We start from the raw sequence: 72,089 nt of genomic DNA, 5'->3' as shown, positions 1-72,089 counted from the left end.
TGTGCACCGCCGCCGTCAGTGTCAGCCAGTTTGCCGTGGCATACGGAGCTCCATCGCAGTCTTTAACACTGGTAGCATGCCGCGACAGCGTGGACGTGAACCGTATGTGCAGTTGACGGACTTTGAGCGAGGGCGTATAGTGGGCATGCGGGAGGCCGGGTGGACGTACCGCCGAATTGCTCAACACGTGGGGCGTGAGGTCTCCACAGTACATCGATGTTGTCGCCAGTGGTCGGCGGAAGGTGCACGTGCCCGTCGACCTGGGACCGGACCGCAGCGACGCACGGATGCACGCCAAGACCGTAGGATCCTACGCAGTGCCGTAGGGGACCGCACCGCCACTTCCCAGCAAATTAGGGACACTGTTGCTCCTGGGGTATCGGCGAGGACCATTCGCAACCGTCTCCATGAAGCTGGGCTACGGTCCCGCACACCGTTAGGCCGTCTTCCGCTCACGCCCCAACATCGTGCAGCCCGCCTCCAGTGGTGTCGCGACAGGCGTGAATGGAGGGACGAATGGAGACGTGTCGTCTTCGGCGATGAGAGTCGCTTCTGCCTTGGTGCCAATGATGGTCGTATGCGTGTTTGGCGCCGTGCAGGTGAGCGCCACAATCAGGACTGCATACGACCGAGGCACACAGGGCCAACACCCGGCATCATGGTGTGGGGAGCGATCTCCTACACTGGCCGTACACCACTGGTGATCGTCGAGGGGACACTGAATAGTGCACGGTACATCCAAACCGTCATCGAACCCATCGTTCTACCATTCCTAGACCGGCAAGGGAACTTGCTGTTCCAACAGGACAATGCACGTCCGCATGTATCCCGTGCCACCCAACGTGCTCTAGAAGGTGTAAGTCAACTACCCTGGCCAGCAAGATCTCCGGATCTGTCCCCCATTGAGCATGTTTGGGACTGGATGAAGCGTCGTCTCACGCGGTCTGCACGTCCAGCACGAACGCTGGTCCAACTGAGGCGCCAGGTGGAAATGGCATGGCAAGCCGTTCCACAGGACTACATCCAGCATCTCTACGATCGTCTCCATGGGAGAATAGCAGCCTGCATTGCTGCGAAAGGTGGATATACACTGTACTAGTGCCGACATTGTGCATGCTCTGTTGCCTGTGTCTATGTGCCTGTGGTTCTGTCAGTGTGATCATGTGATGTATCTGACCCCAGGAATGTGTCAATAAAGTTTCCCCTTCCTGGGACAATGAATTCACGGTGTTCTTATTTCAATTTCCAGGAGTGTAACATACGGCGGTGTGCTGACAACATGCCCCTCCATATCCGCATCCAGTGACGCCTGTGGTCTGAGGACGACACGGCGGCCGGTCGGTGCCGTTGGGCCTTCATGGCCTGTTCGGGAGGAGTTTAGTTTACACAAAATTTACCGAACACAAACTAATTATTGCATAATCAACCACACAATGATCCATTCAGTTACACAGTACTCAACTGATTGCTTGAGACGAAGTTAGTGGCTGTGGCGATTTCCTGCTCAAAAAAGACAGCAGAAATTGTTGTATAACAGGCTCTAAAAATTCTGTTCTTAGCGGGCTTTTCATAGTAGACAGGTAACCAATGTATCTTAAGAGTAATGTGGCAAATTTATTCCACATCCGAGGCTATATTAAATAACCTTCCTTCCCTCCTTGTCGCATCTCGTGGTCGTGCGGTAGCGTTCTCGCTTCCCACGCCCGGGTTCCCGGGTTCGATTCCCGGCGGGGTCAGGGATTTTCTCTGCCTCGTGATGGCTGGGTGTTGTGTGCTGTCCTTAGGTTAGTTAGGTTTAAGTAGTTCTAAGTTCTAGGGGACTTATGACCACAGCAGTTGAGTCCCATAGTGCTCAGAGCCATTTGAACCTTCCCTCCTTGTCCCTTTCAGCATACAAGATGCGAACACTTTTCCTGCAAGCCACAAAATAACTCTTGGCACAGGGGAACCTTGCAATTCGACTGCCAAATCCACCTTTTCTATTACCGACATGCGGTTGTCGTTGCAGAGGGACTTCCCTCTATGTTTTACATGATTAGAATCCTAAGTTCCCTACGCAAGAACCAGTACTGCGAGTAAAGTTTTAACATTTCTATTCTTTTAGAGAACACTACTCTTAAATTTACAACCCATATTCATTATTGTGACATAAATAACGAATAAAATATTTACATAGATCTTAGATTAAAGGTCTTGGTGATGCAGAAGTCACATTAAGTAAAAGCAGACAAAGAAGTTGGATAAGCTAAGTATAGGTAATACCAATGTTGGTGTTACAAGCTACATTATACACTCCTGGAAATTGAAATAAGAACACCGTGAATTCATTGTCCCAGGAGGGGGAAACTTTATTGACACATTCCTGGGGTCAGATACATCACATGATCACACTGACAGAACCACAGGCACATAGACACAGGCAACAGAGCATGCACAATGTCGGCACTAGTACAGTGTATATCCACCTTTCGCAGCAATGCAGGCTGCTATTCTCCCATGGAGACGATCGTAGAGATGCTGGATGTAGTCCTGTGGAACGGCTTGCCATGCCATTTCCACCTGGCGCCTCAGTTGGACCAGCGTTCGTGCTGGACGTGCAGACTGCGTGAGACGACGCTTCATCCAGTCCCAAACATGCTCAATGGGGGACAGATCCGGAGATCTTGCTGGCCAGGGTAGTTGACTTACACCTTCTAGAGCACGTTGGGTGGCACGGTATACATGCGGACGTGCATTGTCCTGTTGGAACAGCAAGTTCCCTTGCCGGTCTAGGAATGGTAGAACGATGGGTTCGATGACGGTTTGGATGTACCGTGCACTATTCAGTGTCCCCTCGACGATCACCAGTGGTGTACGGCCAGTGTAGGAGATCGCTCCCCACACCATAATGCCGGGTGTTGGCCCTGTGTGCCTCGGTCGTATGCAGTCCTGATTGTGGCGCTCACCTGCACGGCGCCAAACACGCATACGACCATCATTGGCACCAAGGCAGAAGCGACTCTCATCGCTGAAGACGACACGTCTCCATTCGTCCCTCCATTCACGCCTGTCGCGACACCACTGGAGGCGGGCTGCACGATGTTGGGGCGTGAGCGGAAGACGGCCTAACGGTGTGCGGGACCGTAGCCCAGCTTCATGGAGACGGTTGCGAATGGTCCTCGCCGATACCCCAGGAGCAACAGTGTCCCTAATTTGCTGGGAAGTGGCGGTGCGGTCCCCTACGGCACTGCGTAGGATCCTACGGTCTTGGCGTGCATCCGTGCGTCGCTGCGGTCCGGTCCCAGGTCGACGGGCACGTGCACCTTCCGCCGACCACTGGCGACAACATCGATGTACTGTGGAGACCTCACGCCCCACGTGTTGAGCAATTCGGCGGTACGTCCACCCGGCCTCCCGCATGCCCACTATACGCCCTCGCTCAAAGTCCGTCAACTGCACATACGTTTCACGTCCACGCTGTCGCGGCATGCTACCAGTGTTAAAGACTGCGATGGAGCTCCGTATGCCACGGCAAACTGGCTGACACTGACGGCTGCGGTGCACAAATGCTGCGCAGCTAGCGCCATTCGACGGCCAACACCCCGGTTCCTGGTGTGTCCGCTGTGCCGTGCGTGTGATCATTGCTTGTACAGCCTTCTCGCAGTGTCCGGAGCAAGTATGGTGGGTCTGACACACCGGTGTCAATGTGTTCTTTTTTCCATTTCCAGGAGTGTATATTATACTAAAACTGACATGTGATTACATTTTCACGCAATTTGGGTGCATAGATCCTGAGAAATCAGTACCCAGAATAACCAACTCTGGCCGTAATAACGGCCTTGATACGCCTGGGCATTGAGTCAAAACAGAACTTGGATAGCGTGTACAAGTACAGCTGCCATTCAGCTTCAACACGATACCACAGTTCATCAAGAACAGTGACTGGCGTATTGTGACGAGCCAGTTTCTCGGCCACCATTGACCAGACGTTTTCAATTGGTGAGAGATCTGGAGAATGTGCTGGCCAGGCAGCAGTCGAACATTTTCTGTATCCATAAAGGCCCGTACAGGACCTGCAACATGCGGTCGTGCATTATCCTGCTGAAATGCAGGGTTTCGCAGGGATCGAATGAAGGGTAGAGCCACGGGTCATAACACATCGGAAATGTAACGTGCACTGTTCAAAGTGCCGTCGATGCGAACAAGAGGTGATCGAGACGTGTAACAATGGCACCCCATACCATCACGCCGGGTGATACGCCAGTATGGCGATGACGAATACACGCTTCCAATGTGCGTTCACCGCGATGTCGCCAAACACGGATGCGACCATCATGATGTTCTAAAAAGCACCTGGATTCATCCGAAAAAATGACGTTCTTCCATTCGTGTACCCAGGTTCGTCGTTGAGTACACCATCGCAGGCGTTCCTGTGTGTGATGCAGCTCAAGGGTAACCGCAGCCATGGTCCCCGAGCTGATAGTCCATGTTGCTGCAAACGTCGTCGAACTGTTCGTGCAGATGGTTGTTGTCTTGCTAAACGTCCTCATCTGTTGACTCAGGGATCGAGACGTGGCTGCACGATCCGTTACAGCCATGCGGATAAGATGCCTGTCATCTCGACTGCTAGTGATACGAGGCCGTAGGGATCCAGCACGGCGTTCCGTATTACCCTTCTGAACCCTCCCATTCCATATTCTGCAAACAGCCATTGGATATCGACCAACGCGAGCAGCAATGTCGCGATACGATAAACCGGAATCGCGATAGGCTACAATCCGACCCTATCAAAGTCGGAAACGTGATGGTACGCATTTCTCCTCCTTACACGAGGCATCACAACAACGTTTCACCAGGCAACGCCGGTCAACTGCTGTTTGTGTGTGAGTGTGGGAGAAATCTGTTGGAAACTTTGCTCATGTCAGCACGTTGTAGGTGTCGACACCGTCACCAACCTTGTGTGAATGCTCTGAAAAGCTAATCATTTGCATATCACAGCATCTTCTTCCCGTCGGTTAAATTTCGCGTCTGAGGCACGTTATCTTCGTGGTGTAGCAATTCTAATGGCCAGTAGTGTATAATTAAATCTCGTGTGGCTACGACCTCCAGTCGCTTGTTGCGAGTCTTTTTAGCTTAGCTGACACCACTTTGGCAACTTGCGTGTCAATGAGGATGATATGATGATGAAGACAACTCAACACTTAGTCCCCAGGTGGGCAAAAATCTCCTACTCAGCCGGGAATCGAATAGGAGCCACTTGTATGGCACCCTGTCATGCTGGCTACTCAGTCATGGAGCTGGACACTTACATATGAAAACTATGTACACAACTAATACGTATGTGCACCGTCGCGCCTCGCATAGAAACCTGTGTGTCTCTCCATGTCTTTCTTCACACCTTATGGAGTATCTCAGGAGTTATGCTTTGAAAGCCTCCTCAACAATTTGTCCCAATTCTCAGTTACTCTTATACGGACACTGACTAGATCTTTATGCAGAATGAGTCGTCTGGCACGGCAAGGACCGAACTTCGTGGTGATCATCTCAGTGTGGCTGCAGATGCTGGTGTACCACGCCTCGAAGTTGTTCATCAAGGAACTTACGCACCAGAATAGCAAAGTTTTCCGATGCTCTGTCTAGCTGTAGCCACATTTGATACTTGACTACCCTGTCTTCGAACTAAGGTATTCAGCAACCTTCGCAAAGACACCATTAAAACATTTATTTATCCAACTATGCAAATTAAAGAGGGATACTGGGGGGGGGGGGAGGTTCTTTAACATGAGTAGAAATCAGGCAACACAGTGAGTTCATCGCGCCGGATCACGCACTGCGATTTGGTGAGAGCTGGCCCACGCTCAGTTACTTACAGAAATGTCAAACACAAAGTTATTTTATTCGAAACATAGTCACAGATTCCAGAGCCTAGCGTTCTCCAAGAACAGTGTCGAAAACCACCTAAAACCTACATTCGTATTGGCCAGTGTATGTTCCTTTCATGATAGCGCTGTGCATAAAATATCGCAATAGAAAGGCACAATCTGCAATGCCGCTCATCGCATTTTACAGGTTCTCGTTAGTATCTTGACTGAAGCGAAATCATTGGATTTCATGTATTTGCAAAGTACTGTGTAGAGACAATATTCTGATGCGATAGTTATCATAGCTCCACAATGAGGCGTCTGGAGAGACTATAAAAATGTCGTCTTGAAAAACGGCGACATCGACTGGGAGATTATTAGATAGGACAGGGGGAACACTGTAGTAAAATTCAATTGTGTACATATTTCAGAAAGTCTGCAGAAGATTCCTGATGCTACTCTGTGATTCAGGTGAATCCTTATCAATCCTCACCTCCTCAAAACCTGTCCTCATTACTGACATTCGACTCTGATGATAGCTTTGGAAGAGATGTTACTACCTGGAAGACACGATGTGCAGTGCTTTCTCTTACTTTGGTGGTCTAAGATAGTGCATCCTAAATACTGTTGTACATCATTACTGTGAACATTAAATTTCAAACATATCTCACTGGAACAAATCTAGAGTTCAATCTCTCTCCAGAATCTTTCCCTGCTTCACAGGTAAGCGACTATGATTACATGAACCTTGTTTTTTAACTACTAAATTGAATAATAAATAAATCTGTCAAGTAATACTGAAAACTTACGCAAGTTTTGTTCCGAATGTGGCCATGTTGCGACTACGTTGCTCCAGTAACCCAAAATCCAAGTAACAAAACAAACTATTATTGTAATTAATACTGCCAACCAACAGTACAGCTCACACCATCCAAAACGCCAACAGTCTCGGAGACGCAGTGACTTAGGGTTTCGAGGGGATTCCAGCGGCACAAGAGGTATCACTGTTCTCTTACAATTTTTAATGGATCATGGAACCAAGAGTGTTCGAAAAACAGTTCGATTTGCAATTAACAGAGAACTCATTGCACCTCTCGAGTGTCTCTGTGCAGAGACAGTAATATGCAGCGTTTGCATAGCGGCGTGCAAGACAGAGCAATACTGCAACATGTTATTCAGATCTGCGCAGATTAGAAGTGTTGTGTACATAGTTCCGCATAGTCAGCGCGTACACAACTTTCCCACTAGAGCGCGCCCCGCTAAGCACAACAGCGCAGACGCAGCACTCGTCTGTTTCCGCACTATGAGATGGCGCTGCCTTAGAGACGGACAAAATTCTGCTTCCGCCGATCTGCGTATTAATATGTAACACAGCCAATGAGATTGCTGCTAACGTAGAACCTTTTCTCCTCGCGGATCACACTCACGCAGTGATACCTGAACACGCGAGGTATTATAACGAATGTACAGACCTCCGATTAGTCAGTCTGCATTAGTCTGTACCAGTCTGCATTTGTCTGTATCAGTCTATAGTCAAGTTTCAGTCTGTGCCCAATAAGATTACCATATTCCTGTACATAGCCATGAAGATAAATGTATAAACACTTTGTCAAGTATCAGAGATATGTGAGAATAAGATTAACGTACCAAGACCAAAGGAACTTCAGATTGTCAATTTTGGTCCCCGTCAATCTGCTGTTCTAAGCGTGTAAGTGACATTTCTATCGTCTGACCTAACGGCAGAAGATAAACACGCCACGATAAGACCATGAGACATATTGCTGACACTCACCTACTTCGTTAGAGCGACAAGTCAAATAATCTGATGGTGTGTGTATCGAAGGTCTTACAGTACGCACACCACAAGAGGTAAGGACTAAATATTTTGATTTTTTTAAATTTATTCAATCAGGGCCAACTTATGTCATTCAGAGACAGTGATCAGTTTTGCAAAACCAATTACAGTAGGTCTGTTGTCAAAGTTCATTATTCAGGCAGTTTATACTGTTCAAAATTCTTACAGCCAGATTGCTAACTTTTACAGTATTAAAGACTTACCTCTTTGTTACGAAGATTATTTATTATTACAGTACAGCTTTGCTTTTACATTACGACAAAAAAAACTGTTCAAATGGCTCTGAGCACTATGGGACTTAACACCTAAGGTCATCGGTCCCCTAGAACTTAGAACTACTTAAACCTAACAAACCTAAGGACATCACACACATCCATGTCCGAGACAAAATTCAAACCTGCGACCGTAGCTGTCGTGCAGTTCCAGACTGTAGCGCCTAGAACCGCTCGGCCACTCCGGCCGGCGTGCCTGAAGAAGACTGGTGTAATTACAACATAAGAAATGAAACCTATTCACAGAAGCACTGACAACCAGAGCCTGTTAAGAATGCACCTAAGTCCACCTTCAGCTTCTTGTAAACTCTGATTCAGTGAGGAAGTCTCTTCATGCCTACAGCTTGCTGGTAACAGTGAGCTGCTACTGCCAGATGGTGGTTGGCCCGACCAAGCGAACGAGCATCATCTCACCGGCTTCGTCCTCCTGAGGACTAGCAGGGGAACTGGACAGCGATACAACAGAGTCTGCTGTACGTAATAGATCATACATTTTGACTCCCAAGTGTACACCGACATTTATCACTAACAAAACTTTGTGATCATTTTCATTGCATACAGTGTGACAAATTTGTTATTGCTGCATTCTTATTACTATTTGTCGGACTACCTGTAAACAATCAGCAACAGCACTTCTCACTAAAGGGACTGCTTATATACCTTTATTAGCACTGAACCTTTCAAAAGCATTTACAACGAAAGTTTAGAAACTAAAAGAGTCTATGTATAAGGGAATAACAACTAGGCTACAGATACTTGTTTCTGTCCATTTTCTGAGCAAAGGTACTGTAAACTGTGATGAAATCTACACTAACGGGAAAAAATCGCAACACCAAAATATAATTAAAATAGAGTAATGAAATTCAGGAATACGTTAGTCAAGGTAACATATTTAAGTGATTAACACTTTAAGATCACACGCTAGTGTAACCGCGAGAAAAGACATTAAAAATGTGGAATGTTGGTATATTAATTACCGGTGTAACTGCCAGAATGTTGAATGAAAGCATATCAGTTGGATATCAGTTTGTGGTGTGGGGTTCCATGCCTGTTGCCCTTGGTCGGTCAGTTAAACGGACGGTTAATGCTGTTGGTGAATGTCGCTGAAGTAGTCAAATGGTTCAAATGGCTCTAAGCACTATGGGACTTAACATGTGAGGTCATCAGTCGCCTAGAACTTAGAACTACTTAAACCCAACTAACCTAAGGACATCACCCACATCCATGCCTGAGACAGGATTCCAACCTGCGACCGTAGCAGCAGCGCGGTTCCGGACTGAAGCGCCTAGAACCGCTCGGCCACAGCGGCCGGCTCTGAAGCAGTCGTCTGTTGATGTCCAATATGTGCACAATTGGAGATCTGGTGATCGAGCATCCCAAGGCAATATGTCGATACTTTCTAGAGCATATTAGATACAAAAGCCGTCTGTGGGCAAGCGTTATTCTGTTAGAAGACACCCCCTTGGAATGCTGTTCAAGAATGGCAACACAACAAGTCGGATTACCAGATCGAAGTACAAACCTGCAGTCAGGGTCAATGGTATAGCCCTTCTGGTGTCATAAAATCGCATCTGAGGCCATAATTCCTGGTCTAGATCCAGCGTGGCTCGCATGCAGACAGGTTCGTTGCAGGCCTTAGACTTGCTCCTCATAAACAAAACAAGGCCATCACCGGCAGCGAGGCAGAACCAGCTTTCATTAGAAAACACAGCAGACCTCCACCCTGCTCTACAATGATTTCTTGCACAGCACCACTGAAGTCGCAAATGGTGGCGGTTTAGGGTCGGTGGAATGTATGTTACAGGGCATCTGGCTCGGAGCAGTCCTTGAAGTAACCAACTTAAGGCAGTAAGTTGTGTCACTGTGGTGCCAACTGCTCATATATATATATATATATATATATATATATATATATATATATATATATATAGGCCAAGGTACCACGCCTAACACAATGGCCGTTAGAGATGAGCAAACTGAAACACGTCACTGTTTCGAAACAAATGAAACAGTACAATGTAATGTTTCGATACGCTGTTTCGAAACAGTTTGTGATTTGTAATCTACTAAACCTACACATTTTATCATCTTGAATGTCTACTGTATAAGTATGTCCCTATAAACACAAATGAGGTGCGAAAGCGCTAATCATATCGCAGAAAGTATGAAACTATCACTTGGGCGTCTTGGCAGTTTCGTATTTCCTGCAGCAAATGCGCTGCTTTCGTGTCGTGTGACTTTCATACTTTTCAATTGGCTGTGGACAGCCATAGCTGAAGACAGAAGAGCCACCACGAACGGAACTGGAGGTGGGAGCAAACTGCAGAAACAACGGATATGCTACTGGGATTCCCACATTCCGTTAGTATGGGTAATATACCCAGCCTGCTAATTTCCATGCACACAAAGGGAATCATTGAGGATAATAGGCACAGTGACTATAGACTCACAAATAACGCCAAATAATTCGAATAAATAACAAAATATAACAGAAAAAATTGTCTTTCAAGGTGTTTCGAACCGTTACTATAAATTCACCATGCTTCCTAGACCTTCCCGTTCACCATTACACTATCAATGATATGTCAAACAGATTGCTTGCAATTATACCTACATCAAATTTATGTGTACCGATGTCTAATAACTGTCACCCTACGCCTTTTTTTATTCAAAATGTTGTATTCTTACTTGCGTTTCTTAATATGATTACTGTAAATGAACAGAGAAGCGAATGTTATCAAAAAGTGTAATTTAACTGAATGTTTTTCACATATTTATGATTTTGAATGTGAATAGTATGCATTGTTTTATTGTTTGGTTAGTGTTTATAAATCAGATGTTACGCCATTTCGGAATATGACAGTCAGCTAGAAACGAGGCTTTATTTTCGGATATCTTAAGCTTCATGCTATTGCATGTCAAAAAGATTTCTACACTCTTGAAAATGTTTCATGAAGTGGTATGTTAAATGTTTTTCAGTACCTGTGCCGAGCCCGAATCTCGTCCGACACGGAATGAAACATCACTGTTTCGATACAATTAGTCCGTTCCCAGCACAGGTGGACTGAAACAGCCGTATTTTGAAACAACGATACAGTTTCTGTGTCTGGCTCGACATCGAATCTGGTCCGGTTATCCGAGACAGGGGCGGAATGAAACACTACTGTTTCGAAACAGTGAACCACAGCCGTTTCGAAACACTGAAACAGTTCCACGTATCGATACACTTCATCGAAACATAGAAACAGTGGCCGTCCGTCTCCGTAGTGCCAGATGACTGGGGCCTTCTTGCGACGGTATATTCTTGTGACCACCACTGCCAGCATTCCTGTATAGCGGCTACGTTCCTGCGAAGTTCTTCTGCGATATCAAAGAAGTAACATTCGGCTTCTCGTAGCCCTCTTACACGCCCTCGTTCAGACTCAGTGAGGTGTTGATAATGTCGTCTTTGTCGCCGTAAAGGCATTCTTAAGCAAGATCAATTCCCCGCGTCCAGTCTCAAAGGTATTTTTCGTATTTCTCTATCTTTATCGTGTTGGCTTCCTCTGTTATTTCCAAACGTATGACATGAAGAAATCCACAGCAACAGCAATAGTAAAATAGGTATTGTCGGGAACAAGCCCTATAAAAAGAGTTTATTTTCTTTCGCGCTATGATCAGTTGAGGTACACCCACGATATACTATAAAACACTGAAAATCAGTGGGTCTTTATCAACTCACCACAGCACAGTAGAAAAGAAACTCTTTGTGGTGTGCGTACTGTAAGACCTTCGGTACACACACCATCAGATTATTTGACTTGTCGCTCTAACGAAGTAGGCGAGTGTCAGCAATATGTCTCATGGTCTTATCGTGGCATGTTTATCTTCTGCCGTTAGGTCAGACGATAGAAATGCCACTTGCACGCTTACAGTAGCAGATTGACGGGGACCAACTTTAAACAGAACTTGATTAATTTTCACACATATTTATTAAAATAATAAAAAGCATAGACATTATGCAACTTGATTCTCGATGCTGTTTACAATTGACAATCTGAAGTTCCTTTGGTCTTGGTAAGTTAATCTTATTCTCACATATCTCTGATACTTGACAAAGTGTCTGTTCATTTATCTTCATGGCTATGTACAGGAATATGGTAATCTTATTAGGGGCAGACTGAAACTTGACTATAGACTGGTACAGACTAATGCACACTAATGCAGACTGACTAATCGGAGGTCTGTGCACTCGTTATAGTACCTCGCGCGTTCAGGTATCACTGCGCGAGTGTGATCCGCGAGGAGAAAAGGTTCTACGTTAGCAGCCATCTCATTGGCTGCGTTACATATTAATACGCGGATCGGCGGATGCAGAATTTCGTCCGTCTCTATGACAGCGCCATCTCGTAGTGCGGAGACGGACGAGCGCTGCGCCTGCGCTGTTGTGCTTAGCGGGGCGCGCTCTAGTGGGAAAGTCGTGTACGCGCTGACTACGCGGAACTATGTACACAACACTCTTACACATGAATATCGCTCTATGGCACATTTTGACAGTTCGTAGAATCCCTTGGAGTAATGTTGTATATGGCAGTCGGCATCGCTAGCTGTAATAATTGACCTATTTACCGTCCGAGGGCAGCACTAGGCAGGAAGAAAGGAGACGCAAATTCCGCGCCTATGCGCGGACAGTGCTGTGTATTATCCCCAGATGCCGGACTGTAGCAAGGTGACACCACAAATGGTGTAAAACGTGCAAATAAAGCACAGAAAAGGAAAATTAACTTCGGTAATTGGCAGGATATTAAGAGGAAAAGACTTCTTGGTGCTGAATTGGAAAAGGAAATGTAATTCTTGCGAAATAGCCTCCAATGCAGGTGAGTGGAATAACGCTGTATCGGTTTTGTACAAAGGTGTACGTCTATAGAGTAGCATATGTGTCTTGAACAGCGGCGTATGTGACCTGGAGAGTACATGGCTCTAACGACTTATGTTATGTGCAGCTTCTGGAAATATTACAGTAAAAATTTGTAACATGAATAAAATTAACTACAGTTCTACATCTACATCTATACTCCGCGAGCCACCTTACGGTGTGTGGCGGAGGGTACTTATTGTACCACTATCTGATCCCCCCTTCCCTGTTCCATTCACGAATTGTGCGTGGGAAGAACGACTGCTTGTAAGTCTCCGTATTTGCTCTAATTTCTCGGATCTTTTCGTTGTGATCATTACGCGAGATATATGTGGGCGGTAGTAATATGTTGCCCATCTCTTCCCGGAATGTGCTCTCTCGTAATTTCGATAATAAACCTCTCCGTATTGCGTAACGCCTTTCTTGAAGTGTCCGCCACTGGAGCTTGTTCAGCATCTCCGTAACGCTCTCGCGCTGACTAAATGTCCCCATGACGAATCGCGCTGCTTTTCGCTGGATCATGTCTATCTCTTCTATTAATCCAACCTGGTAAGGGTCCCATACTGATGAGCAATACTCAAGAATCGGACGAACAAGCGTTTTGTAAGCTACTTCTTTCGTCGATGAGTCACATTTTCTTAGAATTCTTCCTATGAATCTCAACCTGGCGCCTGCTTTTCCCACTATTTGTTTTATGTGATCATTCCATTTCAGATCGCTCCGGATAGTAACTCCTAAGTATTTTACGGTCGTTACCGCTTCCAATGATTTACCACCTATGGCATAATCGTACTGGAATGGATTTCTGCCCCTATGTATGCGCATTATATTACATTTATCTACGTTTAGGGAAAGCTGCCAGCTGTCGCACCATGCATTAATCCTCTGCAGGTCTTCCTGGAGTACGTACGAGTCTTCTGATGTTGCTACTTTCTTGTAGACAACCGTGTCATCTGCAAATAGCCTCACGGAGCTACCGATGTTGTCAACTAAGTCATTTATGTATATTGTAAACAATAAAGGTCCTATCACGCTTCCTTGCGGTACTCCCGAAATTACCTCTACATCTGCAGATTTTGAACCGTTAAGAATGACATGTTGAGTTCTTTCTTCTAGGAAATCCTGAATCCAATCACAAACCTGGTCCGATATTCCGTAAGCTCGTATTTTTTTCATTAAACGTAAGTACGGAACCGTATCAAATGCCTTCCTGAAGTCCAGGAATACGGCATCAATCTGCTCGCCAGTGTCTACGGCACTGTGAATTTCTTGGGCAAATAGGGCGAGCTGAGTTTCACATGATCTCTGTTTGCGGAATCCATGTTGGTTATGATGAAGGAGATTTGTATTATCTAAGAACGTCATAATACGAGAACACAAAACATGTTCCATTATTCTACAACAGATTGACGTAAGCGAAATAGGCCTATAATTATTCTGTTGCTATCATCAACGAGAAAATATAATACGTACTCTGAGCGCTGCTAAATTATTAAAAGAGAACCTGAAATATGATAATTCAGTTGAATATTAGGTAGTAATATTGACTGCACCATTCAGGATCATGTACGCAATACAGAAGTGTGTTTAAAAAAGGATGTAAGGATATAAACCTGGAAATTGAGTTAAAGCTGTACGAGGAATATCATGCCTCGTCGCACAATGGACAGTCTGTTTACTTGATAAACTCCATGGAAATAGGCGGCCCACCAGGAGAAAGGAAATTAGGACAGAGGATACTTCACAGAAAGAAACTACTTTCAAATACGGAGTCCAGTCAAAAGAAGAGCATCGAAAAACGAGTTTACCGAAGCAGATGAGCCATTACAGCAGGAATAAATATTCCAAATAATGTCTGTACCCAGACCTCAACCTCTACAGAATGTATCGATTGTTTATGATCGCAGCATCAGAGGAAATAGAAAAGGACAACACAGAACTTGAGAGTCAGTTGCGTCCTGCAAAAGCAGACCAAGCATAAAAAGTGCTAAAACGGTACAGAAGTGGCTAAAGGGGACAATAAATTACATGTTATATGTGTTGACCTGCAACGGGTTTTACTTTGTCCTACATTGATGCATTCCACGGTATTGTGCCAGAGACAATTGCCGTCGTATAATTTCACCGTTCATGGCGTTGGTACTGGAAACAACACAGAAAATTTGTGGGATGAATCCACTGCAAGGAAAGATCCAACCAAAAAAGTTTGCTGTCTGCTGAAATCTGTGACGCTGGAAGAAGGTATTGATTGCAAACTGATTGTCAAGCAACTTTGTCACGAAACTGGAGAGTTTTAGCGCTTTATTTCTGTCTGGTCAGCTGCAAGTACGAGGGTTGAATGAAAAGTAATGCCTCCACCTTCGTTAATTGGGTTTGTATGGGAATATTTTACTAAATCAAATGTAGAAATAATCCTTAGAATGTGATCTTTAATTACCAATATTCACTTTTTCACATAATCAGCAGCCAGATGGATACATTTCTGCCAGCCAGCGATGACCAAGTTTTCTGAAGCCGTCGCGGAAGAAGTTGGCACTCTGTTTCCGCAACCACAGTCTCACAGTTCTCTCAACGTCTTCATCAGAAGCATAGTGATGTCCCCGCAGATCGTCTTTCATTATCGGGAACAGATGGGAATCACACGGTGCTACATCTGGACTGTATGGAGGAAGCCGTACGCTGGCGAGATTCCGTCTCTGAAGTACTGCTGTGGTGGCACGTGAAGTGTGCCTTTTGGCACTGCCATGCTGCAGGAAAACATTTCCCGTTTCCTTTCGGACCCTTTTTAGCCGTCGTTTCAGAGTTCGCACCGCTGTGATGTAACGCTCTGAATTTATTGTCGTTCCACGATCAAGGAAATCAACATGGATAACACCGTCTGCGTCCCAGAACACTGTGGCTATGATTTTTGCAGCTGAGTGCAGCGTTTCGAGCTTCTTTTCCTTGGGCGGGTCTTTGTGTCGATATTCCATAGACTGACGTTCGTCTCTGGGTCATAGCGGTGTACCCACGTTTCGTCTCCTGTCACAATCGAATGGAGAAAGGTGTCACCTTCATTCTCGTAACGCGAGAGGAGTTCAGGGCAAATTTCAAGTCTGTGGACTTTCGTTTTAGGAGTCAGCGTGCGAGGTACCCATCGTGCACAGATCTTCCGATATCCAAGCAAAGCAATAATGTGACCCACACGTTCTTGTCAAATGCCGACTGTGCTTGCAATTTCTCTCTGAGTGTTACGACGATCGTCCTGAATCAATCTGTCAACATTTTGCTTGTGAAATTCGGTGTTTGCTGTCACAGGACGTCCAACTCTTTGTTTGTCACGCTGGTCAGATGTTCTCGCCTCAACATCTTTAGACGTACTCTCCCAACGACGCACACTACTCACATCAACACAGTCACCATAAACTGCTTTCATTCTCATATGAATCTCCTTTGGGGTGACATCTTCTGCTGTCAAGAATTCAATGTCTGCACGTTGTTTAAATCGCATTGGCCGACTGTCTGCGCAGGGTTCCATACTTTACATTCCAGTAACACAACCGTTCAATGCTAAGGCTTCCCGCCAACTGGAGCTGTAGAGAACTGCCAACTGTTGAAGTGTGACAAAGGTGGAGGCATTACTTTTCAGTCAACCCTCGTACTTTACAGAAATACAACAAAAGCTTTTATGTTCGAGGCATAGTTTCTTACCTTGTCACAGGAACTTCGCAATGGTCGAGAAAAGGAAGAAAATGTAAAAAGTTATGGTTCCTTTGTTGTGGAAAAATGTCATTGCATAGGCCTTTGTCGAGCCTTCAAAACTGACCTTTCAGGAGATGTGGAAGGCTTCAGGGACACAGGATACACTGAGTTGGTTTTCACAACGCCACCTGCTTTGAAAATTACTGGTGTTCTCTGGTTGAAGCTATGTAGCGCCGATCCTCGAGGCATAACCGTACGTCGTAATCACAGCGTGATTCATCCATGGAAAGGACATTATACTGTGAAATATGGTTGTGAACACGAAATAAAAAAAAATCCGTTGCTTTCTGGTTTTCGGTTGCTCTCCAATGGAGCACTGAAACTTGGTAAGGAGAAGAAAAGCGATCTATTGGACATGAATAAATATATAGAGCCAAAATACAATCTTTTTTACGAAAACCTGCAGTCTGACAATTGAGTTTAATGTACCAGATTTGTGTCTTAACTTGACAGTAAACTCATGTTCTATTACCTTTTTAAGACCAAAGTAATCAGTTTACAATAAATATTAATTTGTAACTTGTTATAATTTTCTTACTTACAACTTTTGGATTCTAGGCAATTTTATCACTGCAGCAAAGTAATACTCACTCACTTTTTTTTTAAAAAAAAAGACTATGCTTAGCGCAATTTTGAAAAGGTACAACCAGCTATTTTCAATTGTATGCACAAACAATACATATCTGCTCTCACATTATTATTTTGCAATAATTCTCTGGAATTAACAGTTTTTGTCGATTTCCTAAAAACTGCGAAATGTGCAAAGACAGCATCATTCGTTCACACGCTTCTATTAGTAGAAGCTTTCCGAATACATTTTCGATACTTCATAAAAATCTAGTGCGAAAAAGCGAAATATCGCTTCTTCCATTCTGTTCATTTCGTAACCTATTTTGTCTGGAACTGGAAGAATAGGAGTAGAGAAATGGAGCTTTAAAACGTTAACATGAAAACATGGGAGAGTAAAATGCTAAGAGGTAGGAAGTGAAGGTATAGTGTGCAACTGAAAAGGTGTATTGTGTGGGAAAGAAGACGAGGTCAATAAATGTCGTGTGACTAGGACCTCCCTTCGGGTAGGCCGTTCGCCGGGTGCAAGTCTTTCGATTTGACGCCACTTCGGCGACTTGCTCGTCAATGGGAATGAAGTGATGATGATTAGGACAACACAACACCCAATCCCTGAGCGGAGAAAATCTCCGACCCCTCCGGAAATCGAACCCGGGCCCTTAGGATTGACAGTCCGTCGCGCGGACCACTCAGTTACTGGGGGCGGACAGAAGGCGAGGCAAGAGACGTATTTTAAAGAATAATGTTCAAATTTTTGTAACAAGATGTGGAATGAGAGTAAAAGGATATAGGGCGGAAGTAAAAGGAGCTGAGGCTTGTGTGGATGTGGAAGGTGAGTGTGAGAAGTTGGAACATAAGTGTTGTGGCGTTGCAAGACAGCCACGCCACTCGGAAGTAGCCGAAATGCACGCGTACACACACGCCGGCTGGCGTGAGGTCTGAAACAGGATACTTAATGAATGCTATAAAGAAAAGTACGTAGCTCCTCGAATACTTAACTTTATTCCATCATTGTGGTACATCGCTCTTGAGAATGCAATGGAGAGTCTTTAAATACAAGCACTGTAAGGCTAATGGCGCCTTGCTAGGTCGTAGCCATGGACTTAGCTGAAGGCTATTCTAACTGTCTCTCGGCAAATGAGAGAAAGGCTTCGTCAGTGTAGTCGCAAGCAAAGTCGTCGTACAACTGGGGCGAGTGCTAGTCAGTCTCTCTAGACCTGCCGTGTGGTGGCGCTCGGTCTGCAATTACTGACAGTGGCGACACGCGGGTCCGACATGTACTAATGGACCGCGGCCGATTTAAAGCTACCACCCAGCAAGTGTGGTGTCTGGCGGTGACACCACAATAAGTATTCAGGCTGTTCAGCCTGGACGTTAAGACTTCACTAGTAAGAATAAAAAATATGTTAAATATATTTCGTACGATAACAGATTTTTCGTTTTGGCCGCTTCCTGCATGAGCAGAGCTTTAGCGAACGCTAACTTCTGCGTCTAGCTTCTTCCTAGAGTGTAAAGAGATCGGCAGTGAGCATGAGCAACTTCTTATTCATACGGAAGTAAGATGGCTTTCTCCAGGTAGGGCCTTGTCAAGATTTTTTGAACTTAGAGACGAGGTTCGTGTCTTCCTTCTTGACACAAAGTACGCGGAGTTTCTCACTAACTTCTCTTGGCTTTGCTCAGTTGCGTTCTTAGCTGATGTGTTTGAACACCTGAATGTGTTAAACTTCAGTTTACAAGGAAAAAGTGTAGATATGTTCAAAGTTGATTAGTGCTACGGTCAAAAAGTATAAGATCTGGGCGTAAAGGATAGAAAATGAGCCACTAGCTAACTTTTCCACTTTAAGACAATTCTTAGAGTCATCATAGGAGAGTTTGCCTGACCAGATCAAGATCAATGCAGCCGAGCATCTACGCAGCCTAGCCACCACTTTTAGAGAGTATTTCCCTGAACCTGACGACAGATGGATTCGAAATCCCTTCAGCTGTGAAGAAATAGACAAAATCCAAGGCGTCACTGAAGATGAGCAAGATCAACTTGTGGATCTGTCCAGATGTGGTACGTTGATAAACATTTTCATCGGTGATAAAATTACAGACTTCAGGATATAGGCACGCAAGGACTACAAGAAACTTGGAGGTAAGGGAATGAAAAATATCCTTCCATGTGCAGCCACATATCGGCGTGAGCAAGCATTTTCTTCCATGTGTTTCATGAAAAACAAATATAGGAATCGGATCGACATGCGGTCGGATTTCAGAGTGGAAGTTTCAAGTTTGGAAACTAATATTTCAGAAATAATGGACTCAAAGGTCAGATTGAACTCATCTCATTAAGAACTGAAAATAAAAACTATTTGTATACTGATGGTGTACTCTGTTGTAACTGTATTTTTTCAAATAAATAATACCTTGTATGAAATTAGTGTTTTCTTATTTTTCACACATGTCTACTCAATGCAATCTCAAGTGTAGTACACTTGAAAGACCAATACACTCAGTTTTAATTTTTTCCTGACATTTTCAGTTCATACTCAATTTTTATATTTTTTAAGGAATTTGTTATACTAAACATACTGATTTGAAGAAAAGATTTTGAGCAATAATCAGAAATTTAACAAAAGCAATTATGGCTAAATTGGAAAATAATTTTTCGATAATGAATATGTCAATGTTTTTTCTAAGTACCAAAAATAGAAAACGTATAACAAGACTCTTAATTTGGCTTTTTTAGTTACCTAATACTGTGATATGGCAAGGTGCCAATCATGGTCGATGAGGGGGTCCTCGAGAAAATTTTGTTGGGAACCTCTGCTCTACACGTTTTGGGCTGTACCGTGCAATAGAAACATGGTGCTGAGTTACTCACCGATAATATCAGTACACTGTTCGTCTCTCGACTGTAGGGCGGGACTTACCTGAAACACAAAACAGAAAGCAGCAGTTAACATCGATCATAGGTAATACGTGGTCTGGCTTGCAAGAGTATGTGACTACAATGGAGTCAAAAGTCAACGAAAATATTAACAAAGGTATTAGTTATAACGTGGGACTGTTCGTCTGCCTCTCTGTCGGTGCAGCACATAACTAAGAATTTTCTAGAGGGGCAAGCGACCGCTCGGAGCTTTTAAATTTCCGAAACGCTTCGATTCAGTGCGACACCGATATTTCCTCAAAAGTACGGGGTAATGTGGCATATCTAGTCAGGTCAGCTATACACTGAGGACCACAACACATCACGCTGTGCACAAATGATATCTGTTAGTCCCACGGACGTTTGTTAAGGCCACTGCTCTTCACTTGTTAATTAATGCCTCATCGGAAAGCGCTGTCCCAGACTTTCCATCGGTGATGCGATTCTGGAAGATTTTTCCTGGCCTTTTATCTTTCTTTTAGTTTAATCCACCCTTTCAGACTCTCTGGCTTCAATTGTGGATATTAACTTTTACTGTGTCTTAGCTGCAACAGAAATATTTTTTTCCAATGGAAACCTGAGGTGAACATGTTGAATATTTTCATCATGCGCAAGTACTGTCGGGTACCAGTATCAAAATATCAGCAAGTCAATGTGTACGTGCGCAGCAGCTTGTGACCATCAGAATACCTCGATGTGGTTGGTTCGCTATATATTCCGCTGTATAGCTGAATACTGTTATTGGTATTTTGCATGGTAATTACTGAATGATCATTTTGCTGTTTATTACAATAGAGAAAATTTCGTAATTAGTTCTTTTGGTCCATAAAATAAAGTCAAGTGAACAAAGTATGTTTTGAAAATGGGTACATAATTTTGTATAAATTATGCATATAAAATTATTAAAAAATCGTCTAAGAGCATTAGTATATTAATAAACTGTTTTCTTTTCCTCCAGAAAAAATCCGTGTCTCGAAGTGTTAATGTTATCTATGCTGCCTAAAATATTTAAACATTTGTATATGTAAGTGTCATACGTGTTTATTTTCTATCGCATGGGTGCTGTACTTAGAGAGATGAATTTTTGTGTAAAATCAGAGGACAGTGAGTGGAACGGTAAATGGCGTCAGTTCATCTGCACATCGGATGTATGAAACTGAGGTTATGGACGATTCGAGAACTAACAGTTAGAAAAAAGGTGTACAAAGATGGAGTAAAGAACGTGTTGTACCAACTGATTATGATTGCTGAGGTTCTGCAAACAATTTATGAACGGAGAGAAGGTGATGTTTCAACTATAAATGACGGAACAATGTGTTTTTTTTTTACTGAATTACAGAGAGGAATGATTTGTTAGTAAACAATACTTAGTACAGTACATCTATTTATTTTGTGTGTCTTCCTTTTTAATAAACGATGGCGTTGCTGCAGTGATATAAACAGAGTAGCGAGCGATCAACTGTGTGCGATAATCAGCGATTCGCAATAAATTGAAAATATTTCTTTCATATTAATTTTTTTAAAAAATCTTTCTTGTTGCCGCTGCCTATATTTTCGGAGTGATAAAGCATACGAGTCATTCACTTCTGTTTCCGTACTCATCTGGCCTAACATTGCACAATGTGGTCAATGATTTATACATTTCGATGCACTCTAGTGATAATGTCGTTTCGTCTTGTTTTGAAATAAGTTTCCACACAATAGCAACAACAAAGTCAACCTAACTCAACCTAACCTAACCTAACCTCCTTGGCCTGTGTAGCACGCGAGAGACGCTGAAGAATGTTGTCCGTACTGTAGACAGACGAAATTTCCGGGCAGCGGAATACACACGGACGGAACAAGAGTCGCAACACCAACTAAAACGGGGATGTGGGAAGTAAACAGGAGTTGGTAGGCGTATTTCTACATCCGAAATATGATGTCTATTCCCATTTCGCGCCTGTCGCAAGAAAGTTGTTGTGTTGGCAAAAGAGCCAACACCGTGTTACGAGAGGAGGCCGAAATGCACTCGTTTTAGATCACGTAGGCTAGCGTGAGGAGGGAAAAACTATACTGACGTGAGGTCTGGAACATGACAACGAATGAGAATTCAGAAAGAGGATGTAATTAGTTTGATATTTAACTTTATTCCATTAATGATGAACGTCGCTCTTGACAGTACATGATTCACAATATTGTCTGTTCAGAATTCATTCTAATTACTGAATATGGCGCCTTGCTAGGTCGTAGCAAATGACGTAGCTGAAGGCTATGCTAAACTGTCGTCTCGGCAAATGAGAGCATATGCAGACAGTGAACCATCGCTAGCAAAGTCGGCTGTACAACTGGGGCGAGTGCTAGGGAGTCCCTCTAGACTTGCCCTGCCGTGTGGCGGCGCTCGGTCTGCAATTCACTGATAGTGTCGACACGCGGGTCCGACGTATAGTAACGGACCGCGGCCAATTTACAGGCTACCACCTAGCAAGTGTGGTGTTTGGCGGTGAGACCACAAGAGTGGCGCAAATAGCAAATTATGTTTGCTTTAAATAAGCTCCGTAGCGGTCGTGAGGGTTAGTTTCCTTTGAGACTGGATGTGGTGAGTTGATGTTAGTCACCGAATGTCAAAGTTCTAAACTGTTGACAAGATCTATATCAACTAGGAGCTCCCACGTGCTGCTGCACGAAAAGACTTACCCACGTATTACGCAGCACAAACACTTCAATGGGCCCCCGTAGATGTGATTGGACTTACAAGTCTGGCTATGTGCCCGCATCTCGTGGTCGTGCGGTAGCGTTCTCGCTTCCCACGCCCGGATTCCCGGGTTCGATTCCCGGCGGCGTCAGGGATTTTCTCTGCCTCGTGATGGCTGGGTGTTGTGTGCTGTCCTTAGGTTAGTTAGGTTTAAGTAGTTCTAACATCTCTGCTATTCGCAATAAAGTGCCTGGCAGAGGATTCGATGAACCACCTTCCAGCTGTCTCTCCGCCGTTCCACTCTCGAACGGCACTCGGGAAAAACGAGCACTTTAATTTTTCTGTGCGAGCCCTGATTTCTCTTATTTTATCGTGATGATCATGTCTCCCCATGTAGGTGGGTGCCAACAGAATGTTTTCACAATCGGAGGAGAGAACTGGTGAGTCAAATTTCATGAGAAGATTCCGTCGCAACGAAAAACGCCTTTGTCTTAATGATTTCCACTCCAACTCATGTATCATGTCTGTGACACTATCTCCTCTATTTCGCGATAATACAAAACGAGCTGCTCTTCTTTGTACTTTCTCGATGTCATCCGTCAGTCCCACCTGATGCAGATCCCACACAGCACAGCAATACTCTAGAATAGCAAATGCCGAAATGCGGACGGCGGCAAACGCACTGGAAAAGGATGGCGAAAGTTTCCCTACACAGAGCTTTATTGGAAGTCCAAAGACAACACCATCTGTGGAGCATAGTGTGAAACTAGCCCTCCACGTGCTCCTGTCAAGCTGAGCAACACCATGAAGACGGCAGCCGTTATGTTCACACAGAGGAAACCAATTGTGAACGACAGACCCCAAATAGCTGGTCCATTTATTTCATGGTCGCCGGGAGTGAAGTACCTCGGTGTGTACCTTCACAAAAAATTGCTCTTTACGCATCATATTGACGACAAGAAGACGGCAACCCTGAAGATGGTTAGGTCATTGATTCCATTCCTGAAGAGTAAGGATCTCAAGCCTAAGACTAAACTGCAATTGTATACGACCTGATTCCTTTCCCCCATCTGCTCCTATTCCTCGAACACATCCGCATACTCTACATTTCCTGCTGCCTTGATCCCCCTCATCCCCTGGTTCCTCCTCTCCTCTCCAATCCCCGCCCTCTGCCGCGCCTTCACTGTTGTGTCTCCCCTGCCCTCCTTCTCTACACCCTTTCCCAAATTGGCTTCCGTCAACTCCCCCTCCCGGATGACGTCCTCTCTCCCTCCATTTATCCCTCCCATCAGCTCTGATCCTCATCTCCCCCTCCTCTCCTCTGTCCTTTCCCCGGGCTCCCTCTTCCTCCCCCCCTTCCAATATGTTTTTTCTGCGCCTAACCTCTCTCTGCCTCCCTTCTCCCACTCCTCCGAGTTCTTTTGCATTCCCCCTCCTCTGCCTTTACCCATTCCCTCTCGCATCTACCCAGTCTCCCCCCCCCCCCTCTCTTATGGGTCTTCGTCCTCTGTCGGCTCCTTCCGCCTCCCCTCCACCCCCCACGTCGTTTTTTCTCTCCTTCCCCCCTTTTCTTTCCCATCATCTGTCCAGGTTCCTCCCCGTCTGCCCGCGGCTGTGGTATGTGATATTTGTGCCAACTTCTTAGTGCAGTATTAAAGTGAGTGTTCAGTGTTCTGCGTCTTTCCAAAGTGTTGCGAACAGAAATCATGCTGTCACCGGGAGTGATTTTTATATCTCTTGCGAACAGAAAACAGACTGTCGCCGTGTTTTTTAATTGTCTGTCTAATATTTTACCTGTCTGCTTCCTGTGTATTTTATTAGCATCATCAACCCTTTGTTTCATGTTTTAAGTTCCACAGTTTTCCGCCATTTTACCGATTTTATCGCCTGCTTTTATTATTTATTATCTTCGTTTTTTTAAATCAAATTCTGTAGTCTGAAGAGCGGCGTACTAAGCTGCTGCCAGCTGGGAGAATCGAAACTCAAACCGAGCGAGGTGGCGCAGTGGTTAGACACTGGACTCTCATTCGGGAGGACGACGGTTCAATCCCGTCTCCGGCCATCCTGATTTAGGTTTTCCGTAATTTCCCTAAATCGCTTCAGGCAAATGCCGGGATGGTTCCTTTGAAAGGGCACGGCCGATTTCCTTCCCCATCCTTCCCTCACCCGAGCTTGCGCTCCGTCTCTAATGACCTCGTTGTCGACGGGACGTTAAACACTAATCTCCTCCTCCTCCTCCTCCTCCTCGAAACTCAATAATAATAAAAAAAAAACACACACACAATGTTATATGGCTTCAACTCGTGGGGAACTACGTGCGTCTCCAACACACTCCAAGCGCTGTAAAACATTTGCTTCCGATGGATCACAGGAGCTCCATGGTGGACAAGAAACGTCGACATCCGCACCGCACTCCACGAGACCACTACACAAGAGAAGGTCCGTGACAAGGCCCTACGAGTTTTTGACAAAATCGATGCCCTTATGGACGAATTTCGATAGTTAAAATCGGTAGGAACAGCAAACCCTGCAAGATGGCACAAGTATGGACTACTGAAGTCAATAACGTTTCACCCCCATAGGTGATCTGTAGTAACACGAGGAAAGAGCCACACATAACAGCCTAGACACATCTCACCCTCCACAGGAGACAGATATCACCGCAAGGTTCGGTCTTGGGTCCTCTGCTGTTCTTAATATATATTAATGACTTGCCATTCTAAATTCACGAAGATGCAAAGCCGGTACTTTTTGCCGATGATCTATCACACCCAACAGACAAAAATTAGCTGAAGAAATTGTAAACAATGTTTTTCAGAAAATCATTAAGTGGTTCTCTGCAAATGGGCTCTCATTAAACTTTGACAAAACACAGTATATACAGTTCCACACAGTAAATGGAATGACACCATTAATACATATAGACTTCGATGAGAAATCGGTAGCTAAGGTAGAATATTCAAAATTTCTAGGTGTATGCACTGATGAGGGGTTGAACTGGAAAAAAACACACTGAAGACCTGCTGAAACGTTTGAGTTCAGCTACTCATCATATTAGGGTCATTGCAAATTTTGGCGATATACATCTGAGTAAATTAACTTACCACGCCTATTTTCATTCTCTGCTTTCGCATGGTATCATATTCTGGGGTAACTCATCAATGAGTAAAAGAGTGTTCATTGCACAAAAGCGTATAATCAGAATAATTGCTGGAGCTGATCCAAGATCATCCTGCAGACATTTACAGCGGTAGGGATCTTCACTGTAGTCTCACAATATATATATTCACTTATGAAATTTGTTATTACCAATCCGAACGAATTCAAAAGTAATAGCAGTGTACATGGCTATAACACTAGGAGAAAGGATGATCTTCACTACTGAAGGTTAAATCTAACTTTGGCTCAGAAAGGGGTAAATTATGCTGCCACAAAAGTCTTTGGTCACTTACCTAATAGCATCGAAAGTCTGACAGATAGCCATATAGCATTTAAAAGGAAATTAAAAGAATTTCTGAATGGCTACTCCTTCTACTTATTAGATGAAGTTTTGGATATAGTAACTTGGTAATTTCTCCACCCCCAACCCCCACCCACAAAAATTAAAAATATTAAGTGTGATGCAATATTTTGTGTAATGTAATATATTGTATGGACACCTTTTATTAACCTGACACGTTCCACATTACTACGAAGTGTCGTATTCATGATCTATGGAACAAGTACTAATCTAATCTAATCTAGTCCAAAGGCAGCAGGCTAAAGCACCCATTGAGTGCACAAGTCTAACTGAATGTGTAATAAATAAAGTGTTTTACTTTTATCCTTACATCAAGGATGATCTCTTCATCACACACTACACACACATAAAAAAAAGGTCAAGCTGATTTCAGCTTTCAACACGGATACGACCCGATCTTAGCCACCACCCGCAAGTCCTCGATCGCGTGTTTGTGACTGAATGAAGTGTCTCTTCCCTTTACAATAGGCCGTCGTGTTACAACAGCAAGTAACGAACTTTAAATAACCTTGTTGTGACATAGGTTATTATGATGACAAGTACAGGGAGCAAAAGGCAAATTTCAAGCTATACATGGGACCATTTAAGGAACTTTTGAAAATGAAGTTGGTAATGAAAGGAAAATGTAATTTTACAAAACAATGAATTTACCCACATTGTTCATGGCAATGAAGCCTGGGAGTCGACTCGAAAGTACACTTCGCAGAAATGACACTTTTAAGGAGTGTTGGGATATCTATGGGGATGGATAAAAAATGGTTCAGATGGCTCTGAGCACTATGGGACTTAACTTCTACGGTCATCAGTCCCCTAGAACTTAGAACTACTTAAACCTAACTAACCTAAGGACATCACACACATCCATGCCCGAGGCAGGATTCGAACCTGCGACCGAAGCGGTCGCGCGGTTCCAGACTGTAGCGCCTAGGAACGCTCGTCCACCCTGGCCGGCTGGACGATATATAGTTTAGACAAGAAGAGAGTAGAAGCTTTCGAAATGTGGTGCTACAGAAGAATGCTGAAGATTAGATGTGTAGAAAATGCGGAGATATTGAATAGAATTAGTGAGAAGAGAAATTTGTGGCACACCTTGACTAAAAGTAGGGATCGATTGGTAGGACATGTTCTGAGGCATCAAGGGATCACCTATTAAGTATTGGAGGGCAGCGTCGAGGGTAAAAATCGTAGAGCGAGACCAAGAGATGAATACACTAAGCAGATTCAGAAGGATGTAGGCTGCAGTAGGTACTGGGAGATGAAAAAGCTTGCACAGGATAGAGTAGCATGGAAAGCTGCATCAAACCAGTCTCTGGACTGAAGACCACAACAACAACAAAAACAACAACATATTTAGAGGCGTGAAAAACTAGTGTCTGCTTAAAATGAAGAGCAAATTACCCAGCCTGTATTCATACAGTGTTCCGTAATGAGACCACTTAGCGTCTTCATCTACATCTGCAACTACGTGGATACTCCGCAAATCACAAGCGCCTGGCAGAGGGCTCATCGAACCACCGTCACAATAATTCTCTATTTTTCCACTCTCGAACAGTGCACGGAAAACGAACACCTGTACATTTCCGTGCGAGTTCTGATTTCCCTTATTTTATTATGATGATTGTGTCTTCCTATGAAGGTCAGGGACAATAAATTTGGAGAAGAAAGTTGATGATGACATTTCGTGAGAAGATCCCGCCGCAATGACAAACGCTTTTGTTTTACAGATGTGCACCCCAAGTCCTGTGTCATGTACGTGACACTCCTTCCCCTGTTTCTCTATAATACCAATCCTGATGCTCTTGGTTGAATTTTCACGTTGTACTCCTATCTGGTAAGGACCGTAGATAGTGCAGCAGTACTAAAAAAAAGGACGGACAATCGTAGTGTAGGCAGTCTCCTTAGTAGGTCTCATGAATCTTCTAAGGGTTCTACCAACAGATAGCATTCTTTGGTTTCCCTTCCCACACAACATTTTCTGTGTGTTTTTTGCAATTCAAGTCGTTCGTAATTGTAATTCCTAGTATGTAGTTGAATATACGGATTTTAGATTTGATTGACTTATCGTGTAACTGAAGTTTAACGGATTCCTTTTAGCACTTATATGAATGACCTCACTCTTTTCGTTATTTAATGTCAACAAACTTGAAACATACACTACTGGCCATTAAAATTCCTACACCAAGAAGAAATGCAGAATATAAACGGGTATTCATTGGACAAATATATTATACTAGAACTGACATGTGATTACATCTTCACGCAAATTTGGGTGCATAGATCCTGAGAAATCAGTACCCAGAACAACCATCTCTGGTCGTAATAACGGCCTTGATACACCTGGGCATTGTGTCAAACAGAGCTTGGATGGTGTGTACAGATACAGCTGCCCAGCTTCAACACGATACCACAGTTCATCAAGAGAAGTGACTGGCGTAATGTGACGAGCCAGTTGCTCGGCCACCATTGACCAGACGTTTTCAAACGGTGAGAGATCTGGAGAATGTTCTGGCCAGGGCAGCAGTCGAACACTTTCTGTATCCAGAAAGGCCCGTACAGGACCTGCAACATGCGGTCGTGCATTATCCTGCTGAAATGCAGGGTTTCGCAGGGATCTGAAATGTAACGTCCATTGTTCAGAGTGCCGTCAATGCGAACAAGAGGTAAACGAGACATGTAACCAATGGCACCCCATACCATCACGCCGGATGATACGCCAGTATGGCGATGACGAATACACGTTTCCAATGTGCGTTCACCCCGATGTCGCCAAACACGGATGCGACCATCATGATGCTGTAAAGAGAACCTGGATTCATCCGAAAAAATAACGTTTTGCCACTCGTGCATCCAGGTTCGGTGTCGAGTACACCATCGCAGGCGCTCCTGTCTGTGATGCAGCGTCAAGGGTAACCGCAGCCATGGTCTCCGAGCTGATAGTCCATACTGCTGCAAACGTCATCGAACTGTTCGTGCAGATGGTTGTTGTCTTGCAAACCTCCCCATCTGTTGACTCAGGGATCGAGACGTGGCTGCACGATCCGTTACAGCCATGCGGATAAGATGCCTGTCATCTCGACTGCTAGTGATACGAGGCCGTTGGGATCCAGCACGGCGTTCCGTATTACCCTCATTGGATCTCGACCAACGCGAGCAGCAATGTCGCCATACGATAAACCGCAATCGCGATAGGCTAGAATCCGACCTTTATCAAAGTCGGAAACGTGATGGTACGCATTTCTCCTCCTTACACGAGGCATCACAACAACGTTTCACCAGGCAACGCCAGTCAACTGCTGTTTGTGTATGAGAAATCGGTTGGAAACTTTCCTCATGTCAGCACGTTGTAGGTGTCACCACCGGCGCCAACCTTTGCATATCACAGCATTTTCTTCCTGCCGGTTATATTTCCCGTCTGTAGCACGTCATCTTCGTGGTGTAGCATTTTTAATGGGCAGTAGTGTAATATGTAACATGTTCTAAATTTTTACCGCTTTCTTGCTTAGTGTCAAATATGTAAAGCATTATGTCATTTATAATGTAATGAGACGTCTGAAGTTGATGCATACATGGAAGTTTGTTTCTTTACGACTCGGGGGTTTGCTGGCTATATCTAAACCCCACACAACCAGAGCACGACTATTCGTCAAGGTTTCCAACGCCTCAGGCTCGCCCGCGGTTAGAGGCGCCATGTCACGGAGTGCGTGGTCCCTCCCGCCGAAGGTTTGAGTCCTTCCTTGGGCATGTCTGTGTGTGTTGTTATCAGCATAAGTTAGTTTAAGTAGTGTGTAAGTCTAGGGACCAATGACCTCAGCGGTTTGGTCCCTTAGGAATTCACACACTTTGTCTCATGCTCGAGCAGGTCACACACTTGCTCCAGAGACATACGGGCGTATAAATCCAACGCACAGTCCCACACAGCAGCTTCAGGAACTTCCGGGAGCGGCGGTTATCTGCTTCTGGTGGAGGACGTTGCGAAATCACAGCTGCTTACGGTAGGGTCGGCTGCACGGCGGTTGGTGGACACAGCTGGAGAGGTGGGGGTTTGCAAAAAGCGATAGCAGGACAAGGGACCGCCTGTGTGACGGCGGCCTCCGTGGCGGCAAGGCGACTCACATGAGGACCCCGGCAGACCACCCCATCTGATACCGTGAGTACGTGATCCGTGTTTTCTGGCGTGCTGCTCATTCGGTCCACAGAGGGTGTGCGCTCTCATTCAGAAACAACAGTCCTTGCGTTTGTACCATCGCCTGGACGGGAAACGATTCTTGCAATAAACAGGACACAGAAAAGCACAACCGCAGTTTCAGGCTAACTTCCATGTAATATGGACTCGGGTCGGAAACCGCTTTGTTTTCATGTCATAGCTCATTTTCTATAAATTATTTATTTGTGTGGCCACTTTGTCCGTAACTGCTTTACAGTGCAAAGAAGGGCAGCTCGTTTCGTGTTATCGCGCAGTATGGGTGAGAATGCCACTGATATGTTACGCGAGTTAGGGTGGCAGTCACTGAAACAAAGGTGATTTTCTTTGCGGCGAGATATATTTACGAAATTTCAATCGCCGACTCTCTCTTCTGAATGCGAAAATGTTTTGTTGACAGCCACCTACGTAGAGAGAAATGATCATCATAATAAAATAAGAAAAATCAGAGCTCGAACAGAAAGATTTAGGAGTTCCTTTTTCCCACACACTATTAGAGAGTGGAATGGTAGAGAAGTAGTGTGAAAATGGTTCGATGAACCCTCTGCCAGGCACTTAAGTGTGAATTGCATAATAACGATGTAGTTGTGGACAGTTCCTCAGGGTAATTTTTTTCCGTCGTTATAACTACAAGAATGTGCGTGGTTTTTTTTTTTTCACCAGACGCCTTTCGCTTTGTTCAGGTAAAATATCATCAGTCGTCTGTACTTAAAGATATTTACAATTTTATTTATCTTTAAGAGTTGGGGGAAAAAGATCAGGAAACAATTCATTAATAATTTGTTCCTTTTTTTTCTTATGGTCATTTCTGTTTGGTTTCTCGCCTATATCATGAAATGCCGCTTGCTAGCACGTCTTTGGTGCATTTCTTCGTTAGACACTGAAAATTTTAGTCTAATTTTTCGTTGCACTGCAGAAGTAAGCATTTCTTACGTTTTACTCAGCACAGTTTTTCGTAAACCTCTATTTACTTTTTATTTTTGTACTTCTAAGTGTGTATTGTGTTTTATAGTGCTGCCAACATAACACTTTCTCTAGCTTGTCTTTAACCTATACTTTCTTTTACTTTACTGTAATGAAGAAATAGTTATGGAGTGGTCAGTTTTTTTTTTAAATAGGTGTAGGAGGGAGAAGTATAGATGAGTGGATGTATGTCCATAGTAGTGTGATGGAGAATGAGGAAAGCCGGCCGGAGTGGCTGTGCGGTTCTAAGCGCTACAGTCTGGAACCACGTGACAGCTACGGTCGCAGGTTAGAATCCTGGCTCGGGCATGGATGTGTGTGATGTCCTTAGGTTAGTTAGGTTTAAGCAGTTCTAAGTTCTAGGGGACTGATGACCACAGCAGTTAAGTCCCATAGTGCTCAGAGCCATTTGAACCATTTTTTGAGAATGAGGAAAAGCTGAGAAGCGGGGAGTGAGTTGGAGCAAGACGTCAGGGGCAAGAAGTGGCTGTGTGTGTGTGTGTGGGGGGGGGAGGTCGCTTAGATGTAAGAGGGTGAAGGATGCTCAAGGCTCTTTTCTTTTTCATGTGATGTTTCCACTCCTTGCTCCTCACGCACTCCTCCAATTCACTCCTTGCTTCTCGCCTTTTCCTCCAATTCACTCTCCATCACACTAGTTTGGAGCATTGAGCCACTGTTAACTTCGTGTTAATGCTTTGTGAATGTAGAAATTTTCTTGGAAAGGGAGGAGATGTATGTCTTTACTAGTTCTTATGACGTTCATATTTTATATCGCTCTGCGTAGCACCTAAATAATGGGAAACACAAGAGAACACAACTAACCGGCATATCACAAGAAACCCTTCCGCATATCCTATTGTTGTTTTTGTTGTAGTTTTTCACTGTAGCCAACATATTCGTTGCGGAAGAACAACTTTGTTGATATTTAAAACATTTTTAATACATCGTTTATTTTTCAGGGTAAGATTCACATTTAAAAAAATACATTATAAGTTTCGATCTCCCTGCATCATTTGCAAATTTGTGAAGTTGTCTATTGCGCGTTCTGACACAGAGACGATGGGTTGCTGCCGCACATACATAGATAGAAAGGTGGTCAACAAAGATCGAAACCAGTGATAAATTTAAAAATTGTACAACTGGAAATGAAAAATAAACGATATTAGATTTACACGCATGTCTGAAAGAACAGGCACTACTGTCTACACAAAGCTGTACGAAATCCTTGGAAATTAATTCGCTGACTGCAAAAATTCCTTGAGAGCAGATGTATTGGATATAGATTTACTATCCACTAGTGAGGCATGAATATTGCCGGCCGGAGTGGCCGAGCGGTTAAAGGCGCTACAGTCTGGAACCGCACGACCGCTACGGTCGCAGGTTCGAATCCTGCCTCGGGCATGGATGTGTGTGATGTCCTTAGGTTAGTTAGGTTTAAGTAGTTCTAAGTTCTAGGGGACTTATGACCACAGCAGTTGAGTCCCATAGTGCTCAGAGCCATTTGAACCATTGAGCATGAATATTCTTGCCAGACACAAATTTTCATACGTCTATATCGGATACAGCTGGTGTGAAGGAATTTGCACTCATTCAATTAATTTAGGATATATTAGCGTTGCCGTTGTCCGAAGAAAGTTTTGATGCAGATTTCCGCGCTAGTCCGCCTTTTGCAAACCTGTTCATCTCTGTGGAAGTATCGCAACGAGCATTGATTTGAACCTGCTTGCTTTATTCATGTCTTGGTCTCCTTCTACAATTTTTACCACTAACGGTTCGCTCCATTACCAAACTGACGATTTGTTCTTGCCTCACGATGTGTCCTACCAAGCGATCCCTTCTTTTAGCCAAGTTTTGCCGTACACAGGGTAATATAGCTGCTCCTACTGGTACGTTTAATGCAACCCGCATAGCCTTCCAAAGCCGTGTGTGAGATTTTCATATTCTCTCATTTACTGTCTGCAAACTACACTCCTGGAAATGGAAAAAAGAACACATTGACACCGGTGTGTCAGACCCACCATACTTGCTCCGGACACTGCGAGAGGGCTGTACAAGCAATGATCACACGCACGGCACAGCAGACACACCAGGAACTGCGGTGTTGGCCGTCGAATGGCGCTAGCTGCGCAGCATTTGTGCACCGCCGCCGTCAGTGTCAGCCAGTTTGCCGTGGCATACGGAGCTCCATCGCAGTCCTTAACACTGGTAGCATGCCGCGACAGCGTGGACGTGAACCGTATGTGCAGTTGACGGACTTTGAGCGAGGGCGTATAGTGGGCATGCGGGAGGCCGGGTGGACGTACCGCCGAATTGCTCAACACGTGGGGCGTGAGGTCTCCACAGTACATCGATGTTGTCACCAGTGGTCGCGGAAGGTGCACGTGCCCGTCGACCTGGGACCGGACCGCAGCGACGCACGGATGCACGCCAAGACCGTAGGATCCTACGCAGTGCCGTAGGGGACCGCACCGCCACTTCCCAGCAAATTAGGGACACTGTTGCTCCCGGGGTATCGGCGAGGACCATTCGCAACTGTCTCCATGAAGCTGGGCTACGGTCCCGCACACCGTTAGGCCGTCTTCCGCTCACGCCCCAACATCGTGCAGCCCGCCTCCAGTGGTGTCGCGACAGGCGTGAATGGAGGGACGAATGGAGACGTGTCGTCTTCAGCGATGAGAGTCGCTTCTGCCTTGGTGCCAATGATGGTCGTATGCGTGTTTGGCGCCGTGCAGGTGAGCGCCACAATCAGGACTGCATACGACCGAGGCACACAGGGCTAACACCCGGCATCATGATGTGGGGAGCGATCTCCTACACTGGCCGTACACCACTGGTGATCGTCGAGGGGACACTGAATAGTGCACGGTACATCCAAACCGTCATCGAACCCATCGTTCTACCATTCCTAGACCGGCAAGGGAACTTGCTGTTCCAACAGGACAATGCACGTCCGCATGTATCCCGTGCCACCCAACGTGCTCTAGAAGGTGTAAGTCAACTACCCTGGCCAGCAAGATCTCCGGATCTGTCCCCCATTGAGCATGTTTGGGACTGGATGAAGCGTCGTCTCACGCGGTCTGCACGTCCAGCACGAACGCTGGTCCAACTGAGGCGCCAGGTGGAAATGGCATGGCAAGCCGTTCCACAGGACTACATCCAGCATCTCTACGATCGTCTCCATGGGAGAATAGCAGCCTGCATTGCTGCGAAAGGTGGATATACACTGTACTAGTGCCGACATTGTGCATGCTCTGTTGCCTGTGTCTATGTGCCTGTGGTTCTGTCAGTGTGATCATGTGATGTATCTGACCCCAGGAATGTGTCAATAAAGTTTCCCCTTCCTGGGACAATGAATTCACGGTGTTCTTATTTCAATTTCCAGGAGTGTATTAGTCCTACAGAAGAGAAGAAACAGGCCTTTTTGTAGGAAATTCTATGTATTTGAATTTTATACTGCCATACATTATTGCCGGAGGGCACAGTTCTCGTTGGAAGGTAAGTTTAGTACGTTTTTCTTGACTAATTTGAAAACTACGATCTCAAGCGAAAACTTTTTCTGTAGGACTAACAGTCTGATGTAGTGAGCTAGAGAATATGAACATCTTGCATGTGGTATTTTAAGGCATTGTGGGTTGCATAAAATCCATGGTTAGGGGCAGCTTAATCACCCTTTACATATTTTCTCCCATTTCTATTTCACTTAATCTTTAGCATTCTTCTACATCACTACATTTAAAAAGCTTCTTTCTCTTTTCGTCTCTATTGTATAAGGCTGCACTCCAGGCAAACACTTTCAGAAAAGACTTACTAATACTTATATTATATCGATGTTAACAAATATCTCTTTTTCGGAAATGCTCCATTTTATGCCATCTTTATTCCCCCCACCGTCAGTTATTTTACGCGCCACATAGCAAATCTTGTTTTCTGCTTTTCGTATGTCATTCCCGAATCTCTCAGCATCACCTGATTTAATTTGACTACTTTGCTTTACCTGACGTCATCCCATTACCCTTGTTTTCGTTTGGTTGATGTTCATCTTATAACCCCTTTTTAGCACACTCTCCATTCCGTTTAACTGCTCTTCCAAGTTTGTAACTGTGTCTGACGCGATAACATTCGGAAATCTCGAATTTTTCATTTATTATCTGTGTACTTTCATTCCCCATCCAATATTATCCTTGATTTCCTTCGCACCTCGCTCAGTGACACATGCAGAAGAAGGAAAAAGCACAAATTTGGAAAGGGAAGTTTAGTAAGAAGATATTACAATTGTTAGGCGATTTATCTGGTAATAAATGTGCAACCAGTCGCTTTTTTACGACTTATTCATCATTAACATGTTTTCGAGCCACTGCAGAGATAAATTGCCAATTTAAATCACAGTCGCAATTCGTCATACATAATGGATGTACTAAAATTGTTAGGTTTGCCCACACATTATAATCCTGTCAGAAACGACAAATGACTTCGAAGTGCAGTTGAACGGAATGCTAGTTTCTTAGAAAGAGGTTACAAGAAGAACACTAGCAACGGTTAAACAAAGATACTATATCGCACCGGTAAACCACGGACAAGCACCGGTATTAGCTCGAGAAGTATAATTTATGTACGAAAAATGTCGGACCCAAAATTCTCTTTCGAACAGTTCCAAAATACTGTTTATCTTCTCTCTCTTTTCTGCTAAAGCAAACTGGTATGGATTGGATCCTTACCAGTTTGTTTTAGCATAAGAAAGAGGAAAGATTGAAAAAAAGAGACACACGACGTTTCATGTGTTTACTTGGTCACAGTGTAAGTGTGACAAAATGCTTTACAAATTGGGTGGTACAGATGTTGAATTCCATCTCAAACGAAGAAGGTTCGGAGGCTGTTCCGTGTCTGAGTAATCTGTTACACACTGAGGAAACAAAAGTCACGGGATACCGACATCCACATGTACAGACGGCGGCAGTACAGCTTAGTCAAGATATAAAAGGACAGTGTATTGGCGGAGCCGTCATGTACACTACTGGCCATTAAAATTGCTACACTACGAAGATGACGTGCTAAAGATGCGAAATTTAACCGACAGGAAGAAGACGCTGTGATATGCAAATGATTAACTTTTCACAGCATTCACACAAGGTTGGCGCCGGTGGCGACACCTACAACGTGCTGACATGAGGAAGTTTCCAACCGATTTCTCATACACAAACACCAGTTGAGCAGCGTTGACCGGTGAAAAGTTGTGACGCCTCGGGTAAGGGGGAGAAATGCGTACCATCACGTTTCCGGCTGTGATAAAGGTCGGATTGTAGCCTATTGCGATTGCGGTTTATCGTATCGTGACATTGCTGCACGCGTTGGTCGAGATCCAATGACTGTTAGCAAAATATGGAATCTGTGAGTTCAGGAGGGTAATACGGAACGCAGTGCTGGTTCCCAACGGTCTCGTATCACTAGCAGTCCAGATGACAGGCATCTTATCTGCATGGCTGTAATGGATCGTGCAGCCACGTCCCGATATCTGAGTCAACAGATGAGAACGTTTGCAAGACGACAACCATCTGCACGAACAGTTCGACGACGTTTGCAGCAGCATGGACTATCAGCTCGGACTCCATGCCTCCGGTTACCCTTGACGCTGCATCACAGACAGAAGCGCCTGCGATGGTGTACTCGACACCGAACCTGGATGCACGAATGGCAAAACGTCATTTTTTCGGATGAATCCAGGTTTTGTTTACAGCATCATGATGGTCGCATCCGTGTTTGGCGACATCGCGGTGAACGCACATTGGAAGCGTGTATTCGTCATCGCCATACTGGCGTATCACCCAGCGTGATGGTATGGGGTGCCATTGGCTACACGTCTCGGTCACCTCTTGTTCGCATTGACGGCACTTTGAACAGTGGACGTTATATTTCAGATGTGTTACGACCCGTGGCTCTACCCTTCATTGGATCCCTGCGAAACCCTACATTTCAGCAGGATAATGCACGACCGCAAGTTGCAGGTCCTGTACGGGCCTTTCTGAATACAGAAAATGTTCGACTGCTGCCCTGGCCAGCACATTCTCCAAATCTCTCACCAATTGAAAACGTCTGGTCAATGGTGGCCGAGCAACTGGCTCGTCACAATACGCCAGTCACTACTCTTGATGAACTGTGGTATCGTGTTGAAGCTAAATGGGCAGCTGTGCCTGTACACGCCATCCAAGCTCTGTTTGACTCAATGCCCAGGCACATTAAGGCCGTTATTACGGCCAGAGGTGGTTATTCGGGGTACTGATTTCTCAGGATCTATGCACCCAAATTGCGTGAAAATGTAATCACATGCCAGTTCTAGTATAATATATTTGTCCAATGAATACGCGTTTATCATCTGGTGTAGCAATTTTAATGGCAATTAGTGTACTTTTATTATTTATACAGAAATATTGTGGGGGTAATACTCGCCTGTTACCGCTAAGGATAGGATTAAGGTTGGTAAGCCGCGGCGTGTAAAAATATTCGAAAACGCCTGATATTAGCATCGAATTAACATCGAATTCACAGTTTTCATGGTCTCTAAGCTCAGTGATGATGTGCCGACGACGTTTCATCCCCAGGGGTGGAGTGTATGGGGGATGCAAAGACAGCTTAGTAACAGCATATTCCTGTAACGTCTGTTGTGATTTCTACCAAACCTGCTAGCGGGAGAAACTATGAATGTAACACACCTACTGCTACCCTATGGATGGGGCAGGGGATGTAAAGTGGTGACATACAAATGTAACTCATGAAATTCTGGAGCAATTTGAAGCAAAGCTGGTATACATGATTAATTATTTGGACAAGAATAATATGGGAGAAAGATACCAATACCATCGCTGGGGGTGAGGTCAGAAGCGATGAATATGAAAATTGTCGAAAACGACCTGTTGGCATTTTCTTATCGTATTTTATTAACTTTGAAGACTTTAAAAGTACGAATCGCAATCTATTTCTAACTCGCGTTGTTCGTTTCGTCAACAAGTCGCGATAATGAGCAATGTAGGGAGTCAGCAATTTTATCAGCATGGTTCAGAGGTCAAAGATCATAACACACGACTAGATACCATAGAGTGAATATCTCTGGAGTGAGCATTGCGTTCTGCGCATGTTGTCAACATTAAACCAGGATTGTCACGTGTTTTCGGGACTTCGCGGTGAGTGAAAGGAGGGATACTAACTTTTCATGGGTACTATGTTTAAAAATTTCTAGACGCATTATAATTAAGGCTTCATTCTGTAGACCTATTTTTCTACGATTTTATGACTACATAATAGATATTACGGCTCGTACAAAAGCTTACAAACAATCGCTTCCTCTCGTAATTTTGCCAGTGCAACAGGAAAGGGAATGGTTAGTTGTTTCAGCAAATAATATCCTCCATGCATTTATCAGTGACTTGTCGATTATGAATATAGATTTGAAAGACGGGAGACAGATAAATTCAATAGAGCGGGAGTCTGTAATTGTCTTCGTATAATATGTGTGTCCAAACCTTTTTGTTTACTACAAAGTTACAGTAGGAGACCATGTTAAGTGTGTCTAGGACATGGAGAATTATTATATGTGATTTATATTTTAGTTTCCCGAAGGATGAACAACGAGAATAGATGTGGTTCCAGAAAATAAGGAGGAGTAATTTTGTCCCAACAAAATATTCCGAAGTATGTTCAAAACACTTTGAAGAGGAATGTTTAGACAGAGTAAAATTTGGACGTGTGTGGCTGAAGGTAGATGCTATACCAACTATTTTTAATTTTCCACAGCACATACTACCAAATTCTGCATTCAGCTTAAATACATTTTCTGCACAAATCAAATAAAAAACACAATAGTGTAGCTAATCAAAGTACACATTCATCTTCTTTGGTGTATTTTGCCTTCAATTTATTTTCTTCACCATTTTATTAAGAAGCGTAAAATATTAGTAAACATGTCCCCAAACTCTTTCATTTGTGTCACTTTCCACTTCCCTTAATGGTGTTATATGGGTCGACTGTTACATGACCAACTATATTTGCTTTACAGTGCATTTATTCTCCGATCGCCTTTTTTCCCCCTTCTTACTCAGTCTACTATTTATTTGATAAACTGGGAGCAAGTACGTAAAATGCGTTAAATAAACACTTCAAAGTATCACCAGTAAGAAACATTGTGCTCTAAGTCGCAAAAACGAGAAAATAAATACGCAGAAATAGCAGGAAAAAAGGACGAATTAGCAGGGATATAATCGCTAACGTGTGGCAAAGTCGGTGTTTTAAGGACACTTGCAAAAGTACTAGCGTACTGTCACGTCGTTTTGCAAGGCTATCACTGTAAAAATGTACGTCAGGCTCTGTAATGCTATAAAGTGCCGTTGTTCTTGTTGTGGTCTTTAGTCCTGAGACTGGTTTGATGCAGCTCTCCATGCTACTTGTAACATTATGTGATTGTCTTATCATTTTAAATCATTCACTAATCGAGCAGTCGCTCGGCAACAGCTACAGTTAGCAAATAATGTTGCGAGAATGTAAAAGGTGAACGACCTGTGACGTAACTTGTTTATTGTCGAAGCGCCGTCAGAGATGCAGTGAGTTATTGACTTTGAAAACCGCGGCGCGAAAAACGGACAGAAGAAGAACACTTTTATTCCATTTTTTTTTTTTTTTTTGAGGTACGAGATATTCTCGATGAACAGTTACTCATTCTTCTCTTGTCTCTTGTGTCGGACGCAGATGTCTTGCCGCCGTATTACTATCGTTAAAAATAATATTGTTTTTGTGAAAAGTGAATGTGTAGTACTAAAAGTGCCTAGCAGTAGATTTATTGTGCGACGTGTATGTGAAAACGTCAAAGGAATTGTTTTCATTAAGAGAAGTGCCAGTCAAAACGGCATCCATGTTAAATCCGTCATTGCAGTGTAAGTTTGTCTATTACTTGCCATAAATTCAGAGTTAAATGGAAATGGTGTATGGACTATTCATTTACTATAGAATCTATGTCTCACTTCTTCATGAAATTATTTAATTTTCTATATGTTTCTGCCAAATAGAGAGTTCACAGTCACGAATTCTTTCGTCGAGTTCGGACGGAAGTTGCATGCGGCGAAATACTTTCTCCGCGCCATATTCTACTGGTAAATGCATGATAAACTACGGTCCCTTAGGAAATTCATGTTGAGCTATCCAAAAATAATTATATTTTGAATAGGCATTTACTCTCCTATGCAATGCAACTTCCGACTGATCAGACGACGAACGGGGACATTTATAACTGTATGTTTATGTATACACATTATGTAAACATATCGTTATATACTCTATCCTGTGCAAGCTTCTTCATCTTCCAGTACTTACTGCAACCTACATCCTTCTGAATCTGCTTAGTCTATTCATTTCTAGGTCTCCCTCTACGATTTTTACCCTCCACGCTGCCCTCCAATGCTAAATTGGTGATCCCTTGATGCCTCAGAACATGCCCTACCAACCGGCCCCTTCTTCTTGTCAAGTTGTGCCACAAACTCCTCTACTCCCCTATTCTATTCAATACCTCCTTATTAGTTACGTGATCTACCCATCTAATCTTTAGCATTCTTCTGTAGCACCACATTTCCAAAGCTTCTATTTTCTTCCTGCCCAAACTATTTATCGTCCATGTTTCACTTCCATACATAGCTACACTCCATACAAATACTTTCAGAAATGACTTCCTGACACTTAAATCTATACTCGATGTTAACAAGTTCCTCTTCTTCAGAAACGCTTTCCTTGCCATTGCCAGTCTACATTTTATATCCACTCTACTTCGACCATCATCAGTTATTTTGCTCCCCAAATAGCAAAACTCATTTACTACTTTAAGCGTCTCTCATTTCCTAATCTAATTCCCTCAGCATCACCCGACTGAATTCGACTACATTCCATCATCCTCGTTTTGCTTTTGTTGATGTTCATCTTATATCCTCCTTTCAAGACACTGCCCATTCCGTTCAACTGCTCTTTCCAAGTCCTTTGCTGTCTCTGACAGAATTACAATTTCATCGGCGAACCTCAAAGTTTTTATTTCTTCTCCATGAATTTTAATACCTACTCCGAATTTTTCTTTTGTTTCCTTTACTGCTTGCTCAATATACAGATTGAATAACATCGGGGAGAGGCTAAAACCCTGTCTCACTCCCTTCCCAACCACTGCTTCCCTTTCATGCCCCTCGACTCTTATAACTGCCATCTGGTTTCTGTACAAACTGTAAATAGCCTTTCGCTCCCTGTATTTTACCCCTGCCACCTTCAGAATTTGAAAGATAGTATTCCAATTAACATTGTCAAAAGCTTTCTCTAAGTCTACAAATACCGTGGTCCAGGTCGAAAAAAATCCATTTTCAGTTTTCATCATATTTCGATAGATTAACGTTTTATTTAAGTATTCTGAAAAGGATTTCGTTGAAAAAATGTTTTTTCGATAATTTAAAGAACATTTTCGTACTACATGTATTTATGTGCCACGCCTGCTTTTCTGTCACCCACTTTTCTGCATATATTTTTGTATCCGCTACATTGCACGTTAGGGACTTTTTTTTTACTCTCGAGTGCGTTGGCTATCCTAGGAATGCAACGGTCGGTATTCTTTTGTTTCTGCTGTTTGTAAACAACACGCTTTCAAACACACGGTTAGTTTTGTTCAAGTGTGATAGCGAGTAGTTGTTATAGAAAACTTGCAGGTACACTATGGGCAGACAGTTAGGACAAATAAAAAAAATCTGGAGGCAATGAAGAGAGATGTTTGGGCTATATTCTTCCATAAGTCCTTTACTGATAAGCCATGTCATGCATTGTGTCCCTCAGGAGAAATTTCGTGGTGCAAATACAATAGGGCTCAGGCAACTGGAGAATCTTCTTGTCACCAGCATTCTCTTCCAGCTGCTGTTATTACAGCAATTAAACCTATTTTCAGAGACTTGGCTCATCCTGACCTTCTAAGGAAATGTGTGCATGGGCAGACACAGAACCCAAATGAATGCTTCAACAGCATAATTTGGAACCGCCTTCCTAAAACTGTATTTGTAGGCATGCATACAATTTAACTATGAGTTCATGATGCTGTTATTACATTCAGTTGTGGTAATACTGGAAAGTGTTGGGTACTGAAAAAACTGGGATTTAATTCTGGTGAAAATATGACCACTGGACTGCAACACTGCGATAAAATGAGGATAGGCGATGCAGACAGGTTTGCATCTAATATAGCCAAGAAACCAAGACAAACATTCAGGGAGGTGAAAAAGAAGCTGGAAGACCTGCTAGAGGCCAAAGAAGGGCCATGATATGCAGCATGACAGTTTTAATAAACTTTAAGTAACAAACTTCAAAAGTTTTTCTTTAAACTAAAATTTTCAGCACATATGCCCCATTATATCAGAAACTATCATAGGTAATTGAATGAAATTTTTAGAGACTAGGCGTAACATAAAAAGCCACCTCTGTTACTACATTCATTAATATTGCCCCATTAGGAAGTTCACAAAATATTTTCTGCAGAAAAGACTAATTTTTTGTTAATAAATTTAAAAATATATTTCTTGAAAACTGTAAAAATGGATAAAGTACACTCCTGGAAATTGAAATAAGAACACCATGAATTCATTGTCCCAGGAAGGGGAAACTTTACTGACACATTCCTGGGGTCAGATACATCACATGATCACACTGACAGAACCACAGGCACATAGACACAGGCAACAGAGCATGCACGATGTCGGCACTAGTACAGTGTATATCCACCTTTCGCAGCAATGCAGGCTGCTATTCTCCCATGGAGACGATCGTAGAGCTGCTGGATGTAGTCCTGTGGAACGGCTTCCCATGCCATTTCCACCTGGCGCCTCAGTTGGACCAGCGTTCGTGCTGGACGTGCAGACCGCGTGAGACGACGCTTCATCCAGTCCCAAACATGCTCAATGGGGGACAGATCCGGAGATCTTGCTGGCCAGGGTAGTTGACTTACACCTTCTAGAGCACGTTGGGTGGCACGGGATACATGCGGACGTGCATTGTCCTGTTGGAACAGCAAGTTCCCTTGCCGGTCTAGGAATGGTAGAACGATGGGTTCGATGACGGTTTGGATGTACCGTGCACTATTCAGTGTCCCCTCGACGATCACCAGTGGTGTACGGCCAGTGTAGGAGATCGCTCCCCACACCATGATGCCGGGTGTTGGCCCTGTGTGCCTCGGTCGTATGCAGTCCTGATTGTAGCGCTCACCTGCACGGCGCCAAACACGCATACGACCATCATTGGCACCAGGGCAGAAGCGACTCTCATCGCTGAAGACGACACGTCTCCATTCGTCCCTCCATTCACGCCTGTCGCGACACCACTGGAGGCGGGCTGCACGATGTTGGGGCGTGAGCGGAAGACGGCCTAACGGTGTGCGGGACCGTAGCCCAGCTTCATGGAGACGGTTGCGAATGGTCCTCGCCGATACCCCAGGAGCAACAGTGTCCCTAATTTGCTGGGAAGTGGCGGTGCGGTCCCCTACGGCACTGCGTAGGATCCTACGGTCTCGGCGTGCATCCGTGCGTCGCTGCGGTCCGGTCCCAGGTCGACGGGCACGTGCACCTTCCGCCGACCACTGGCGACAACATCGATGTACTGTGGAGACCTCACGCCCCACGTGTTGAGCAATTCGGCGGTACGTCCACCCGGCCTCCCGCATGCCCACTATACGCCCTCGCTCAAAGTCCGTCAACTGCACATACGGTTCACGTCCACGCTGTCGCGGCATGCTACCAGTGTTAAAGACTGCGATGGAGCTCCGTATGCCACGGCAAACTGGCTGACACTGACGGCGGTGCACAAATGCTGCGCAGCCAGCGCCATTCGACGGCCAACACCGCGGTTCCTGGTGTGTCCGCTGTGCCGTGCGTGTGATCATTGCTTGTACAGCCCTCTCGCAGTGTCCGGAGCAAGTATGGTGGGTCTGACACACCGGTGTCAATGTGTTCTTTTTTCCATTTCCAGGAGTGTAGATTTTAGTACAGTTGACTCTGTTACTATCATGTAACATACAGTAAAATAAGGTCCTGCATCGAATAGTTTTTTTTTGAAATGGGTCAAATACTTGCCTAAATTAACATGGGTTAGATTGGCAGGGTGTGGTCCACTTAAGGCACTTTTTGAGTTGGGTGTTTTTAAGAAACTGTTTTGTGTTTATTTGAGTTTTTCAATATTTTCAGTATATTATTATTTTATAGCCTTTCAGATTTTCTTTTTCTTCGATGATGTACTAATTCAGCTCTTGGTGATCAACAGACACAACTCATCGGCCAGCATGTGGTGCAGGGTATCCACTTGCTGCTGCATCACGAATCTGCGGCTGGCCACGCTCATCATTGCTGTCCTCAGTTTGGTGAGTTCCAAGGCAAAGAAACATTTTTTTTATTATTGTACGTATGGCTGGGCCCCCCGTCGGGCAGGCCGTTCGCCGGCTGCCGGTCTTTCAATTTGGCGCCACTTCGGCGACCTGCAGTCGATGAGGATGAAAGGATGATGATAAGGACAGCACAACACCCAGTCCCTGGGCGAAGAAAATTTCCCGACCCAGCCGGGAATCGAACCCGGGCCCAGAGGATTGACAATCCGTCACGCTGACTATTTTTTTTATTCACCAAAAACAGCAACAAAAATGGCTACAATGAAATGACATAAATAATGTGACATAATTGCAGTCATAAATTACAGCATTCAAAAAATAAGTCTTTAGCAGTAGCACAATTTAGCACATTCACTGTCACCTTCAACTGGTGGCAGATCAGCATGCACATTTTCTTCTTCTGCAGCCGGTTCCTCATCATCATTTCCCAAACTCAAATTAATCATTCAGTAAATCCTTGATGTGTGTTCCTTCCAGGGTAAATTACATGGACAGGAGAGAAGTCTCGAACAGCGACATCGCAAAATATTTCACTGCCTTGTTATTTTTGTCAGTTCCAGCCTTCTAAACGCATCTATAGGGAGTTCAAGATCTTCCTTCAGCTACCGGGCGCGGACAAACGGGCGATCAAAAACTGTACAAACTAGCACTGATCGATGAGAGCTTTCGAAACAAAACTTACCTCCGGAAATGCATGGTTTCCATGCTAGAGCCCATTTACTCAATCATGTCTTTTTTTCCCTTTATTGATTTTCAATTCCCCCCCGAAGGGGGCGGGCTGGCAGCAGCTTAGTACGCTGCTCTACAGCCTACAGACTTTTTTTAAAAAAAAAGGAAGAAGAAAGAAACAAGGAAAAACAGGCGATCAAATGGTGACTTAAAGTGTTAAAATGGCGTAACTCAATCACGCGTTGTTACAATTCGCCGGGACCTTGCAGCCAGAGTTACAGTAGGCACGGCTTCCTCCTTGAGGCTGGTTCTGTGCCTCATACGTCATTCACTAGCGTCCTCACTTCCCATTGTAACTGGTAATGTTGTGTCCGATTCACTTCTCTTGCCGACTCACCTTGTAATGGATGTGATACAGCGCTGTGCACAATGGTCCCGTATTCAAATTGAGAGCTTGCCGACAAGGTGTTTATTTATAGTGAAGGGTCTTGTGTGTAATATTGAAACAGTAACAAATAATGTAGTTCATGAAATAAGTTCATGGCTTGTGGAAAATAATTTGATGCTAAATCACAGTAAGACTCAGTTTTTACAGTTTCTAACTCACAATTCAACAAGAACCGATATTTTGATCAGACAGAATGGGCATATTATAAGCGAGACGGAACAGTTCAAATTCCTAGGCGTTCGAATAGATAGTAAGCTGTTGTGGAAAGCCCATGTCCAGGATCTTGTTCAGAAGCTAAATGCTGCTTTATTTACCATTAGAACAGTATCTGAAATAAGTGACAGTTCAACACGAAAAGTAGTCTACTTCGGATATTTTCATACGCTTATGTCGTATGGTATTATTTTTTGGGGTAATTCTTCTGATTCAAAAAGGGTATTTTTGGCTCAAAAACGGGCTGTTCGAGCTATATGTGGTGCAAGTTCGAGAACCTCTTGTCGACTCCTATTCAAAAATCTGGGAATTCTGACATTGCCCTCACAGTATATATTTTCTTTAATGTCGTTTGTTGTTAGCAATATTAGCCTATTCCCAAGAGTTAGCAGCTTTCACTCAGTTAATACTAGGCAGAAATCAAATCTGCATGTAGAATGCACTTCCTTGACTCTTGTGCAGAAAGGAGTGCAGTATTCTGCTGCATCCATTTTCAATAAGCTACCACAAGAACTCAAAAATCTTAGCAGTACCCCAAACACTTATAAGTCTAAACTGAAGAGTTTCCTCATGGCTCACTCCTTCTATTCTGTCGAGGAGCTCCTGGAAGAGCTAAAAAATTAAGCAAATTCCAGTGTTACATGGTTGATTGTCTTCATTTAAACTTACGACTTGTCATCTGAATATGTTTTTTTTTATATTTCATTTTATCTGTTTCTAATATCGTGTTATAATTTCACGTATTGACTCGTTCCATGACCATGGAGACTTCTCCTCAATTTGGTCCCACGGAACAATAAATAAATAAAAAATAAATAAATGGAAAGACAAATGGCAACAGTCGTCGGGCAGCAAGGTTGTATAGTGAGACCTAGCCTCGATGACAACAACCACAACATTTAATGTTCGCTACGGTGTTTCGCAGTTTGCGTGAGACAGGGTCGTTGCAGGAAGCAGGAACTCGTAAAGGACGAACCTGAAATGTTCGGACATTAGACTTGGAGAAAAATGTGATTAACACTGTGGAAGGCGACCGCCGTGTCAGTACCAGGCAGTACAGGGTAACCCAGAGGACCGTGTGCAACATTTACGACAGTTGTTACTACCTTTATCACTTACAGCGAATTCAGGGCTTACTATATTTTCCACATCGGGAGCAGTTTCGTCACTGGTTTCCTCACAAGGCAACCAAGACACCGGGATCTGTGTCATCCATCCTATTCGCCGATGAGGCCACCTTTACGTGGAGTGGTCTCTTCAGCTTTCATAACAGGAGTAATCCGCTACGGTTTTTGAACATACAGGGTGATTCAAAAAGAATACCACAACTTTAGGAATTTAAAACTCTGCAACGACAAAAGACAGAGCTAAGCACTATCTGTCGGCGAATTAACGGAGCTATAAAGTTTCATTTAGTTGTACATTTGTTCGCTTGAGGCCCTGTTGACTAGGCGTCAGCGTCAGTTGATGCTAAGATGGCGACCGCTCAACAGAAAGCTTTTTGTGTTATTGAGTACGGCAGAAGTGAATCGACGACAGTTGTTCAGCGTGCATATCGAACGAAGTATGGTGTTAAACCTCCTGATAGGTGGTGTATTAAACGTTGGTATAAACAGTTTACAGAGAATGGGTGTGTGTGCGAAGGGAAAAGTTCTGGACGGCCGAGAACGAGTGATGAAAATGTAGCACGCATCCAGCAAGCATTTGTTCGCAGCCCAGGAAAATCGACTCGCAGAGCTAGCAGAGAGCTGCAAATTCCACAATCAACTGTATGGAGAGTCCTACGAAAAAGGTCAGTTATGAAACCTGAACGTCAACTACCCGAGGCGATGGATCGGCCGCCAGGCAGCCCGTGACAGAGCACTTCATCACTGCCCTCCAAGAAGCCCTGATATTACCCCCTGCGATTTTTTCTTATGGGGATATGTTAAGGATATGGTGTTTCGGCCACCTCTCCCAGATACCATTGATGATTTGAAACGAGAAATAACAGCAGCTATCCAAACTGTTACGCCTGATATGCTACAGAGAGTGTGGAACGAGTTGGAGTATCGGGTTGATATTGCTAGAGTGTCTGCAGGGGGCCATATTGAACATCTCTGAACTTGTTCTTGAGTGAAAAAAAACTTTTTAAATACTCTTTGTAATGATGTATAACAGAAGGTTATATTATGTTTCTTTCATTAAATACACATTTTTGAAATTGTGGTATTCTTTTTGAATCACCCTGTATATTGTATTCGAACATTATTCTGGAGTATTGATGTGCGGTGTGGGATCCGCATCAGGTAGGACTGACGGATGACATCGAAAAAGTACAAAGAAGGGCAGCTCGTTTTGTATTATCGCGAAATAGCGGAGATAGTGTCACAGACATGATACGTGAATTGGAGTGGCAATCATTAAAACAAAGGCGTTTTTCGTTGCGACGGGATCTTCTCCTCCAATTACGAAGACATCCTGTTGGCACCCACCTACAATAGGGAGAAATTATCATCACGATAAAATAAGAGAAATTAGGGCTCGCACGGAAAAATTTAAGTGATCGTTTTCCCCGCGTGCCGTTCGAGAGTGGAACGGTAGAGAGAGAAGTTGAAGGAGGTTCATTGAACCCTCTGCCAGGCACTTTATTGTGAATAGTAGAGTAATCACGTAGATGTAGATGTCATCTGTGGGACGCAGTGTGCGATTTGCAGGGGGGGGGGGGGATGGAGAGGATCTCCCCCCCCCCCCCCCACTGCATCAGACCATCCCCTCTTCTGGCTGTAGTTTATGCATCCCAACCTGGGATGTTTATTTCCCACGCACTGGAGTGAAACTTTACATATAATTTAAATTTGTGGAACCGAACACTGAAAGTTTTTAATACAATCTTACTATTAATACTATTAATACACTCCTGGAAATGGAAAAAAGAACACATTGACACCAGTGTGTCAGACCCACCATACTTGCTCCGGACACTGCAAGAGGGCTGTACAAGCAATGATCACACGCACGGCACAGCGGACACACCAGGAACCGCGGTGTTGGCCGTCGAATGGCGCTAGCTGCGCAGCATTTGTGCACCGCCGCCGTCAGTGTCAGCCAGTTTGCCGTGGCATACGGAGCTCCATCGCAGTCTTTAACACTGGTAGCATGCCGCGACAGCGTGGACGTGTACCGTATGTGCAGTTGACGGACTTTGAGCGAGGGCGTATAGTGGGCATGCGGGAGGCCGGGTGGACGTACCGCCGAATTGCTCAACACGTGGGGCGTGAGGTCTCCACAGTACATCGATGTTGTCGCCAGTGGTCGGCGGAAGGTGCACGTGCCCGTCGACCTGGGACCGGACCGCAGCGACGCACGGATGCACGCCAAGACCGTAGGATCCTACGCAGTGCCGTAGGGGACCGCACCGCCACTTCCCAGCAAATTAGGGACACTGTTGCTCCTGGGGTATCGGCGAGGACCATTCGCAACCGTCTGCATGAAGCTGGGCTACGGTCCCGCACACCGTTAGGCCGTCTTCCGCTCACGCCCCAACATCGTGCAGCCCGCCTCCAGTGGTGTCGCGACAGGCGTGAATGGAGGGACGAATGGAGACGTGTCGTCTTCAGCGATGAGAGTCGCTTCTGCCTTGGTGCCAATGATGGTCGTATGCGTGTTTGGCGCCGTGCAGGTGAGCGCCACAATCAGGACTGCATACGACCGAGGCACACAGGGCCAACACCCGGCATCATGGTGTGGGGAGCGATCTCCTACACTGGCCGTACACCACTGGTGATCGTCGAGGGGACACTGAATAGTACACGGTACATCCAAACCGTCATCGAACCCATCGTTCTACCATTCCTAGACCGGCAAGGGAACTTGCTGTTCCAACAGGACAATGCACGTCCGCATGTATCCCGTGCCACCCAACGTGCTCTACAAGGTGTAAGTCAACTACCCTGGCCAGCAAGATCTCCGGATCTGTCCCCCATTGAGCATGTTTGGGACTGGATGAAGCGTCGTCTCACGCGGTCTGCACGTCCAGCACGAACGCTGGTCCAACTGAGGCGCCAGGTGGAAATGGCATGGCAAGCCGTTCCACAGGACTACATCTAGCATCTCTACGATCGTCTCCATGGGAGAATAGCAGCCTGCATTTCTGCGAAAGGTGGATATACACTGTACTAGTGCCGACATTGTGCATGCTCTGTTGCCTGTGTCTATGTGCCTGTGGTTCTGTCAGTGTGATCATGTGATGTATCTGACCCCAGGAATGTGTCAATAAAGTTTCCCCTTCCTGGGACAATGAATTCACGGTGTTCTTATTTCAATTTCCAGGAGTGTATATCCATTTTTCATCACCTGTCACTGTTCGATGAAGAAACGATTTTCTTTTGTATCTGGCGAGCAGCATTTCACAAGTGATCTTTCCATTTGCTTACTGTCTTTCCTTCAGTTCATGCGGAACCCATTTTCCCACTTTCTGCACCTTTCCCATAGCTTTCAACCGAAGAGAAACGGCTTTCTGCGTCGCATTCAATTGTTACGCGATTTCCTGTTGAGTTTGAGTATAATCTTCATCCAATAAGGCCTGCAATTCCTTAACATTTTCGGTGGTCTCCCAATCTCGTCGTTTCTCACGTCAAAAGCACCACTTTCGAATTTTTTTTAACCAGTCGAAACACTGTGTTTCCCCAAGAGCATGTTAGCCGAACGCCTAGACAACCATTCGATGCCATTCTGCAGCAGTTTTCGTGAAATGATAACAGAAAACCAATGCTGTCCGCAAATCGTAGTTCGTTGGCAGAAAACTGGACATATTTACGGGTTTGAAACAGGTACCGATATATAGTACTTGGCTTGCTGCTTGTTGACATTCGTCAGCCGTTACAGCAAGCAGATGGCGATGCAGATACGGTCTCAAGGGCCCTACCCCGACCGCTAGCACTATCTATACGGAAATTCCAATTTCATACTTCTGCACCTGGCATTTACAGAAATCCGCTTGCTAGTTAAATGAACACTATGCAACTGAACACTCCAGAAAGCCGTAGCCTAGTCCAGAAGAAAAGCAAAATCACAAGAAATTCTGCTCGTTACATACAATGAGACAGAGATAATCTAACACACCGAATAATTTTGCTATCGCTCCTTGGGACTAACGCGCAGTTCTAAAAAAAAATTTGCATTTTTTCTCTCTTTCCGTTAGTCACCTGAATTATCTATCTGATCTCTAACGATTTTCTGTTGTACATGTTTCACTCCGGACAGATACTTTCATAAAGTACTTTTCAGCACTTAGCCTTACATCAGACGTCTACATCTCTTTTTCAGAAAAATTTTTCTCCTTATTGCCGGCCTGCGTTTCGTATTCCGTTTACTTCTCCCATTGTCGCTTTTGTTGCTTACTGAGTAGCACACCGCTCAAAAAGTACTCGTGTGTGTTACACATAAGTGATCACAGTTTCTTCGTCACCTCGGTGTAAATAATAACACTGGCTAGAACTGAACTCCTCAGAGTAGTTCGTGGTCCCTGGATAACCATAAATTCGAACATAAATTTCTTAGTCAACACGGGCAAGCGGAACGAAACAAAACCGCACACACATGTTTAATAAACAGAGAGATGAGTCACTGTCATATTGCCACATACCGCTGCTCACAAGCCAGGGAGCCATATTGCGTGCACGAACGGCATGTGATCCACCAGACTACACGGGATTCTCATGCGACCAGCGATTAGCGACCGATCGCTGCAATTTTCCCACACACGTGCCGTCTACGAACCGATCGGTCGCCCACGCTATGGGGCCCTTGAAGCTCACCCAGAAAAGCAATTAGTATAGCCAGCACGATATTAGACTTTTGTTGTTGTGGTCTTCAGTCCTGAGACTGGTTTGATGCAATCTCCATGCTACTCTATCCTGTGCAAGCTTCTTCATATCCCAGTATTTACTGCAGCCTACATCCTTCTGAATCTGCTTAGTGTATTCATCTCTTGGACTCCCTCTACGATTTTTACCCTCCACGCTGCCCTCCAGTACTAAATTGGTGATCATTGATGCCTCACAACATGTCCTACCAACCGATCCCTTCTTCTAGTCAAGTTGTGCCACAAACTCCTCTTCTCCCCAATTCTATTCAATATATCCTCATTAGTTATGTGATCTACCCATCTAATTTTCAGCATTCTTCTGTAGCACCACATTTCGAAAGCTTCTATTCTCTTCTTGTCCAAACTAGTTATCGTCCATGTTTCACTTCCATACATGGCTACACTCCATACAAATACTTTCAGAAAGGACTTCCTGACACTTAAATCTATACCCGATGTTAACAAATTTCTCTTCTTCAGAAACGCTTTCCCTGCCATTGCCAGTCTACATTTTATATCCTCTCTACTTCGACCATCATCAGTTATTTTGCTCCCCAAATAGCAAAACTCCTTTACTACTTTAAGTGTCTCATTTCCTAATCTAATACCCTCAACATCACCCGACTTAATTGGACTACATTCCATTATCCTCGTTTTGCTTTTGTTGATGTCATCTTATACCCTCCTTTCAAGACACGGTCCATTCCGTTCAGCTGCTCTTCCAGGTCCTTTGCTGTCTCTGACAGAATTACAATGTCATCGGTAAACCTCAAAATTTTTATTTCTTCTCCATGGATTTTAATACCTACTCAGAATTTTTCTTTTGTTTCCTTTACTGCTTGCTCAGTATACAGATTGAATAACATCGGGGAGAGGCTACAACCCTGTCTCACTCCCTTCCCAACCACTGCTTCCCTTTCATGCCCCTCGACTCTGATAACTGCCATCTGGTTTCTGTACAAATTGTAAATAGCTTTTCGCTTCCTGCATTTTACCCCCACCTTCAGAATTTTGACGAGAGTATTCCAGTCAACATTGTCAAAAGCTTTCTCTAAGTCTACAAATGCTACAAACGTAGGTTTGCCTTTCCTTAATCTAGCTCCTAAGATAAGTCGTAGGGTCAGTATTGCCTCACGTGTTGCGATATTTCTACAGAATCCAAACTGATCTTCCCCGAGGTCGGCTTCTACTAGTTTTTCCATCCGTCTGTATAGAATTCGCGTTAGTATTTTGCAGCCGTGACTTATTAAACTGATAGTTCGGTAATATCAGACTATAGAATGATAAAAGGAGGAAACGAAATCAACACATACGGTGAATGAAATCCCATTAGTTCGTGTGAACTTTATAATGTTAGTGCCTGGTTTACTCAACACCCATACAGTTACATTACTAATCACAAATAAATGAAGAGAGATGAGCCGAGTGTTTGCTGCTTTTCAAGCTCATGTGATAGCGACGTGGTGATCACGTTGTAACTCACCGTTTCGGCGACCAGGATGCGAGGCTCATATCCTACAACCTCATAATGTTGCATGCATTTAGATCAGGTGTAAAGCGACTTTCTGGCCACGCTGTATGGTGAATGCAGAACTTGTTCCTGGAAAATGTTATGACACTACGTGTCGTTGCTCCACACTGTATGTGGAGTATGCACATGACGTAAATGCTGACAAGAAACATCAGCTGAGTTGCAGTCTTATGTTTCAGATGGGCAACGTTGGGGTACTTGCCTACACGTCGTGGAGCATCAATATGAGCGGGCCGGCCTTGCAGCAGCTGCTCAAAGAAGGCGGTTCGACGGAAAAGGACTTGGAGCTAGTGAGCAGCTACAGAGGTACGAACATGATTGTTACTTTGCTTTTTGCAGACGATACTATTGTTGTAATAAATCCCATCAGAAAGAAAGGAACAGAGGATGTGGTTAGTAATGTTTTTAAACAATTATTAAGTCGTTCCCTCATAATCTTCTCTTCATAAATTTTAGAAGAACACGATCTATTCAATTCTGTACAAAAAAATACACCATCATACTGAGAAAGGCCAAAGAAACTGGTACACTTGCCTAACATAGTGCAGGGCCCCCGCGAGCACGCAGAAGCGCCGCAACACGGCGTGGCATGGACTCGACTAATGTCTGAAGTAGTGCTGGAGGGAACTGACACCGTGAATCCTGAAGGGCTGTCCATAACTCTGTAAAGTAAGAGGGGGTGCAGATCTCTTCCGAACAACGTCTTGCAAGACATCCCAGAAATGCTCAATAATGTTAATGTCTGGGAGATTGATGGCCAGTGGATGTGTTTAAACTCAGAAGAGTGTTTCTGGAGCCATTCTGTAGCAATTCTGGGCGTGTCGGGCGTAACATTGTCCTGCTGGAATTGCCCAAGTCCGTCAGAATGCACACTGGACGTGAATGGATGCAGGTGATCAGATAGGATGCTTACGTGCCTGTCAACTGTCAGATTCGTTTACAGACTTATCAGGGGTCGCACATCACTTCAACTGCACACGCCGCACACCATTACAGAGCCTCCACCAACTTGAATAGTCTCCTGCTGACATGCAGGGTCCATGGATTCATGAGGTTTTCTCCGTAACCCTACACATCCATCCACTCGGTCCAATTTGAAACGAGGCTCATAAGACCAGGAAACACGTTTCCAGTCATCAATAGCCCAATGTTGGTGCTGACGGTCCCAGGTGAGCCGTAAAGCTCTGAGTCGTGCAGTCATAAAGCGTACACGAGCGGGTCTTCGTCTCCCGAAAGCCCATATAGATGATTTTTCGTTGAATGGTTCGCACAGTTGACTCTTGTTGATGGCCCAGCATTGAAATCTGCAGCAGTTTGCGGAAGCGTTGAATTTCTGACACACTGAACGATTCTCTTCAGCCGTCGTTGGTCCGGTTCTTGCAATATCTTGCCGGCCGGAGTGGCCGTGCGGTTCTAGGCGCTACAGTCTGGAACCGCGTGACCGCTTCGGTCGCAGGTTCGAATCCTGCCCCGGGTATGGATGTGTGTGATGTCTTTAGGTTGGTTAGGTTTAAGTAGTTCTAAGTTCTAGGGGACTGATGACCACAGCAGTTAAGTCCCATAGTGCTCAGAACCATTTGAACCATTTTTTTGCAATATCTTCTTCCGGGCGCAGCGATGTCGGCGATTCGATGTTTTACCGGATGCCTGATATTCTCGGTACACTCGTGAAATTGTCATACGGGAAAATCCCCACTTCATGGCTACCTCGGAATTTCTGTGTCCCATCGCTCGTGCGCCGACTATAGCAGCACGTTCTAACTCACTCAGATCTTGATAACTTGCCATTGTAGCAGCAGTAACTGATCTAACAACTGTGCGAGACACTTGTTGTTTTATACACTCGTTGCTGACCGCAGCTGCCTGTTTACATATTTGTGTATTTGAATACGCATGCCTATACCAGTTTCTCTGGTGCTTCAGTGTATAGCAAAACGGTTAGGTTGCACAGATACTTGCACTTTGATATCATCGAGAGACTACGGTGCCACACCAATTTTGGTAACACAGACGCTCAGCTACGATCTACTCTCTTCTGCAAGAAGGAAGTCAGTACCAAGATTAAGTTATCTGTGCACCGTTCAATCTTTCGACCAACTTTGTTGTATGGGAGCGAAAGCTGGGTGGATTCAGGTTACCTTGTCAACAAGGTTGAGGTTACGGATATGAAAGTAGCTAGGATGATTGCAGGTACTAGTAGATGGGAATAATGGCAGGAGGGTGTCCACAATGAGGAAATCAAGGAAAAACTGGGAATGAACTCTATAGATGTAGCAGTCAGGGCGAACAGGCTTAGATGGTGGGGTCATGTTACACGCATGGGAGAAGCAAGGTTACCCAAGAGACTCATGGATTCAGCAGTAGAGGGTAGGAGGAGTCGGGGCAGACCGAGGAGAAGGTACCTGGATTCGGTTAAGAATGATTTTGAAGTAATAGGTTTAACACCAGAAGAGGCGCCAAAGTTAGCACTGAATAGGGGATCATGGAGGAACTGTATAAGGGGGGCTATGCTCCAGACTGAACGCTGAGAGGCATAATCAGTCTTAAATGATGATGATGATGATGATGATGATGATGATGAGACGTTAGCAAGGTCCCGCTGCCTGTCGCACTGGCGTGTTGGAGGCACCCCTGAAGACCACATCACCCATCTCAGCACAGCAGCGCCCTCACAACGGAGGTCAATATAGAGCTCAGCACGGAATCACTCCGCCCAGTTTGTGACCTCATCTGGAGGTGTGAGCATCACAGTGCAGGACCAGCGAGTTGTCAAAGTTCCTGATGTACTGCAGTAAATGTCGAATATTGTACCGCAAGCAAATTGTTAATTCCTGCATCAAGTGATGCTTTGTTAAATTGTGGTAAATTGTGCAGTACTCCTGTGGCAAAGAAGTACTCAAAGTTAAATAAACGTTTTATTCATTAATGTTGTACACAGCTTGTGGTCTCGCAGTAGCATTCTCATTTCCCGAGCACGGGGTTCCAGGTTCGATTCCCTGTGGGCTCAAGGATTTTCACCTGCCCCGAGATGACTGGGTTCTGTTGTGTCATCATTCATCCCCATTACGAATGGAGGAAGGCAACGGCAAACCACCTCCATAAGAATTACCTAGTATGGTGGTGCGGGTCTCCCGCATCGTTCCCCTTGTAAGTAGGCTGTTTAGGTTTTCTTATTGGTAACGCCACGTAGCGCTCTGTATGAAAATCACTGGCTGTGCTGTGTGCAGTCTGTGGCTAGTTTGCATTGTTGTCTGCCATTGTATTGTTGGGCAGCTGGATGTTAACAGCGCATAGCGTTGGGCAGTTGGAGGTGAGCCGCCAGCAGTGGTGGATGTGGGGAGAGAGATGGCGGAGTTTTGAAATTACATATATTATGACTTGTGATGATATTAAGGTAAATACATTGTTTGTTCTCTATTAAAATCTTTCATTTGCTAACTATCCCTATCAGTAGTTAGTGCCTTCCGTAGTTTGAATCTTTTATTTAGCTGGCAGTAGTGGCGCTCGCTGTATTGCAGTAGTTCGAGTAATGAAGATTTTTGTGAGGTAAGTGATTTTTGAAAGGTATAGTTTAATGTTACTCAGGGCCATTCTCTTGCAGGGATCTTTGATAGTCAGATTGCGTTGCGCTAAAAATATTGTGTGTCAGTTTAAGCACAGTCATGTACAATTGTTCTAAGGGGACGTTACACCCTACACTCTGTCAAGAAGCATGGGACTTCATTTTCATTTCCATTCATTAATGTAATAAAGTGAACTAATATTTAATGAGTTACAGTTCCTATGTGCCACCTCGCCGAGCAATCAAAGCAGCCACACTTTTGACCGGATGTAAGTAGTTCCATCTGGTCACAATCATCCAGTGTCGTCAAAAAAGTTTGAACTACGACGAACGAAGTGGAAGGCCAGCTCTTTGTGAAGAACCGCGAATCGCTCGAAGGCCCGCGCATCACAATCGAGGCGACAGTGGAATGAGTGAAAATGAGTCACGGATCAGTCTTCAACAACGTGCACGATATTCTGAGCTACCCGTCGGCTTCCGCGACTGGTCACACTCAACCTCTGGTGTTCCACTTCTTTTCACAGCAGGATCCCTCCCATTGTCAACTGTGGCATCTCTTACAGCAGAGCGGTCCGTTTTGTTGCCATTCGTGGTAAGCTACCCCTGGGCTTATTTTTCAGCAAGATAATGACCGCCCGCAAGCAGCAGGAGTTTCTACTGCAGGTCGTTGTGCTTGCCAAATCATGCAGTGGCCAACAGAGTTTCTGGAGCTCATCCCAGTTGACAACGTTTGGAGCATTGTGGGCAGCACCCTCCAACTACACTCCTGGAAACTGAAATAAGAACACCGTGAATTCATTGTCCCAGGAAGGGGAAACTTTATTGACACATTCCTGGGGTCAGATACATCACATGATCACACTGACAGAACCACAGGCACATAGACACAGGCAACAGAGCATGCACAATGTCGGCACTAGTACAGTGTATATCCACCTTTCGTAGCAATGCAGGCTGCTATTCTCCCATGGAGACGATCGTAGAGATGCTGGATGTAGTCCTGTGGAACGGCTTGCCATGCCATTTCCACCTGGCGCCTCAGTTGGACCAGCGTTCGTGCTGGACGTGCAGACCGACGCTTCATCCAGTCCCAAACATGCTCAATGGGGGACAGATCCGGAGATCTTGCTGGCCAGGGTAGTTGACGTACACCTTCTAGAGCACGTTGGGTGGCACGGGATACATGCGGACGTGCATTGTCCTGTTGGAACAGCAAGTCGCCTTGCCGGTCTAGGAATGGTAGAACGATGGGTTCGATGACGGTTTGGATGTACCGTGCACTATTCAGTGTCCCCTCGACGATCACCAGTGGTGTACGGCCAGTGTAGGAGATCGCTCCCCACACCATGATGCCGGGTGTTGGCCCTGTGTGCCTCGGTCGTATGCAGTCCTGATTGTGGCGCTCACCTGCACGGCGCCAAACACGCATACGACCATCATTGGCACCAAGGCAGAAGCGACTCTCATCGCTGAAGACGACACGTCTCCATTCGTCCCTCCATTCACGCCTGTCGCGACACCACTGGAGGCGGGCTGCACGATGTTGGGGCGTGAGTGGAAGACGGCCTAACGGTGTGCGGGACCGTAGCCCAGCTTCATGGAGACGGTTGCGAATGGTCCTCGCCGATACCCCAGGAGCAACAGTGTCCCTAATTTGCTGGGAAGTGGCGGTGCGGTCCCCTACGGCACTGCGTAGGATCCTACGGTCTTGGCGTGCATCCGTGCGTCGCTGCGGTCCGGTCCCAGGTCGACGGGCACGTGCACCTTCCGCCGACCACTGGCGACAACATCGATGTACTGTGGAGACCTCACGCCCCACGTGTTGAGCAATTCGGCGGTACGTCCACCCGGCCTCCCGCATGCCCACTATACGCCCTCGCTCAAAGTCCGTCAACTGCACATACGGTTCACGTCCACGCTGTCGCGGCATGCTACCAGTGTTAAAGACTGCGATGGAGCTCCGTATGCCACGGCAAACTGGCTGACACTGACGGCGGGGGTGCACAAATGCTGCGCAGCTAGCGCCATTCGACGGCCAACACCGCGGTTCCTGGTGTGTCCGCTGTGCCGTGCGTGTGATCATTGCTTGTTCAGCCCTCTCGCAGTGTCCGGAGCAAGTATGGTGGGTCTGACACACCGGTGTCAATGTGTTCTTTTTTCCATTTCCAGGAGTGTAGCTCAGGATTCTGACGATCTGAGGCGGCGCCAATTGTACAGAATCTGGAACGATATCCTTCAGGAAGATATCCAACAACACTATCAATCAGTGCGAAGCCGAATAACTGCTTCCATAAGGACCAGAGGCGGACCATCGCGTTATTGCCTTGCTCAATTCGTGAAGTTCTTTCTCTTAAATAAATCAGTCAATTTTTCTGAAATTGTAAACAACTGTTTTTCTGTACACGGACATATTTCTTTTTTGTCTTAAGGGTTTTTTTTTTTTTGCCCTTTTAGTTGTTAAGGTGGCAATCAGCTACAACTGTACGCTTTATTTCGTAAATGCATTTGCTACTGTAGACGCTGTTATTAAAGGCAGACCCAGTCGGTTCAGAGTATGTTATGTTGTTGCAGTCGGTATGGCGATTATATCGGTTATCTTGGTGCTGTCCATCGCTGCCATTCTCCTAGACGTCGTGCTGTTCTTTGGAGCTTTTAGAGTAAGTAAAAGTCAATTACTTTTGAATACATTGTGGGAGCAACCAGTGATCAGTGTTATTACTAATATTTACTATCAAAAACAGTCTTGATCACAAATTATTTATTCAGGTGACCGGTTTCGACCACAACTGTGGTCATCTTCAGACCAATGAGCAAGAACCTCCTTCTGGTGGTAGATCACTCACTAGTAGTGAGTGTCCATCCGGACACGCAACAATTCTCAACTTGTCACTTCCTAGAAGCGTTCTCTGTCAATTCATCGTAATTATTCACAGCGAGTCCTGTATGCACAAACACAAACACACACACACACACACACACACACACACACACACACACACACACACATCTTCTAATTTAACGCATGTATCAGACTACGGTTAATCGGCAGAATACTGTGTGTGTGTGAGACCCATATCGGATATGATAAACAGGGGGCACTGAACTTATACATAGAAGGTAGCACGAATGGTCACGCGCTTGTCTAAGTTATGGGACAGCATCAGGTACTAGCTGAAAAACCTGAATTGGTAGACGGTATCCCTCAATATCCCACGAAAGCCCACTTACGAAGTTCAAGATTCATCACACATTGCCTTCTGCGGTTATTTCATGCAGTGTTGCTTGTCTGTTAGCACTGACAACTCTTAAGCAAGTGCCACTGCTCTCGGTCGTTAAGTGAAGGCCGTTGACCGCGGCGGTGTCCGTGGTGATAAGCAACGCCTGAAATCTGGTATTCTAGGCACAATATTGACACTGTGGATGTCGGAATATCGAATTCCATAACGATTTCCGAAATGGAATGTCCCACGCATAGCTCCAACGACTATGCCGCGTCCAGAGTTTGTTAATACCCGTCGTGCGGCCTTAATCAGTTGGATACCTTTTCACATGGCTCACCTGAGGACAAATGAAAGCTCCGCCAACGCACTACCCCTTTATATCTTGTGTACGATATGCTGTCGCCAACTACATATGTGTGTATCATTATCTCATGACTTCTCTCATCTCAGTGTAGTAGATGTAGGATCAAGAACGTGTGAAAATGTGTTTACTTAGAAAATTGAAGTATGTAGCGGAAATTTGTCGATATTTCCGATATATATTGGCAGTGTAATAACAATGTACACTCCTGGAAATTGAAGTAAGAACACCGTGAATTCATTGTCCCAGGAAGGGGAAACTTTATTGACACATTCTTGGGGTCAGATACATCACATGATCACACTGACAGAACCACAGGCACATAGACACAGGCAACAGAGCATGCACAATGTCGGCACTAGTACAGTGTATATCCACCTTTCGCAGCAATGCAGGCTGCTATTCTCCCATGGAGACGATCGTAGAGATGCTGGATGTAGTCCTGTGGAACGGCTTGCCATGCCATTTCCACCTGGCGCCTCAGTTGGACCAGCGTTCGTGCTGGACGTGCAGACCGCGTGAGACGACGCTTCATCCAGTCCCAAACATGCTCAATGGGGGACAGATCCGGAGATCTTGCTGGCCAGGGTAGTTGACTTATGCCTTCTAGAGCACGTTGGGTGGCACGGGATACATGCGGACGTGCATTGTCCTGTTGGAACAGCAAGTTCCCTTGCCGGTCTAGGAATGCTAGAACGATGGGTTCGATGACGGTTTGGATGTACCGTGCACTATTCAGTGTCCCCTCGACGATCACCAGTGGTGTACGGCCAGTGTAGGAGATCGCTCCCCACACCATGATGCCGGGTGTTGGCCCTGTGTGCCTCGGTCGTATGCAGTCCTGATTGTGGCGCTCACCTGCACGGCGCCAAACGCACATACGACCATCATTGGCACCAAGGCAGAAGCGACTCTCATCGCTGAAGACGACACGTCTCCATTCGTCCCTCCATTCACGCCTGTCGCGACACCACTGGAGGCGGGCTGCACGATGTTGGGGCGTGAGCGGAAGACGGCCTAACGGTGTGCGGGACCGTAGCCCAGCTTCATGGTGACGGTTGCGAATGGTCCTCGCCGATACCCCAGGAGCAACAGTGTCCCTAATTTGCTGGGAAGTGGCGGTGCGGTCCCCTACGGCACTGCGTAGGATCCTACGGTCTTGGCGTGCATCCGTGCGTCGCTGCGGTCCGGTCCCAGGTCGACGGGCACGTGCACCTTCCGCCGACCACTGGCGACAACATCGATGTACTGCGGAGACCTCACGCCACACGTGTTGAGCAATTTGGCGGTACGTCCACCCGGCCTCCCGCATGTCCACTATACGCCCTCGCTCAAAGTCCGTCAACTGCACATACGGTTCACGTCCACGCTGGAGCTCCGTATACCACGGCAAACTGGCTGACACTGACGGCGGGGGTGCACAAATGCTGCGCAGCTAGCGCCATTCGACGGCCAACACCGCGGTTCCTGGTGTGTCCGCTGTGCCGTGCGTGTGATCATTGCTTGTACAGCCCTCTCGCAGTGTCCAGAGGAAGTATGGTGGGTCTGACACACCGGTGTCAATGTGTTCTTTTTTCCATTTCCAGGAGTGTATGTACCAATTAAACTGTCTGTACTGTATGTCCATATTTACCATATATCTATACATCGTTCGTATTTACGCAGCGCCGACGGGGCTGGTGCAGTGTTGGACACACGGACACGCGGTAGTGTCTGGAGCTTACCTGGTCTACTTCTGGTTTGTGCTCGTGGGCAACTTCGCCGCTGGCTTCATCCTATCTGGCTTCATGTTTTTGGGCTCAACCATCATCGCCGTAGGTAAGAGATCTGTAATAGGTCTGAGTTTCTTATACCACTAACGTATTATCAGGAAAGGGATCCACTTCTGCATCTCCGATACGACTCAATTTGTTATACCAGTAACACTTCGCAGTGTCCTGGTCAATGCGCAACCCACACACAGTCTGCAAATATATCATTACGAGCAGTCATGCCCACAATTCTTTCAGAGCCTATGGAGGTTCCAAGGCCAATGAGTAAGACTGCCAACATGCAGCCCTACCAAAAGACAGAAGTCCAATGAAGGGAGTGTAATTCCATAATGACACCTGAGGCGTGCGAAAAGTTGGAAGATAAGTCTTTTAGATGCTGGCTATAACTGATACTTTGCAGCTCTAAACAATACTCTGAGGGGTTAATCTCACCTACTGCCTGAAGCACTGGTTCGAGGTCAAGTGCATCACGTTATTCAGTCTGTGTGATCATGAGCCTCCAGTGGCCGACCAGTGGTTGGGCCACCAGATCGAAGCTGTACATACTACAGGAACAAGAGCTATCGGAGTGGATCACAACTGCTGCCTGGGAGACTTAATCCTGTTGAACTTTATTGTTAAGACGCTGAACAAGACCCATCAGGCTCAATGTCAACTTCTAGCTGTAACATCAGTTCAGTGGCTATTGCACTGCATCATTCATCTCAACTGCTCCAGAGACACACACACAGATCAGCTGAATCACGTTATTCAGTCTGTGTGATTGGTCACTGTGAGTACCTCCGTGTCCATCTCAACTGCGGGCTGGGGCATCAGTTGCATTGTCATTACCTGAGTACATCTAACTGTTGGCTGGGCAGCCAGGCCTGCTTTAGCTATTTTGTGTGCTTAGATTAGATTAATTATTCATTCCATAGACCCATAAAAGAGGGAATCCTCCTGGGTGTGGAACATGTCAGATAAACACATTACAAAAATGTAATTATAAAAACTTGAGTTTCATTACTTTTAACGATCCTCAGTCAATAAACATTAAAATTATGCACATGAATTAAATTTAGATTTCTAATATTTACAGGTTTAATACTTACATCTGCTTTCATTAAATACATCATTCAGAAATTTTCTAGTTTCTTGGCTATTACAACCAAGTATTGTCAAAAATTAAAGTAAATTATTCATTCCAGTGAATCTCAGTGAAGAACAGTTAGATTATGTACAAGATTTAAAAATAAACTTCCACTATTTACAGACTTAAGACTTACATCTGCTTTCCATACATCCATCATTCATACAGTAGGTAGTTACTTGGCTGTTACAACCAAGTATTGTCAAAAATTAAAGTATAATAAATTTTCATTAAAATGGTCTACTGCACTTGTTGAGAAACTCATTGATGGAATAGAAGGAGTTGGCAACCAAAAATTCTTTTAAAATATGTTTAAATTGTGCCTTGTCTGAAACTAAACTCTTAACAGTTGCTGGTAACTTAATGAAAATATGTGTTGCTGAATACTGGACTCCTTTCTGGGCAAGAGTAAGTGATTTTAAATCTTTATGTATATTGTTCTTATTCCTAGTATTGATGCTGTGTACTAAGCAGTTAGGTGGAAAAAGAGATGTATTATTTACAACCACCTTCATTAAGGAATAAATATACTGAGAAGCTGTGGTTAATATGCCCAGTTCTTTGAATAGGTTTCGACATGATGTTCTTGGATTTACACTACTCATTACTCTTATTATACGCTTCTGTACTCTAAAGTTTTTTCTCTGTTTGTGGAATTACCTGAAAATATGATACCTTATGACATGATGGAGTGAAAATAAGCAAAATATGCTAGTTTTTTTATATTTATATCTCCTATGTCTGACATCATTCGCATTGCAAACACAGACTTGTTTAGGCGCTTTAGCAGTTCGTTAGTATGTTGCTCCCAATTGAATTTATTATCAAGTTGCAATCCCAAGAATTTTACACTCTCAACCTCTCCTATATTTTACACACACCAGGAGGAAATCTCTTGGAAGTTCTGAACTGCATATAGTGGGTCTATTCAAAATTTAATGACAGTGAATTGGCTATGAACTACTTATTAATGTAAGTAAAATTTTGATTAGCTGCCCTTTCAAAATTTATATTTGATTTACTATTTATTGCAATGTTTGTATCATCTGCAAATAAGACAAACTTGGCATCAGTAATGTAACAGATGACAGGTCATTAATATACACAAGAAACAGCAGTGGACCTAGTATGGAACCTTGGGGAACACCACATGTAATTTCTTCCCAGTCAGATGATGTCTGATTGCCTACTGCTGAAGTATTATATAATGACACCCTTTGTTTTCTATTAGTAAGATATGACTGAAACTACTTTGTGAGTGTGACACATCACTGTCCACCCTAACTGCTGCTTGAGAGACTGCATCCACATCTGCTGAGTTGTTCAAAATCATGTAACGCCCATTTAAATGTTAATTGAAATGTCAGATCAATGTCCACCATCATTTGCTGTTCTGCTCAGTGCCCATCTCAACAGCTGAATGGGGAGACAGTACCACTTCTTCTACACTGTGTTATCAAGAATGTGTGAATGCGCACTGCAGTGTTACGGTATTTTTTCTCAGCTTCGCAGTTCCATTTGGACAGTCTGGACACAGTATTACTTAATAAAACAAACGGCAAAATTAAAGGCTGTTTTGTGTAACACAGTTAACAGTCAGAGCGACGCAGGTAGCAGAGCGCTTTTTCGAGCTACTGACGCTGTTGTCTTCTGTTGCAGTGGTGACGGTGTACTTCTGGATAGTAGTGCGTAGCTTCGACCTCAAGCTGCAACGGACCAACTTGAGAACAGTGTCTGGCAGTTGCCGTCCACCCAGCACCAAGAGTTACGAACCGCCACCAATGCGCCCGAGTACTTTGTCCGATACCGACAGGCCGTTACCGGGAAGGAACACTTTATTCGCCCCCACCCTATACCAGCAATCCCTAGACCGGACCCACCTCTGCCACTGCTCCAGGTTTCAGACTTTCCGCTACTTTGAGTCGATCACCATATCACATCCGACTTACGCAGCACAGCTGGAATAAATCAAGTTTGTGGCTGACAGATGGTAAGCCGATAAACGCCATGTGCTCTAGCATTCGATATTCGCGTGAGCAATGAGGATGAAATAAAACTGTGGACTTGCAGATTAAGGAGGAGATGGGAATAGTGGTGGTGACAGCTGGATCGGCAGCTGTAGTAAATGCATCTGCCAACAGTACGTCTGAGAAGTCCCCATACGTCTACATCAAAATAGTACAATGTATATTGTACTTGCATATAATAACTATCTATCCAATAGGCCTGTCATGCATTACACAGAGATCTAGGCGTCTCCCTGTCCTTCTCAAAACCTCATGGAGCATCTCACGGGTTATGCTTCGCAAGAATTCCTCGACAGTTTTGGGTGATTTTTCATTAGTCTTCCGCAGATATTGAGCCCCGTGGGACACGCATATACCCCATAATGAGATGTGTGGTCTGGTAAAGTTTGAGCTTCGTGGTTGCCACCTCCGTATGGCTGGAGATGTTGCTGGGCCACGCTAAATAAGCCACCTCGAAGTTGTTCTTCAAGGAATCCATACACCGGAACAGCGAAGTGTGCTGCTGATGTAAACACAGATAGCCAGTGATAGCTTTGTCTTCGAGCTGAGGTGCTGACATCATTTTGGCCGTGCGGTTGTAGGCGCTACAGTCTGGAACCGAGCGACCGTTACGGTCGCAGGTTCGAATCCTGCCTCGGGCATGGGTTTGTGTGATGTCCTTAGATTAGTTAGGTTTAATTAGTTCTAAGTTCTAGGCGACTGATGACCTCAGACGTTAAGTCGCATAGTGCTCAGCGCCATTTGAACCTTTTTTTTTTGACATCATTTGGAAGGATACCAACAAATTATTTCCCAAATTCTACGAATTAAAGAGTGATTTGCGGGCTTGCTCAATTGCCGTAGACATCAAGCATTACAGCGAGCATGTGGCGCCAGAGAAATAGATACGACTGGCTGGCAGCTGACCACTACTATTCCACCCAGGTAAACGTCAGTCACAGAGCTGCTTTAATCGAAGCACAGTCAAGATTTCCCAGGAAACTTTGAAACCTCTCTCCCATAACACTCTCACAGGTCCAAGCAGGTAACGAGCTCAGCCACAGCACCGAAACTGTCGCTGCAACAAATCGTGACACGTTTTGCAATTTCCTGAAATGTCAGTGCATCGTGTCCTGTCGAAATATTCCGTTCATGCTAGCGATACGCTTTTTCAACATCGGAGAGTTATTAAACGAAAAGATTCTACTTTCCAGAGATCAAATCTGAATGCATGTTCAAGAAATCATTGAGTGGGAATGTTACAGTAAATAGACGAGATCATTTGCGTACAAATTGGGAACGAATGCGTACTCTAATCTTTTCCACTCTGTATAGCGATGGTACAGTTTTTCGTTAGTATCTCGACTGAAAAGCAGAACATCAGGGCTACGGAATTCGCAAAGAAATGCATGACAGAATATTCTGGTGCGATATTTACCGACACGGAACTACAATAGGACGTCTGAAGGGATTGTAAAAATTTCATCTTGAAATAGGACAGGATCAATTCGGCGATTATTACTTAGGGCAGGGGAACGCCGACCTGAAATCCAAATCGATACACATTTCATGAAGTCTGCAGAAGATTCCTAATGTTATCCTATGATTCACGTGAATCCTTACAAACCCGTACTCCCTCAAATACTATCCTTATTTATGACATTCCACCTTGAAGATAACTTGGGAACAGAAGATGTTACAACCTGGAAGGCAGATGTGGAGTCCTTTTCCCTTCCTATGTTGTCTAACGTACTGCATTGCTAAGAATATTTAATTTTAAAGATACATCAGAACAACATATAATGTCTCGTTGAAGTGGAATATCTGTGCAAAATTTTTCACTGATTCATAGATAAGAAACTATGACTGTAGTTTGTAGATTTTAAAGCTAGTGAATTTTATATGAAATAAACTGGAAAATAATGTGCCAATGTCATCCAAGTATTGTAGTACAACTGGCCTTATTGCGGCTACGTCATCCCACAAACCCACAGTCCAAACAAAGTATGGTTTTAGATTTAGTAATTGGTACAGGTAACGAAATGTATGGTTCAACCACGAACACCAACAGAGGGCTCTCTGGAGAAACAGTGACATGAGGTTTAACACTCGATTCCAGACGCAACATAGATGTCGCAGCTTTCGAGTTCGCATACACGTAAGTTCATTTCATTGGCAACTTCACATTTATAAGGTGAGTACCACTTGTATCTATCTTTTAAAAAGATTATTTCTTTACGATTACGTTAAATGAATGTCAAAATCTTACACGAATTGATTGGGCAATGCAACTCCCAATACCAATAGATAAATACAGTCGCTGCAAAATACACTCCTGGAAATTGAAATAAGAACACCGTGAATTCATTGTCCCAGGAAGGGGAAACTTTATTGACACATTCCTGGGGTCAGATACATCACATGATCACACTGACAGAAGCACAGGCACATAGACACAGGCAACAGAGCATGCACAATGTCGGCACTAGTACAGTGTATATCCACCTTTCGCAGCAATGCAGGCTGCTATTCTCCCATGGAGACGATCGTAGAGATGCTGGATGTAGTCCTGTGGAACGGCTTGCCATGCCATTTCCACCTGGCGCCTCAGTTGGACCAGCGTTCGTGCTGGACGTGCAGACCGCGTGAGACGACGCTTCATCCAGTCCCAAACATGCTCAATGGGGGACAGATCCGGAGATCTTGCTGGCCAGGGTAGTTGACTTATGCCTTCTAGAGCACGTTGGGTGACACGGGATACATGCGGACGTGCATTGTCCTGTTGGAACAGCAAGTTCCCTTGCCGGTCTAGGAATGGTAGAACGATGGGTTCGATGACGGTTTGGATGTACCGTGCACTATTCAGTGTCCCCTCGACGATCACCAGTGGTGTACGGCCAGTGTAGGAGATCGCTCCCCACACCATGATGCCGGGTGTTGGCCCTGTGTGCCTCGGTCGTATGCAGTCCTGATTGTGGCGCTCACCTGCACGGCGCCAAACACGCATACGACCATCATTGGCACCAAGGCAGAAGCGACTCTCATCGCTGAAGACGACACGTCTCCATTCGTCCCTCCATTCACGCCTGTCGCGACACCACTGGAGGCGGGCTGCACGATGTTGGGGCGTGAGCGGAAGACGGCCTAACGGTGTGCGGGACCGTAGCCCAGCTTCATGGAGACGGTTGCGAATGGTCCTCGCCGATACCCCAGGAGCAACAGTGTCCCTAATTTGCTGGGAAGTGGCGGTGCGGTCCCCTACGGCACTGCGTAGGATCCTACGGTCTTGGCGTGCATCCGTGCGTCGCTGCGGTCCGGTCCCAGGTCGACGGGCACGTGCACCTTCCGCCGACCACTGGCGACAACATCGATGTACTGTGGAGACCTCACGCCCCACGTGTTGAGCAATTCGGCGGTACGTCCACCCGGCCTCCCGCATGCCCACTATACGCCCTCGCTCAAAGTCCGTCAACTGCACATACGGTTCACGTCCACGCTGTCGCGGCATGCTACCAGTGTTAAAGACTGCGATGGAGCTCCGTATGCCACGGCAAACTGGCTGACACTGACGGCGGCGGTGCACAAATGCTGCGCAGCTAGCGCCATTCGACGGCCAACACCGCGGTTCCTGGTGTGTCCGCTGTGCCGTGCGTGTGATCATTGCGTGTACAGCCCTCTCGCAGTGTCCGGAGCAAGTATGGTGGGTCTGACACACCGGTGTCAATGTGTTCTTTTTTCCATTTCCAGGAGTGTATTATCAAAATATACGTATGTATGTACACTATGTGATCAAAAGAATCCGGACAGCCTCAGAAACAGTCGTTTTTTTCATATTACGCGCATTGTGTTGCCACCTACTGCCATTATACCCATTAGACATCGTGAGAGAGAGCAGAATGGGGTGCGCCGCGGAACTCGTGGACTTCGAACTTGGTCAGGTGATTGGGAGTCACTTGTGTCATACGTCTCTACGCGAGGTTTCCACACTCCTAAACATCTCCAGGTCCACTGTTTACGATGTGATAGTGAAGTGGAAACGTATGGGGACGCGTACAGCACAAAAGCGTACAGGTCAACCTTGTCTGCTGACTGACAGAGACCACCGACAGTTATAGAGGGTCGTAATGTGTAATAAGCAGACATCTATCCAGATCATCACACAGGAATTCCAAAATGCATCAGGATTCACTGCAAGTACTACGATAATTAGGCGGAAGGTGAGAAAACTTGGATGTCGTCGTCGATCGGCTGTTCATAAGCCACAAATCACGCCGGTAAATGTCAAACGACGCCTCGCTTGGCGTAAGCAGCGTAAACATTGAACAGTGGAAAAATCTTGTGTGGAGTGACGTATCACGGTATACAGTGTGGCGATCCGATGGCAGGGCGTGGTTATGGCGAATGCCCGGTGAACGTCATCTGCCAGGGTGTGTAATGCCAACAGTAAAACTCGGGGGCGGTGGTGTGGTCGTGTTTTTCATGGAGGGGGCTTGAACCTTTTGTTGTTTTGCTTGGCACTGTCGCAGCACAGACCTACATTGATGTTTGAAGCACCTTCTTGCTTCCCACTGTTGAAGTGCAATTCAGTGATGGCGATAGTGGTTGACATGTGCTCTAGTGCCAATGTTCTAGATAATTACATAAATATTAAACACCATTGATAGTGTACCGGGTAATACTAAACAACCATAAAACAAATCGCTAAAGGAGCCACAAATGAATGAAAAGATGATTGGTGTTTTAGGGCGCACAACTTGAATGAAAACATAGTGCTGCACGTAATCAGAGCCCTCTGTTAGCGCCGACGCCAGAATTCCGCACAAGCGGGAAGTGGTTGGAGGAACGTGACCGCCAGAGGAGCCCTCGGACCCCTGCCGTACTCGGTTGCAATAAAAGAATGACAAAATTCCGTAACAGCGGATGATCCACATTATCTGATTAATGTAGTCTATGAAATGAATAGAGAAGGAACGAGAACATACTAGAGTCATGCGTAAAATGCGTGAAAACGAAGTAAATATCTGATGCACTCAATACTAGGTGAACTTCTCAAGAGGCGTGGAGTGCTCTTTGTCCCCCATCTGCCTTTGGCTCGGGAGTGCCATATTTGTGCCGCTATTTTCGTGCAGTGTTTTACGGTGTGTTTTTCCAGTGAGTGTTCCATGTTGTGTCTTTTGGGAAGTGTAGCGAACAGCCATCATACTGTCGCTGGGTGTGATTTTTTCTCTCTTGCGAACAGAAACCAGATTGTCGCCATGTTTTTTCATTGTGTGTCTACTACGTTACTTGTCTGATTCCTGTGTATTCTATCAACATTGCCAACCCCTTTTGCTTTCTGTTTTATGTTTCCGCATTTTACGCCATTTTACACTTTAAGTCACCATTTTATCGCCTGTTTTTCCTTGTTTCTTTTTTCTCCCTTTTCTTTAAAAAAAAGTCTGTAGGCTGTAGAGCAGCGTAGTAAGCTGCTGCCAGCCCGACCCCTTCGGGGGGAATTGAAAATAAATTTAAAAAAAAAGTGCTCTTTGTTTCACCTCGGCACAATGGCATCTACCAGCAGGACAATGCAACGTGTCACACAGCTGCGACAACCTCGGTCGGGCTGTTCGCGCCGTGTATCCTCAACCGAGAAACCCAGCGTAGCTGACCACAACACTGGAGTCGGCACGGTTCGACATCCCTGTCGGTACCTTCGAGAACCTCGCTAACACTCCTCCCGGACGTATCGCACTTCAAAAGTTTCTTATTCGGGCATTCGACAGTTGGTCGCATTAGTGCGACTCGACAACGTATATCCAGCGACGCTCTGCTCTGTTTTCTGGGGGCCAGAGTAATACAGCCGAAGCCCTTACATGGTGACTAACCGACGGAAGAAGTCACTGGGATTCACCTGACTCCTAACCTGTAAGAATCAGCATGGGTTTCGAAAAAGACGGTCGTGTTAAACCCAGCTCGCGCTATTCGTCGAGACTCAGACGGCCATAGACGCGGGTTCACAGGTAGATGCCGTGTTTCTTGACTTCCGCAAGGCGTTTGATACAGTTCCCCACAGTCGTTTAATGAACAAAGTAAGAGCGTATCGACTATCAGACTAATTGTGTGATTGGATTGAAGAGTTCCTAGATAACAGAACGCAGCATGTCATTCTCAATGGAGAGAAGTCTTCCGAAGTAAGAATGGTTTCACGTCTGCCGCAGGGGAGTGTCGTAGGACCGTTACTATTCACACTATACATAAATGAGCTACAGTGAATTTACGAAATCGCTTCAATCATTTGTAATATCCCTGTACATAAATGACCTTGTGGATAACATCGGAAGTTCACTGAGGCTTTTTGCGGATGATGCTGTAGTATATCGAGAGGTTGTAACAACGGAAAATTGTATTGAAATGCAGGAGGATCTGCAACGAATTGACGCATGGTGCAGGGAATGGCAATTGAATCTCAATGTAGACAAGTGTAATGTG

At 45.0% G+C, this 72,089-nt stretch overlaps 1 protein-coding gene and 1 long non-coding RNA gene across 2 annotated transcripts; both read left to right on the top strand.

Moving 5' to 3' along the window:
* The first annotated feature begins 30,352 nt into the window (after nt 1–30,352).
* On the top strand, nt 30,353–60,833 carry LOC126106739 (uncharacterized). The gene is made up of 5 exons (XM_049913114.1): nt 30,353–30,425; nt 44,741–44,837; nt 53,750–53,876; nt 59,704–59,789; nt 60,804–60,833. Exons 2-5 carry the CDS (start codon nt 44,760–44,762, stop codon nt 60,831–60,833), a joined length of 321 nt encoding a protein of 106 aa, XP_049769071.1. The 5' UTR covers nt 30,353–30,425; nt 44,741–44,759.
* Nucleotides 60,834–62,385: 1,552 nt separating this feature from the next.
* Nucleotides 62,386–67,557, top strand: LOC126106663 (uncharacterized). The gene is made up of 2 exons (XR_007523382.1): nt 62,386–62,532; nt 65,275–67,557. It is a non-coding gene; the product is annotated as an uncharacterized LOC126106663 (long non-coding RNA).
* Nucleotides 67,558–72,089: the final 4,532 nt, after the last annotated feature.

This window comes from Schistocerca cancellata, chromosome 10, assembly GCF_023864275.1.
Source record: "Schistocerca cancellata isolate TAMUIC-IGC-003103 chromosome 10, iqSchCanc2.1, whole genome shotgun sequence".
NCBI lineage: Eukaryota > Metazoa > Arthropoda > Insecta > Orthoptera > Acrididae > Schistocerca > Schistocerca cancellata.
This window is presented reverse-complemented; position numbering and strand designations above follow the sequence as displayed.

Coding starts and splice junctions, on each gene's coding strand:
- LOC126106739 (XM_049913114.1), top strand. CDS start 44,760: ATGTGGTGCAGGGTATCCACTTGCTGCTGCATCACGAATCTGCGGCTG. Junction 44,838..53,749: donor TCATTGCTGTCCTCAGTTTG/GTGAGTTCCAAG, acceptor CTTATGTTTCAG/ATGGGCAACGTTGGGGTACT. Junction 53,877..59,703: donor GCTAGTGAGCAGCTACAGAG/GTACGAACATGA, acceptor ATGTTGTTGCAG/TCGGTATGGCGATTATATCG.